A 72089-nucleotide genomic window follows, 5' to 3' on the forward strand; every position below is an offset into this window, starting at 1 on the left:
AAGGACTCATTGGGCGAATCGCTCTGGAACTGAAATCGGAACGCTCACTCACATTTCCCCTATCTGAAAGTCTGAAAAACGCTGGAAAAATGACTAAGTCCCAAAAAAAATTATTTTCAACTTTTTTCAATTTTATCCCCGTGGGATATATATTCTACCCACACACATTTGGAACTCTCCTGGGGTACCCTCACACATATTATTCCCTCATTTAGTGGATATTTTCCCAAAAAAGTGAAATTTTCAAAAATCCAGAAAATTGGCTGAAAACGACTAAATATCAAGGACTCATTGGGCGAATCGCTCTGGAACTGAAATCGGAACGCTCACTGACATTTCCCCTATCTGAAAGTCTGATACACGCCGGAAAACTGACTAAGTCCAAAAAAAAGATGTTTTCAACTTTTTTCAATTTTACCCCCGTGGGATATATATTCTACCCACACACATTTGGAACTCTCTTGGGGTACCCTCACACATATTATTCCCTTATTTAGTGAAAATTTTCACAAAAAGGTGAAATTTTCAAAAATCCAGAAAATTGGCTGAAAACGATTAAATATCAAGGACTCATTGGGCGAATCGCTCTTGGACTGAAATCTGAACGCTCACTGACATTTCCCCTACCTGAAAGTCTGATAAACGTCGGAAAAATGACTAAGTCCAAGAAAAAATGTTTTTAAACTTTTTTCAATTTTACCCCGTGGGATATATATTCTACCCACACACATTTGGTACTCTTCTGGGGTACCCTCACACATATTATTCCCTCATTTAGAGGATATTTTCAAAAGAAGGTGAAATTTTAAAAATCCAGAAAATTGGCTGAAAACGACTAAATATCAAGGACTCATTGGGCGAATCGCTCTGGAACTGAAATCGGAACGCTCACTGACATTTCCCCTATCTGAAAGTCTGATACACGCCGGAAAACTGACTAAGTCCAAAAAAAAGATGTTTTCAACTTTTTTCAATTTTACCCCCGTGGGATATATATTCTACCCACACACATTTGGAACTCTCCTGGGGTACCCTCACACATATTATTCCCTCATTTAGTGGATATTTTCACAAAAAAGTGAAATTTTCAAAAATACAGAAAATTGGCTGAAAACGACTAAATATCAAGGACTCATTGGGCGAATCGCTCTGGAACTGAAATTGGAACGCTCACTGACATTTCCCCTATCTGAAAGTCTGATAAACGCCGGAAAAATGACTAAGTCCAAGAAAAATTTTTTTTAAACTTTTTTCAATTTTACCCCGTGGGATATATATTCTACCCACACACATTTGGAACTCTCCTGGGGTACCCTCACACATATTATTCCCTTATTTAGTGAAAATTTTCACAAAAAGGTGAAATTTTCAAAAATCCAGAAAATTGGCTGAAAACGACTAAATATCAAGGACTCATTGGGCGAATCGCTCTGGAACTGAAATCGGAACGCTCACTCACATTTCCCCTATCTGAAAGTCTGAAAAACGCTGGAAAAATGACTAAGTCCAAAAAAAAGATGTTTTCAACTTTTTTCAATTTTACCCCCGTGGGATATATATTCTACCCACACACATTTGGAATTCTCCTGGGGCACCCTCACACATATTACTCCCTCATTTAGTGGATATTTTCACAAAAAAGTGAAATTTTCAAAAATCCAGAAAATTGGCTGAAAAGGACTAAATATCAAGGACTCATTGGGCGAATCGCTCTGGAACTGAAATCGGAACGCTCACTGACATTTCCCCTATCTGAAAGTCTGATAAACGCCGGAAAAATGACTAAGTCCAAGAAAAAATTTTTTTAAACTTTTTTCAATTTTACCCCGTGGGATATATATTCTACCCACACACATTTGGAACTCTCCTGGGGTACCCTCACACATATTATTCCCTTATTTAGTGAAAATTTTCACAAAAAGGTGAAATTTTCAAAAATCCAGAAAATTGGCTGAAAACGACTAAATATCAAGGACTCATTGGGCGAATCGCTCTGGAACTGAAATCGGAACGCTCACTGACATTTCCCCTATCTGAAAGTCTGAAAAACGCTGGAAAAATGACTAAGTCCCAAAAAAAATTATTTTCAACTTTTTTCAATTTTATCCCCGTGGGATATATATTCTACCCACACACATTTGGAACTCTCCTGGGGTACCCTCACACATATTATTCCCTCATTTAGTGGATATTTTCCCAAAAAAGTGAAATTTTCAAAAATCCAGAAAATTGGTTGAAAACGACTAAATATCAAGGACTCATTGGGCCAATCGCTCTGGAACTGAAATCGGAACGCTCACTGACATTTCCCCTATCTGAAAGTCTGATAAATGCCGGAAAAATGACTAAGTCCAAGAAAAATTTTTTTTAAACTTTTTTCAATTTTACCCCGTGGGATATATATTCTACCCACACACATTTGGAACTCTCCTGGGGTACCCTCACACATATTATTCCCTCATTTAGTGGATATTTTCACAAAAAAGTGAAATTTTCAAAAATCCAGAAAATTGGCTGAAAACGACTAAATATCAAGGACTCATTGGGCGAATCGCTCTGGAACTGAAATCTGAACGCTCACTGACATTTCCCCTATCTGAAAGTCTGATAAACGCCGGAAAAATGACTAAGTCCAAGAAAAAATGTTTTTAAACTTTTTTCAATTTTACCCCATGGGATATATATTCTACCCACACACATTTGGTACTCTTCTGGGGTACCCTCACACATATTATTCCCTCATTTAGTGGATATTTTCACAAAAAGGTGAAATTTTCAAAAATCCAGAAAATTGGCTGAAAACGACTAAATATCAAGGACTCATTGGGCCAATCGCTCTGGAACTGAAATCGGAACGCTCACTGACATTTCCCCTATCTGAAAGTCTGATAAACGCCGGAAAAATGACTAAGTCCAAGAAAAAATGTTTTTAAACTTTTTTCAATTTTACCCCGTGGGATATATATTCTACCCACACACATTTGGTACTCTTCTGGGGTACCCTCACACATATTATTCCCTCATTTAGAGGATATTTTCAAAAGAAGGTGAAATTTTCAAAAATCCAGAAAATTGGCTGAAAACGACTAAATATCAAGGACTCATTGGGCGAATCGCTCTGGAACTGAAATCGGAACGCTCACTGACATTTCCCCTATCTGAAAGCCTGATAAACACCGGAAAAATAACTAAGTCCCAAAAAAAATTTTTTTCAACTTTTTTCAATTTTACCCCGTGGGATATATATTCTACCCACACACATTTGGAACTCTCCTGGGGTACCCTCACACATATTGTTCCCTCATTTAGTGGATATTTTCCCAAAAAAGTGAAATTTTCAAAAATCCAGAAAATTGGTTGAAAACGACTAAATATCAAGGACTCATTGGGCCAATCGCTCTGGAACTGAAATCGGAACGCTCACTGACATTTCCCCTATCTGAAAGTCTGATAAACGCCGGAAAAATGACTAAGTCCAAGAAAATGTTTTTTTAAACTTTTTTCAATTTTACCCCGTGGGATATATATTCTACCCACACACATTTGGAACTCTCCTGGGGTACCCTCATACATATTGTTTCCTCATTTAGTGGATATTTTCCCAAAAAAGTGAAATTTTCAAAAATCCAGAAAATTGGTTGAAAACGACTAAATATCAAGGACTCATTGGGCCAATCGCTCTGGAACTGAAATCTGAACGCTCACTGACATTTCCCCTATCTGAAAGTCTGATAAACGCCGGAAAAATGACTAAGTCCAAGAAAAAATGTTTTTAAACTTTTTTCAATTTTACCCCATGGGATATATATTCTACCCACACACATTTGGTACTCTTCTGGGGTACCCTCACACATATTATTCCCTCATTTAGTGGATATTTTCACAAAAAGGTGAAATTTTCAAAAATCCAGAAAATTGGCTGAAAACGACTAAATATCAAGGACTCATTGGGCCAATCGCTCTGGAACTGAAATCGGAACGCTCACTGACATTTCCCCTATCTGAAAGTCTGATAAACGCCGGAAAAATGACTAAGTCCAAGAAAAAATGTTTTTAAACTTTTTTCAATTTTACCCCGTGGGATATATATTCTACCCACACACATTTGGTACTCTTCTGGGGTACCCTCACACATATTATTCCCTCATTTAGAGGATATTTTCAAAAGAAGGTGAAATTTTCAAAAATCCAGAAAATTGGCTGAAAACGACTAAATATCAAGGACTCATTGGGCGAATCGCTCTGGAACTGAAATCGGAACGCTCACTGACATTTCCCCTATCTGAAAGCCTGATAAACACCGGAAAAATAACTAAGTCCCAAAAAAAATTTTTTTCAACTTTTTTCAATTTTACCCCGTGGGATATATGTTCTACCCACACACATTTGGAACTCTCCTGGGGTACCCTCACACATATTGTTCCCTCATTTAGTGGATATTTTCCCAAAAAAGTGAAATTTTCAAAAATCCAGAAAATTGGTTGAAAACGACTAAATATCAAGGACTCATTGGGCCAATCGCTCTGGAACTGAAATCGGAACGCTCACTGACATTTCCCCTATCTGAAAGTCTGATAAACGCCGGAAAAATGACTAAGTCCAAGAAAATGTTTTTTTAAACTTTTTTCAATTTTACCCCGTGGGATATATATTCTACCCACACACATTTGGAACTCTCCTGGGGTACCCTCATACATATTGTTTCCTCATTTAGTGGATATTTTCCCAAAAAAGTGAAATTTTCAAAAATCCAGAAAATTGGTTGAAAACGACTAAATATCAAGGACTCATTGGGCCAATCGCTCTGGAACTGAAATCGGAACGCTCACTGACATTTCCCCTATCTGAAAGTCTGATAAACGCCGGAAAAATGACTAAGTCCAAAAAAAAATGTTTTCAACTTTTTTCAATTTTACCCCCGTGGGATATATATTCTACCCACACACATTTGAAACTCTTCTGGGGTACCCTCACACATATTATTCCCTCATTTAGTGGGTATTTTCACAAAAAAGTGAAACTTGCAAAAATCCAGAAAATTGGCTGAAAACGACTAAATATCAAGCACTGATTGGGCGAATCGCTCTGGCACTGAAATTGGAACGCTCACTGACATTTCCCCTATCTGAAAGTCTGATAAACGCCGGAAAAATGACTAAGTCCAAGAAAAATGTTTTTAAAACTTTTTTCAATTTTACACCGTGGGATATATATTCTACCCACACACATTTGGAACTCTTCTGGGGTACCCTCACAAATATTATGCCCTCATTTAGTGGATATTTTCACAAAAAAGTGAAATTTTCAAAAATCCAGAAAATTGGCTGAAAACGACTAAATATCAAGGACTCATTGGGCGAATCGCTCTGGAACTGAAATCGGAACGCTCACTGACATTTCCCCTATCTAAAAGTCTGATAAACGACGGAAAAATGACTAAGTCCAAGAAAATTTTTTTTTAAACTTTTTTCAATTTTACCCGGTGGGATATATATTCTACCCACACACATTTGGAACTCTCTTGGGGTACCCTCACGCTTATTATTCCCTCATTTAGTGGATATTTTCACAAAAAAGTAAAATTTTCAAAAATTCAGAAAATTGGCTGAAAACGACTAAATATCAAGGACTCATTGGACGAATCGCTCTGGAACTGAAATCTGAACGCTCACTCACATTTCACCTATCTGAAAGTCTGATAAATGCTGGAAAAATTACTAAGTCCAAGAAAATTTTTTTTAAACTTTTTTCAATTTTACCCCGTGGGATATATATTCTACCCACACACATTTGGAACTCTCCTGGGGTACCCTCACACATATTATTCCCTCATTTAGTGGATATTTTCACAAAAAAGTGAAATTTTCAAAAATCCAGAAAATTGGCTGAAAACGACTAAATATCAAGGATTCATTGGGCAAATCGCTCTGGAACTGAAATCGGAACGCTCACTTACATTTCCCTTATCTTAAAATCTGATAAACGCCGTAAAAATGACTAAGTCCAAAAAAAAAATTTTTTAAACTTTTTTCAATTTTACCCGGTGGGATATATATTCTACCCACACACATTTGGAACTCTCTTGGGGTACCCTCACGCATATTATTCCCTCATTTAGTGGATATTTTCCCAAAAAAGTGAAATTTTCAAAAATCCAGAAAATTGGTTGAAAACGACTAAATATCAAGGACTCATTGCGCCAATCGCTCTGGAACTGAAATCGGAATGCTCACTGACATTTCCCCTATCTGAAAGTCTGATAAACGCCGGAAAAATGACTAAGTCCAAAAAAAAATGTTTTCAACTTTTTTCAATTTTACCCCCGTGGGATATATATTCTACCCACACACATTTGGAACTCTTCTGGGGTACCCTCACACATATTATTCCCTCATTTAGTGGGTATTTTCACAAAAAAGTGAAACTTGCAAAAATCCAGAAAATTGGCTGAAAACGACTAAATATCAAGGACGGATTGGGCGAATCGCTCTGGCACTGAAATTGGAACGCTCACTGACATTTCCCCTATCTGAAAGTCTGATAAACGCCGGAAAAATGACTAAGTCCAAGAAAAATGTTTTTAAAACTTTTTTCAATTTTACAACGTGGGATATATATTCTACCCACACACATTTGGAACTCTCCTGGGGTACCCTCACACATATTATTCCCTCATTTAGTGGATATTTTCACAAAAAAGTGAAATTTTCAAAAATCCAGAAAATTGGCTGAAAACGACTAAATATCAAGGACTGATTGGGCGAATCGCTCTGGCACTGAAATCGGAACGCTCACTGACATTTCCCCTATCTGAAAGTCTGATAAACGCCGGAAAAATGACTAAGTCCCAGAAAAATGTTTTTAAAACTATTTTCAATTTTACCCCGTGGGATATATATTCTACCCACACACATTTGGAACTCTCCTGGGGTACCCTCACAAATATTATGCCCTCATTTAGTGGATATTTTCACAAAAAAGTGAAATTTTCAAAAATCCAGAAAATTGGCTGAAAACGACTAAATATCAAGGACTCATTGGGTGAATCGCTCTGGAACTGAAATCGGAACGCTCACTGACATTTCCCCTATCTAAAAGTCTGATAAACGACGGAAAAATGACTAAGTCCAAGAAAAAAATTTTTTAAACTTTTTTTAATTTTACCCGGTGGGATATATATTCTACCCACACACATTTGGAACTCTCCTGGGGTACCCTCACACATATTATTCCCTCATTTAGTGGATATTTTCAGAAAAAAGTGAAATTTTCAAAAATCCAGAAAATTGGCTGAAAATGACTAAATATCAAGGAATCATTGGGCGATCGCTCTGGACCTGAAATCGGAACGCTCACTCACATTTCCCCTATCTGAAAGTCTGATAAACGCTGGAAAAATGACTAAGTCCCCAAAAAAATTTTTTTCAACTTTTTTCAATTTTATCCACGTGGGATATATATACTACCCACACACATTTGGAACTCTCCTGGGGTACCCTCACACATATTGTTCCCTCATTTAGTGGATATTTTCCCAAAAAAGTGAAATTTTCAAAAATCCAGAAAATTGGTTGAAAACGACTAAATATCAAGGACTCATTGGGCCAATCGCTCTGGAACTGAAATCGGAACGCTCACTGACATTTCCCCTATCTGAAAGTCTGATAAACGCCGGAAAAATGACTAAGTCCAAAAAAAAATGTTTTCAACTTTTTTCAATTTTACCCCCGTGGGATATATATTCTACCCACACACATTTGGAACTCTTCTGGGGTACCCTCACACATATTATTCCCTCATTTAGTGGGTATTTTCACAAAAAAGTGAAACTTGCAAAAATCCAGAAAATTGGCTGAAAACGACTAAATATCAAGGACGGATTGGGCGAATCGCTCTGGCACTGAAATTGGAACGCTCACTGACATTTCCCCTATTTGAAAGTCTGATAAACGCCGGAAAAATGACTAAGTCCAAGAAAAATGTTTTTAAAACTTTTTTTCAATTTTACACCGTGGGATATATATTCTACCCACACACATTTGGAACTCTCCTGGGGTACCCTCACACATATTATTCCCTCATTTAGTGGATATTTTCACAAAAAAGTGAAATTTTCAAAAATCCAGAAAATTGGCTGAAAACGACTAAATATCAAGGAATCATTGGGCGATCGCTCTGGACCTGAAATCTGAACGCTCACTCACATTTCACCTATCTGAAAGTCTGATAAATGCTGGAAAAATGACTAAGTCCCCAAAAAAATTTTTTTCAACTTTTTTCAATTTTATCCACGTGGGATATATATACTACCCACACACATTTGGAACTCTCCTGGGGTACCCTCACACATATTGTTCCCTCATTTAGTGGATATTTTCCCAAAAAAGTGAAATTTTCAAAAATCCAGAAAATTGGTTGAAAACGACTAAATATCAAGGACTCATTGGGCCAATCGCTCTGGAACTGAAATCGGAACGCTCACTGACATTTCCCCTATCTGAAAGTCTGATAAACGCCGGAAAAATGACTAAGTCCAAAAAAAAATGTTTTCAACTTTTTTCAATTTTACCCCCGTGTGATATATATTCTACCCACACACATTTGGAACTCTTCTGGGGTACCCTCACACATATTATTCCCTCATTTAGTGGGTATTTTCACAAAAAAGTGAAACTTGCAAAAATCCAGAAAATTGGCTGAAAACGACTAAATATCAAGGACGGATTGGGCGAATCGCTCTGGCACTGAAATTGGAACGCTCACTGACATTTCCCCTATTTGAAAGTCTGATAAACGCCGGAAAAATGACTAAGTCCAAGAAAAATGTTTTTAAAACTTTTTTTCAATTTTACACCGTGGGATATATATTCTACCCACACACATTTGGAACTCTCCTGGGGTACCCTCACACATATTATTCCCTCATTTAGTGGATATTTTCACAAAAAAGTGAAATTTTCAAAAATCCAGAAAATTGGCTGAAAACGACTAAATATCAAGGACTGATTGGGCGAATCGCTCTGGCACTGAAATCGGAACGCTCACTGACATTTCCCCTATCTGAAAGTCTGATAAACGCCGGAAAAATGACTAAGTCCCAGAAAAATGTTTTTAAAACTATTTTCAATTTTACCCCGTGGGATATATATTCTACCCACACACATTTGGAACTCTCCTGGGGTACCCTCACAAATATTATGCCCTCATTTAGTGGATATTTTCACAAAAAAGTGAAATTTTCAAAAATCCAGAAAATTGGCTGAAAACGACTAAATATCAAGGACTCATTGGGCGAATCGCTCTGGAACTGAAATCGGAACGCTCACTGACATTTCCCCTATCTAAAAGTCTGATAAACGACGGAAAAATGACTAAGTCCAAGAAAAAAAATTTTTAAACTTTTTTCAATTTTACCCGGTGGGATATATATTCTACCCACACACATTTGGAGCTCTCTTGGGGTACCCTCACGCATATTATTCCCTCATTTAGTGGATATTTTCACAAAAAAGTGAAATTTTCAAAAATTCAGAAAATTGGCTGAAAACGACTAAATATCAAGGACTCATTGGACGAATCGCTCTGGAACTGAAATCTGAACGCTCACTCACATTTCACCTATCTGAAAGTCTGATAAATGCTGGAAAAATTACTAAGTCCAAAAAAAAATTTTTTTCAACTTTTTTCAATTTTACCCCCGTGGGATATATATTCTACCCACACACATTTGGAACTCTCCTGGGGTACCCTCACACATATTATTCCCTCATTTAGTGGATATTTTCACAAAAAAGTGAAATTTTCAAAAATCCAGAAAATTGGCTGAAAATGACTAAATATCAAGGAATCATTCGGCGATCGCTCTGGACCTGAAATCTGAATGCTCACTGACATTTCCCCTATCTGAAAGTCTGATAAACACCGGAAAAATGATTAAGTCCAAAAAAAAATTTTTTTCAACTTTTTTCAATTTTACCCCCGTGGGATATAAATTCTACCCACACACATTTGGAACTCTCCTGGGGTACCCTCACATATATTATTCCCTCATTTAGTGGATATTTTCACAAAAAAGTGAAAGTTTCAAAAATCCAGAAAATTGGCTGAAAACGACTAAATATCAAGGACTCATTGGGCGAATCGCTCTGGAACTGAAATCTGAACGCTCACTGACATTTCACCTATTTTAAAATCTGATAAATGCTGGAAAAATTACTAAGTCCAAAAAAAATTTTTTTTAAACTTTTTTCAATTTTACCCACGTGGGATATATATTCTACTCACACACATTTGTAACTCTCCTGGGGTACCCTCACACATACTATTCCCTAATTTAGTGAATATTTTCACAAAAAAGTGAAATTTTCAAAAATCCGAAATATTGGCTGAAAACGACTAAATATCAAGGACTCATTGGCCGAATCGCTCTGGAAGTGAAATCGGAATGCTCACTGACATTTCCCCTATCTGAAAGTCTGATAAATGCTGAAAAAATTACTAAGTCCAAGAAATTTTTTTTTAAACTTTTTTCAATTTTACCCCGTGGGATACACATTCTACCCACACACATTTGGAACTCTCCTGGGGTACCCTCACACATATTATTCCCTCATTTAGTGGATATTTTCACAAAAAAGTGAAATTTTCAAAAATCCAGAAAATTGGCTGAAAACGACTAAATATCAAGGACTCATTGGGCGAATCACTCTGGAACTGAAATCTGAACGCTCACTGACATTTCCCCTATCTGAAAGTCTGATAAATGCTGGAAAAATTACTAAGTCCAAAAAAAAATTTTTTTCAACTTTTTTCAATTTTACCCCCGTGGGATATATATTCTACCCACACACATTTGGAACTCTCCTGGGGTACCCTCACACATATTATTCCCTCATTTAGTGGATATTTTCACAAAAAAGTGAAATTTTCAAAAATCCAGAAAATTGGCTGAAAATGACTAAATATCAAGGAATCATTCGGCGATCGCTCTGGACCTGAAATCTGAATGCTCACTGACATTTCCCCTATCTGAAAGTCTGATAAACACCGGAAAAATGATTAAGTCCAAAAAAAAATTTTTTTCAACTTTTTTCAATTTTACCCCCGTGGGATATATATTCTACCCACACACATTTGGAACTCTCCTGGGGTACCCTCACATATATTATTCCCTCATTTAGTGGATATTTTCACAAAAAAGTGAAAGTTTCAAAAATCCAGAAAATTGGCTGAAAACGACTAAATATCAAGGACTCATTGGGCGAATCGCTCTGGAACTGAAATCTGAACGCTCACTGACATTTCACCTATTTTAAAATCTGATAAATGCTGGAAAAATTACTAAGTCCAAAAAAAATTTTTTTTAAACTTTTTTCAATTTTACCCACGTGGGATATATATTCTACTCACACACATTTGTAACTCTCCTGGGGTACCCTCACACATACTATTCCCTAATTTAGTGAATATTTTCACAAAAAAGTGAAATTTTCAAAAATCCGAAATATTGGCTGAAAATGACTAAATATCAAGGACTCATTGGCCGAATCGCTCTGGAAGTGAAATCGGAATGCTCACTGACATTTCCCCTATCTGAAAGTCTGATAAATGCTGAAAAAATTACTAAGTCCAAGAAATTTTTTTTTAAACTTTTTTCAATTTTACCCCGTGGGATACACATTCTACCCACACACATTTGGAACTCTCCTGGGGTACCCTCACACATATTATTCCCTCATTTAGTGGATATTTTCACAAAAAAGTGAAATTTTCAAAAATCCAGAAAATTGGCTGAAAACGACTAAATATCAAGGACTCATTGGGCGAATCACTCTGGAACTGAAATCTGAACGCTCACTGACATTTCCCCTATCTGAAAGTCTGATAAACGCCGGAAAAATTACTAAGTCCAAAAAAATTTTTTTAAAACTTTTTTCAATTTTACCCCCGTGGGATTTATATTCTATCCACACACATTTGAAACTCTCCTGGGGTACCCTCACACATATTATTCCCTCATTTAGTGGATATTTTCACAAAAAAGTGAAATTTTCAGAAATCCAGAAAATTGGCTGAAAACGACGAAATATCAAGGACTCATTGGTCGAATCGCTCTGGAACTGAAATCGGAACGCTCACTGACATTTCCCATATTTGAAAGTCTGATAAACGCCGGAAAAATGACAAAGTCCAAAAAATATTTTTTTTCAACTTTTTTCAATTTTACCCCCGTGGGATATATATTCTACCCACACACATTTGGAACTCTCCTGGGGTACCCTCACACATATTATTCCCTCATTTAGTGGATATTTTCACAAAAAAGTGAAATTTTCAAAAATTCAGAAAATTGGCTGAAAACGACTAAATATCAAGGACTCATTGGGCGAATCGCTCTGGAACTGAAATCGGAACGCTCACTCACATTTCCCCTATCTGAAAGTCTGATAAACGCCGGAAAAATTACTAAGTCCAAAAAAATTTTTTTTAAACTTTTTTCAATTTTACCCCTGTGGGATTTATATTCTATCCACACACATTTGAAACTCTCCTGGGGTACCCTCACACATATTATTCCCTCATTTAGTGGATATTTTCACAAAAAAGTGAAATTTTCAGAAATCCAGAAAATTGGCTGAAAACGACGAAATATCAAGGACTCATTGGTCGAATCGCTCTGGAACTGAAAACGGAACGCTCACTGACATTTCCCCTATCTAAAAGTCTGATAAACGCCGGGAAAATGACTAAGTCCAGAAAAAAAAATTATTCAACTTTTTTCAATTTTACCCCAGTGGGATATATATTCTACCCACACACATTTGGAACTCTCCTGGGGTACCCTCACACATATAATTCCCTCATTTAGTGGATATTTTAACAAAAAAAGTGAAAATTTCAAAAATCCTGAAAATTGGATGAAAACGACTAAATATCAAGGACTCTTTGGTCGAATCGCTCTGGAACTGAAATCGGAACGCTCACTGACATTTCCCCTATCTGAAAGTCTGATAAACGCCGGAAAAATGACTAAGTCCAAAGAAAAAATTTTTTAAACTTTTTTAAATTTTACCCCGTGGGATATATATTCTGCCCACACACAATTGGAACTCTCCTGGGGTACCCTCACACATATTAATCCCTCATTTAGTGGATATTTTCACAAAAACGTGAAATTTTCAAAAATCCAGAAAATTGGCTGAAAACGACGAAATATCAAGGACTCATTGGGCGAATCGCTCTGGAACTGAAATCGGAATGCTCACTCACATTTCCCCTATCTGAAAGTCTGATAAACGCCGGAAAAATGACAAAGTCCAAAAAATAATTTTTTTCAACTTTTATCAATTTTACCCCCGTGGGATATATATTCTACCCACATACATTTGGAACTCTCCTGGGGTACCCTCACACATATTATTCCCTCATTTAGTGGATATTTTCACAAAAAAGAGAAATTTTCAAAAATCCAGATAATTGGTTGAAAGCGACTAAATATCAAGGACTCATTGGTCGAATCGCTCTGGAACTGAAATCGGAACGCTCACTGACATTTCCCCTATCTGAAAGTCTGATAAACGCCGGAAAAATGACTAAGTCTAAGAAAAATTTTTTTTAAACTTTTTTAAATTTTACCCCGTGGGATATATAATCTGCCCACACACAATTGGAACTCTCCTGGGGTACCGTCACACATATTAATCCCTCATTTAGTGGATATTTTCACAAAAACGTGAAATTTTCAAAAATCCTGAAAATTGGCTGAAAACGACTAAATATCAAGGACTCATTAGGCGAATCGCTCTGGAACTGAAATCGGAACGCTCACTGATATTTGCCCTATCTGAAAGTCTGATAAACGCCGGAAAAATGACTAAGTCCAAAAAAAAAAATTTTTCCACTTTTTTCAATTTTACCCCCGTGGGATATATATTCTACCCACACACATTTGGAGCTCTTCTGGGGTACCCTCACACATATTATTCCCTCATTTAGTGGATATTTTCACAAAAAAGTGAAATTTTCAAAAATCCAGAAAATTGGCTGGAAACGACTAAATATCAAGGACTCATTGGGCGAATCACTCTGGAACTGAAATCGGAACGCTCACTGACATTTCCCCTATCTGAAAGTCTGATAAACACCGGAAAAATGACTAAGTCCATAAAAAAAAATTTTTCAACTTTTTTCAATTTTACCCCCGTGGGATATATATTCTACCCACACACATTTGGAAGTCTCCTGGGGTACCCTCACACATATTATTCCCTCATTTAGTGGATATTTTCACAAAAAAGTGAAATTTTCAAAAATCCAGAAAATTGGCTGAAAACGACTAAATATCAAGGACTCATTGGTCGAATCGCTCTGGAACTGAAATCGGAACGCTCACTGACATTTCCCATATCTGAAAGTCTGATAAACGCCGGAAAAATGACAAAGTCCAAAAAATAATTTTTTTCAACTTTTTTCTATTTTACCCCCGTGGGATATATATTCTACCCACACACATTTGGAACTCTCCTGGGGTACCCTCACACATATTATTCCCTCATTTAGTGGATATTTTCACAAAAAAGAGAAATTTTCAAAAATCCAAATAATTGGTTGAAAGCGACTAAATATCAAGGACTCATTGGTCGAATCGCTCTGGAACTGAAATCGGAACGCTCACTGACATTTCCCCTATCTGAAAGTCTGATAAACGCCGGAAAAATGACTAAGTCTAAGAAAAAATTTTTTTAAACTTTTTTAAATTTTACCCCGTGGGATATATATTCTGCCCACACACAATTGGAACTCTCCTGGGGTACCGTCACACATATTAATCCCTCATTTAGTGGATATTTTCACAAAAATGTGAAATTTTCAAAAATCCTGAAAATTGGCTGAAAACGACTAAACATCAAGGACTCATTGGGCGAATCGCTCTGGAACTGAAATCGGAACGCTCACTGATATTTGCCCTATCTGAAAGTCTGATAAACGCCGGAAAAATGACAAAGTCCAAAAAATAATTTTTTTCAACTTTTTTCAATTTTACCCCCGTGGGATATATATTCTACCCACACACATTTGGAACTCTCCTGGGGTACCCTCACACATATTATTCCCTCATTTAGTGGATATTTTCACAAAAAAGAGAAATTTTCAAAAATCCAGATAATTGGTTGAAAGCGACTAAATATCAAGGACTCATTGGTCGAATCGCTCTGGAACTGAAATCGGAACGCTCACTGACATTTCCCCTATCTTAAAGTCTGATAAACGCCGGAAAAATGACAGTCCAAAAAAAAATTTTTTCAACTTTTTTCAATTTTACCCCCGTGGGATATATATTCTTCCCACACACATTTGGAACTCTCCTGGGGTACCCTCACACATATTACTCCCTCATTTAGTGGATATTTCCACAAAAAAGTGACATTTTCAAAACTCCAGAAAATTGGCTGAAAACGACTAAATATCAAGGACTCATTGGGCGAATCGCTCTGGAACAGAAATCGGAATGCTCACTGACATTTCCCCTATCTGAAAGTCTGATAAACGCCGGAAAAATGACTAAGTCCAAAAAAAAAATGTTTTCAACTTTTTTCAATTTTACCCCCGTGGGATATATATTCTACCCACACACATTTAGAACTCTCCTGGGGTACCCTCACACATATTATTCCCTCATTTAGTGGATATTTTCACAAAAAAGTGAAATGTCCAAAAATCCAGAAAATTGGCTGAAAAAGACTAAATATCAAAGACTCATTGGGCAAATCGCTCTGGAACTGAAATTGGAACTCTCACTGACATTTGACCTATCTGAAAGTCTGATAAACGCCGGAAAAATGACTAAGTCCCAAAAAAAAATGTTTTCAACTTTTTTCAATTTTACCCCCGTGGGATATATATTCTACCCACACACATTTGGAACTCTCCTGGGTTACCCTCACACATATTATTCCCTCATTTAGTGGATATTTTCACAAAAAAGTGAAATTTTCAAAAATCCAGAAAATTGGCTGAAAACGAATAAATATCAAGGATTCATTGGGAGAATCACTCTGGAACTGAAATCGGAACGCTCACTGACATTTCCCCTATCTGAAAGTCTGATAAACGCCGGAAAAAAGACTAAGTCCAAAAAAAAAATGTTTTCAACTTTTTTCAATTTTACCCCCGTGGGATATATATTCTACCCACACACATTCGGAACTCTCCTGGGGTACCCTCGCATATATTTTTCCCTCATTTAGTGGATATTTTCACAAAAAAGTGAAATTTTCAAAGACTCATTGGGCGAATCGCTCTGGAACTGAAATTGGAACGCTCACTGGCATTTGCCCTATCTGAAAGTCTAATAAACGCCGGAAAAATGACTAAGTCCAAAAAAAAAAATGTTTTCAACTTTTTTCAATTTTAACCCCGTGGGATATATATTATACCCACACACATTTGGAACTCTCCTGGGGTACCCTCACACATATTATTCCCTCATTTAGTGGATATTTTCACAAAAAAGTGAAATTTTCAAAAATCAAGAAAATTGGCTGAAAACGACTAAATATCAAGGATTCATTGGGAGAATCACTCTGGAACTTAAATCGGAACGCTCACTGACATTTCCCCTATCTGAAAGTCTGATAAACGCCGGAAAAATTACTAAGTCCAAAAAAAAAATGTTTTCAACTTTTTTCAATTTTACCCCCGTGGGATATATATTCTACCCACACACATTTGGAACTCTCCTGGGGTACCTTCACACAGATTATTCCCTCATTTAGTGGATATTTTCACAAAAAAGTGAAATTTTCAAAAATCCAGAAAATTGGCTGAAAACGTCTAAATATCAAAGACTCATTGGGCGAATCGCTCTGGAACTGAAATTGGAACTTTCACTGACATTTCCCCTATCTGAAAGTCTGATAAACGCCGGAAAAATGACTAAGTCCAAAAAAAAAATGTTTTCAGCTTTTTTCAATTTTACCCCCGTGGGATATATATTCTACCCACACACATTTGGAAATCTCCTGGGGTACCCTCACACATATTATTCCCTCATTTAGTGGATATTTTCACAAAAAAGTGAAATTTTCAAACATCCAAAATATTGGCTGAAAACGACTAAATATCAAGGACTCATTGGGCGAATCGCTCTGGAACTGAAATCGGAACGCTCACTGACATTTCCCCTATCTGAAAGTCTGATAAACGCCGGAAAAATGACTAAGTCCAAAAAAAAAATTGCATCAACATTTTTCAATTTTACCCCCATGGGATATATATTCTACCCACACACATTTGGAACTCTCCTGGGGTACCCTCACACATATTATTCCCTCATTTAGTGGATATTTTCACAAAAAGTGTAATTTTCAAAAATCCAGAAAATTGGCTGAAATCGATTAAATATCAAGGACTCATTGGGCGAATCGCTCTGGAACTGAAATCGGAATGCTCACTGACATTTCCCCTATCTTAAAGTCTGATAAACGCCGGAAAAATGACAGTCCAAAAAAAAAATTTTTCAACTTTTTTCAATTTTACCCCCGTGGGATATATATTCTTCCCACACACATTTGGAACTCTCCTGGGGTACCCTCACACATATTACTCCCTCATTTAGTGGATATTTCCACAAAAAAGTGACATTTTCAAAACTCCAGAAAATTGGCTGAAAACGACTAAATATGAAGGACTCATTGGGCGAATCGCTCTGGAACAGAAATCGGAATGCTCACTGACATTTCCCCTATCTGAAAGTCTGATAAACGCCGGAAAAATGACTAAGTCCAAAAAAAAAATGTTTTCAACTTTTTTCAATTTTACCCCCGTGGGATATATATTCTACCCACACACATTTGGAACTCTCCTGGGGTACCCTGACACAAATTATTCCCTCATTTAGTGCATATTTTCACAAAAAAGTGACATTTTCAAAAATCAAGAAAATTGGCTGCAAACGACTAAATATCAAGGACTCATTGGGCGAATCGCTCTGGAACTGAAATTGGAACTCTCACTGACATTTGACCTATCTGAAAGTCTGATAAACGCCGGAAAAATGACTAAGTCCCAAAAAAAAATGTTTTCAACTTTTTTCAATTTTACCCCCGTGGGATATAAATTATACCCACACACATTTGGAACTCTCCTGGGGTACCCTGACACATATTATTCCCTCATTTAGTGGATATTTTCACAAAAAAGTGACATTTTCAAAAATCAAGAAAATTGGCTGCAAACGACTAAATATCAAGGACTCATTGGGCGAATCGCTCTGGAACTGAAATCGGAACGCTCACTGACATTTCCACTATCTGAAAGTCTGATAAACGCCGGAAAAATGACTAAGTCCAAAAAAAAAATTGCTTCAACATTTTTTAATTTTACCCCCATGGGATATATATTCTACCCACACACATTTGGAACTCTCCTGGGGTACCCTCACACATATTATTCCCTCATTTAGTGGATATTTTCACAAAAAGTGTAATTTTCAAAAATCCAGAAAATTGGCTGAAAACGATTAAATATCAAGGACTCATTGGGCGAATCGCTCTGGCACTGAAATCGAAACACTCACTGACATTTCCCCTATCTGAAAGTCTGATAAACGCCAGAAAAATTACTAAGTTCAAAAAAAATTTTTTTTCAACTTTTTTCAATTTTACCCCCGTGGGATATATATTCTTCCCACACACATTTGGAACTCTCCTGGGGTACCCTCACACATATTATTCCCTCATTTAGTGGATATTTTGACAAAAAAGTGACATTTTCAAAAATCCAGAAAATTGGCTGAAAACGACTAAATATCAAAGAATCATTGGGCGAATTGCTCTGGAACTGAAATCGGAATGCTCATTGACATTTGCCCTATCTGAAAGTCAGAAAAACGCCAGAAAAATGACTAAGTCCAAAAAAAATTTTTTTCAACTTTTTTCAATTTTACCCCCGTGGGATATATATTCTTCCCACACACATTTGGAACTCTCCTGGGGTACCCTCACACATATTATTCCCTCATTTAGTGGATATGTTCACAAAAAAGTGACATTTTCAAAAATCCAGAAAATTGGCTGCAAACGACTAAATATCAAGGAATCATTGGGCAAATCGCTCTGGAACTGAAATTGGAATGCTCACTGACATTTCCCCTATCTGAAAGTCTGATAAACGCGGGAAAAATGACTAAGTGCAAAAAAAATAATTTTTCAACTTTTTTCAATTTTACCCCCGTCGGATATACATTCTACCCACACACATTTGGAACTCTACTGGGGTACCCTCACACATATTATTCCCACATTTAGTTGATATTTTCACAAAAAAGAGAAATTTTCAAAAATCCAGAAAATTGTTTGAAAACGACTAAATATCAAGGAATCATTCGGCGAATCGCTCTGGAACTGAAATCGGAATGCTCACTGACATTTCCCCTCTCTGAAAGTCTGATAAACGTCAGAAAAATGACTAAGTCCAAAAAAAAATGTTTTCAACTTTTTTCAGTTTTACCCCCGTGGGATATATATTCTACGCACACACATTTGGAACTCTCCTGGGGTACCCTCAAACATATTATTCCCTCATTTAGTGGATATTTTCACAAAAAAGAGAAATTTTCAAAAATACAGAAAATTGGCTGAAAACGACTAAATAACAAAGACTCATTGGGCGAATCGCTCTGGAACTGAAATCGGAACGCTCACTGACATTTCCACTTTCTGAAAGTCTGATAAACGCCGGAAAAATGACTAACTCCAAAAAAAAAATGTTTTAAACTTTTTTCAATTTTACCCCCGTGGGATATATATTCTACCCACACACATTTGGAACTCTCCTGGGGTACCCTCACACATATTATTCCCTCATTTAGTGGATATTTTCACAAAAAGTGAAATTTTCAAAAATTCAGAAAATTGGCTGAAAACGACTAAATAACAAAGACTCACTGGGCGAATCGCTCTGGAACTGAAATCGGAACGCTCACTGACATTTCCACTTTCTGAAAGTCTGATAAACGCCGGAAAAATGACAGTCCAAAAAAATTTTTTTCAACTTTTTTCAATTTTACCCCCGTGGGATATATATTCTTCCCACACACATTTGGAACTCTCCTGGGGTACCCTCACACATATTATTCCCTCATTTAGTGGATATTTTCACAAAAAAGTGACATTTTCAAAAATCCAGAAAATTGGCTGAAAACGAATAAATATCAAGGACTCATTGGGCGAATCGCTCTGGAACTGAAATCGGAATGCTCACTGACATTTCCCCTATCTGAAAGTCTGATAAACGTCAGAAAAATGACTAAGTCCAAAAAAAAAATGTTTTCAACTTTTTTCAGTTTTACCCCCGTGGGATATATATTCTACGCACACACATTTGGAACTCTCCTGGGGTACCCTCACACATATTATTCCCTCATTTAGTGGATATTTTCACAAAAAAGTGAAATTTTCAAAAATCCAGAAAATTGGCTGAAAACGACTAAATATCAAAGAATCATTGGGCGAATCGCTCTGGAACTGAAATCGGAACGCTCACTGACATTTGCCCTATCTGAAAGTCAGAAAAATGCCAGAAAAATGACAGTCCAAAAAAAAAAATTTTTCAACTTTTTTCAATTTTACCCCCGTCGGATATATATTCTACCCACACACATTTGGAACTCTCCTGGGGTACCATCACACATATTATTCCCTCATTTAGTTGATATTTTCACAAAAAAGAGAAATTTTCAAAAATCCAGAAAATTGGCTGAAAAAAACTAAATATCAAGGACTCATTCGGCGAATCGCTCTGGAACTGAAATCGGAATGCTCACTGACATTTCCCCTATCTAAAAGTCTGATAAACGTCAGAAAAATTATTAAGTCCAAAAAAAAAAATGTTTTCAACTATTTTCAGTTTTACCCCCGTGGGATATATATTCTACCCAAACACATTTGGAACTCTCCTGGGGTACCCTCACACATATTATTCCCTCATTTAGTGGATATTTTCACAAAAAAGTGAAATTTTCAAAAATCCAGAAAATTGGCTGAAAACGAGTAAACATCAAAGACTCATTGGGCGAATCGTTCTGGAACTGAAATTGGAACGCTCACTGGCATTTGCCCTATCTGGAAGTCTAATAAACGCCGGAAAAATGACTAAGTCCAAAAAAAAAAATGTTTTCAACTTTTTTAAATTTTAACACCGTGGGATATATATTTTACCCACACACATTTGGAACTCTCCTGGGGTACCCTCACACATATTATTCCCTCATTTAGTGGATATTTTCAAAAAAAGTGAAATTTTCAAAAATCCAGAAAATTGGCTGAAAACGACTAAATAACTAGGACTTATTGGGCGAATCACTCTGGAACTGAAATCGGAACGCTCACTGACATTTGCCCTATCTGAAAGTCAGATAAACGCCAGAAAAATGACTAAGTCCAAAAAAAAAAGTTTTCAACTTTTTTCAATTTTACCCCCGTGGGATATATATTCTACGCACACACATTTGGAACTCTCCTGGGGTACCCTCACACATATTATTCCCTCATTTAGTGGATATTTTCACAAAAAAGTGAAATTTTCAAAAATCCAGAAAATTGGCTGAAAACGAGTAAATATCAAAGACTCAATGGGCGAATCGCTCTGGAACTGAAATTGGAACGCTCACTGACATTTCCCCTATCTGAAAGTCTGATAAACGCCGGAAAAATGACAGTACAAAAAAAAAAAATTTTTCAACTTTTTTCAATTTTACCCCCGTGGGATATATATTATACCCACACACATTTGGAACTCTCCTGGGGTATCCTCACACATATTATTCCCTCATTTAGTGGATATTTTCACAAAAAATAAAATTTTCAAAAATCCAGAAAATTGGCTGAAAATGACTAAATAACAAAGACTCATTGGGCGAACCGCTCTGGAACTGAAATCGGAGCGCTCACTGACATTTCCACTTTCTGAAAGTCTGATAAACGCCGGAAAAATGACTAAGTCCAAAAAAAAAATGTTTTCAACTTTTTTCAGTTTTACCCCCGTGGGATATATATTCTACCCATACACATTTGGAACTCTTCTGGGGTACCCTCACACATGTTATTCCCTCATTTAGTGGATATTTTCACAAAAAAGTAAAATTTTCAAAAATCAAGAAAATTGGCTGAAAACTACTAAATAACAAGGACTTATTGGGCGAATCGCTCTGGAACTGAAATCGGAACGCTCACTGACATTTCCCCTATCTGAAAGTCTGATAAACGCCGGAAAAATGACAGTCCAAAAAAAAAAATTGTTCAACTTTTTTCAATTTTACCCCCGTGGGATATATATTCTACCCACACACATTTGGAACTCTCCTGGGGTACCCTCACACATATTATTCCCTCATTTAGTGGATATTTTCACAAAAAAGTGAAATTTTCAAAAATCCAGAAAATTGGCTGAAAACGAGTAAATATCAAAGACTCATAGGGCGAATAGCTCTGGAACTGAAATTGGAACGCTCACTGACATTTGCCCTATCTGAAAGTCTGATAAACGCCGGAAAAATGACTAAGTCCAAAAAAAAAATGTTTTCAACTTTTTTCAATTTTACCCCCGTGGGATATATATTCTACCCACACACATTTGGAACTCTCCTGGGGTACCCTCACACATATTATTCACTCATTTAGTGGATATTTTCACAAAAAAGTGAAATTTTCAAAAATCCAGAAAATTGGCTGAAAACGACTAAATAACAAAGACTCATTGGGCGAATCGCTCTGGAACTGAAATCGGAACGCTCACTGACAAACCAGGGGAGGAGTCCTGACAAACCAGGGGAGGAGTCCTGAGGAGGTAATTTGCATATTCCCACTTCCTTTTTTGGTAAGTGAAGAGTCTCCGCGAGCTCAAAGAACACTGGATTTTGGCTGTTGGAGCTGAAAAGAGGACATCGGTAAATCAGGGGAGGAGTCCTGAGGAGGTAATTTGCATATTCCCACTGCATTTTGGGGTAAGTGAAGAGTCTCCGCGAGCTCAAAGAACACTGGATTTTGGCTGTTGGAGCTGAAAAGAGGACATCGGTAAACCAGGGGAGGAGTCCTGAGGAGGTAATTTGCATATTCCCACTGCATTTTGGGGTAAGTGAAGAGTCTCCGCGAGCTCAAAGAACACTGGATTTTGGCTGTTGGAGCTGAAAAGAGGACATCGGTAAACCAGGGGAGGAGTCCTGAGGAGGTAATTTGCATATTCCCACTGCATTTTGGGGTAAGTGAAGAGTCTCCGCGAGCTCAAAGAACACTGGATTTTGGCTGTTGGAGCTGAAAAGAGGACATCGGTAAACCAGGGGAGGAGTCCTGAGGAGGTAATTTGCATATTCCCACTGCATTTTGGGGTAAGTGAAGAGTCTCCGCGAGCTCAAAGAACACTGGATTTTGGCTGTTGGAGCTGAAAAGAGGACATCGGTAAACCAGGGGAGGAGTCCTGAGGAGGTAATTTGCATATTCCCACTGCATTTTGGGGTAAGTGAAGAGTCTCCGCGAGCTCAAAGAACACTGGATTTTGGCTGTTGGAGCTGAAAAGAGGACATCGGTAAACCAGGGGAGGAGTCCTGAGGAGGTAATTTGCATATTCCCACTGCATTTTGGGGTAAGTGAAGAGTCTCCGCGAGCTCAAAGAACACTGGATTTTGGCTGTTGGAGCTGAAAAGAGGACATCGGTAAACCAGGGGAGGAGTCCTGAGGAGGTAATTTGCATATTCCCACTGCATTTTGGGGTAAGTGAAGAGTCTCCGCGATCTCAAAGAACACTGGATTTTGGCTGTTGGAGCTGAAAAGAGGACATCGGTAAACCAGGGGAGGAGTCCTGAGGAGGTAATTTGCATATTCCCACTGCATTTTGGGGTAAGTGAAGAGTCTCCGCGAGCTCAAAGAACACTGGATTTTGGCTGTTGGAGCTGAAAAGAGGACATCGGTAAACCAGGGGAGGAGTCCTGAGGAGGTAATTTGCATATTCCCACTGCATTTTGGGGTAAGTGAAGAGTCTCCGCGAGCTCAAAGAACACTGGATTTTGGCTGTTGGAGCTGAAAAGAGGACATCGGTAAACCAGGGGAGGAGTCCTGAGGAGGTAATTTGCATATTCCCACTGCATTTTGGGGTAAGTGAAGAGTCTCCGCGAGCTCAAAGAACACTGGATTTTGGCTGTTGGAGCTGAAAAGAGGACATCGGTAAACCAGGGGAGGAGTCCTGAGGAGGTAATTTGCATATTCCCACTGCATTTTGGGGTAAGTGAAGAGTCTCCGCGAGCTCAAAGAACACTGGATTTTGGCTGTTGGAGCTGAAAAGAGGACATCGGTAAACCAGGGGAGGAGTCCTGAGGGGGTAATTTGCATATTCCTACTGCATTTTGGGGTAAGTGAAGAGTCTCCGCGAGCTCAAAGAACACTGGATTTTGGCTGTTGGAGCTAAAAAGAGGACATCGGTAAACCAGGGGAGGAGTCCTGAGGAGGTAATTTGCATATTCCCACTGCATTTTGGGGTAAGTGAAGAGTCTCCGCGAGCTCAAAGAACACTGGATTTTGGCTGTTGGAGCTGAAAAGAGGACATCGGTAAACCAGGGGAGGAGTCCTGAGGAGGTAATTTGCATATTCCCACTGCATTTTGGGGTAAGTGAAGAGTCTCCGCGAGCTCAAAGAACACTGGATTTTGGCTGTTGGAGCTGAAAAGAGGACATTGGTAAACCAGGGGAGGAGTCCTGAGGAGGTAATTTGCATATTCCCACTGCATTTTGGGGTAAGTGAAGAGTCTCCGCGAGCTCAAAGAACACTGGATTTTGGCTGTTGGAGCTGAAAAGAGGACATCGGTAAACCGCGCGCCTATCGCCGCGCGCATTTTGAAGCTTTTTTTTAAGCTTTTTTCACTGTTTTCAGAACATTAACAATAAGAACATGGAAGAGTCCAGGAGCCATTTGGTGAGCTGCATATCCTGCTACATATTCACAGACTTGCCAGTGGAAAAGCCAAACTTCACATGCCAGAAATGCAAGCTTGTGTCCCTGTTGGAGGAAAAGTTGCGAAATCTAGAAGAGAGATTAACTACCTTGAAAATCATTAAGGAAGGTGAAGAGTTCTTAGACAGAGCAGAATTATCTCTTCATGATTCAGAAAAAGAAGAAATTCGAACTGCACCTGACGAAACAGAGGAATGGAAGCATGTGACCCACAGAAGCAGGAGGATCGAGAGGCAGTCAGCACCCATACTGCTCTGGAACCAGTACCAGGCTCTCACGCAGGAGAACCATGAAGAAATACAGCAAAATAAGACTTTGCCAGCAATGAATAACCTTGTAAGCCCTCAGAATCCTCCTGGATGGAGAAAGAAGAATGTTGTGAAGAAAAAACGGAGAGTGGTGGTCATGGGGGATTCCCTGCTAAGAGGAACAGAGGCCGCTATCTGCAGACCAGACATAACCTCAAGAGAAATGTGCTGTCTTCCAGGAGCAAAAATTAAAGATGTGTCTGACAGGATATCAAGACTCTTCAGACCTACAGATCACTACCCATTCCTGCTAATACATGTGGGGACAAATGACACCGCAAGAAAGGACGTGGAAACCATCTGCAGTGACTTTGAAGACTTAGGCAAGAAAGTGAAAGAATTGGGAGCGCAGGTGGTCTTCTCATCCATCCTCCCAGTGGATGGCCATGGAACAATGAGGTGGATTAAGATTCTACTGGTGAACAACTGGCTACGTTGATGGTGCCGTCAACAAGGATTTGGATTTCTGGATCACGGAATGAATTACCTATACGATGGACTACTTGCTAGAGATGGGGTGCACCTTACGAAGACTGGAAAACATGTATTTGGAAGTCGCCTTGCTACACTCATCAGAAGAGCTTTAAACTAGAACAATGTGGGAAGGGAAGCAAAAGGCCAGAAAAAGCCATACAGCTGACAAATACTATTGAGATCTCTGCTACTGGAAGTGGAAAGGAAGAACAAAGACAAAAAAATCTAAATAATAAAAATATGAGAGGAAGAGAAACCAATCACAAACTAAAATGTTTTTATACAAATGCACAAAGCATGGGCAACAAACAAGGAGAATTGGAACTACTAATGCAGGAAAAGGAATATGATGTCATTGGAATCACTGAAACTTGGTGGGACGATACACATGATTGGAATAAAAGGCTAAAAGGATACAACTTATTTGCAAGAAACAGACTTGATAAACGAGGAGGAGGTGTCGCATTGTATGTTAGAAAAGCGTATATCTGCACAGAGATTGAAGCTTCAGAGACTGGGAGTTCTGTGGAAACTGTTTGGGTAAGAATACAAGGAGAGAACAACGGAAAGGACACCATTGTAGGCATTTACTACAGGCCACCTGGGCAAGCTGAAGATATGGATGAACTCTTTATGTATCAAATGACCAAGTTCTCCAAAAAATATGACGTAGTGGTCATGGGAGATTTCAACTATCCAGACATTTGTTGGGAATCTCTCTCAAGTAAAACTAACAGGTCAAGCAAATTCTTATCCTCTCTTGCTGACAACTTTATCTTCCAAAAGGTAGGGGAGAAAACAAGGGGATCTGCTACTTTGGATCTAATCCTTAAAAACAGGGAGGAAATGGTTGAGGAGGTAAAGGTGGCTGGGACCCTAGGAGGCAGCGATCATGCTATTATAGAATTTTGGATAACTAGAGGAGGAAGACATGTGAAGACTCAAACTTCAAGGTTAGATTTTAGAAAGGCAGATTTTAAGAGACTCAGAAAGAGAATAGGAGGGATCCAATGGCTGGATGTCCTTAAGGACAAAAATGTCCAGGAAGGATGGGAAATTTTTAAAAATGAGATTCTCAAAGCACAATCGTTAACAATCCCGAAAAGTAGGAAGAATGGGAAGCATTTAAGGAAACCAGGATGGATGAACACAGAACTTAAACACATGCTAAAAAGAAAGAAAGAAATGTTTATTAAATGGAAAGAGGGAGGCATATCTAAAGAAGATTATAATGCAGTCTGCAGATCCTGCAGGGCACGTATCAGGTTAGCTAAAGCTGACAATGAATTAAGGCTTGCAAGAGATGTCAAAAGCAATAAAAAAGGATTTTGGGGGTATGTCAAAAGTAAAAGAAAAGTCAAAGATGCTATAGGATTTTTACAGGATGAAAATGGAGAAATGGTAAGAGAGGATGTTGAGAAGGCCGAACTTTTTAATTCCTATTTTGCATCTGTTTTCTCTCAGAAAGAAAATGTAACATCAACTGATCTTCACTGTCCTTTTAAAGGAATAGAGGAATCCAAGTTATCTGTAAACAGAAAGATTGTGAGGGAATATTTAGCTAACATAAATGAGTTCATGTCTCCAGGTCCAGATGAATTACACCCCAGAGTACTGAAGGAGATCGTAGAAGAAATTTTAGAACCACTCTCCATAATCTTTGAAAATTCTTGGAGAACAGGAGAAGTCCCAGAAGACTGGAGAAGAGCAAATGTTGTTCCTATCTTCAAAAAGGGGAAGAAGGTGGACCCAGGGAACTATAGGCCGGTGAGTCTGACTTCTATACCAGGAAAGATCTTTGAACAAATTATTAAACAACATGTATGTAAGTACATGGATAAGAATGAAGTGATTAACCAGAGTCAGCATGGGTTTGTAACTAACAAGTCATGTCAGACTAACTTAATTTCCTTCTATGACAGAATCACTGACTGGGTGGATCAGGGAAATGCTGTAGATATAGTATATCTTGACTTCAGCAAAGCATTTGACAAAGTATCTCACACCATCCTTATTGAAAAAGTGACCAAGTATGCAATGGACCAGGCAACTGTTAGGTGGATTCATAACTGGCTTAGTGATCGGACTCAAAGGGTGGTTGTAAATGGCTTCACATCCAGCTGGATGAATGTCTCAAGTGGGGTACCACAGGGCTCCGTCCTGGGACCTGTATTGTTCAACATCTTTATCAATGATTTAGATGAAGGAATTGAGGGTAAACTGATTAAATTTGCTGATGACACAAAGCTAGGAGGGATAGCTAATACTAGAGAAGAGAGAGAGAGGATTCAAAAAGACCTAAATAAACTGGAGCAGTGGGCAGCAACCAACAGAATGGTTTTTAACAGGGAAAAATGCAAAGTACTACATCTGGGCAATAAAAATAAAAAAAGCATATACAGAATGGGAGGAATAGAGCTAAGCAACAGTACATGTGAAAAAGACATAGGTATACTAATAGATCATAGACTAAACATGAGTCAACAGTGTGATGCAGCAGCAAAAAAGGCAAATACAATTCTGGGATGTATTAACAGAAGCATACAGTCTAGATCACGTGAAGTCATTATCGGTCTTTACTCCTCTTTGGTCAGACCTCATCTGGAATACTGTGTACAGTTTTGGGCACCACATTTTAAAAAAGACATAGACAAACTGGAGCAAGTTCAGAGAAGAGCGACCAGAATGGTGACTGGTCTGCAAACCATGTCCTATGAGGAACGGTTGCAGGATTTGGGAATGTTTAGCTTGCAAAAAAGAAGACTTAGAGGAGACTTAATAGCTGTCTACAAATATGTCAAGGGCTGTCACATTGTAGAAGGATCATCTTTATTCTCATTTGCACAAGGAAAGACTAGAAGCAATGGGATGAAACTAAATGGGAGGAGACACAGATTAGATATTAAAAAAAACTTTTTGATAGTTAGGGTGATTAATGAGTGGAACAGGCTGCCACGAGAGGTGGTGAGTTCCCCTTCAATGGACATCTTCAAACTGAGGCTGGACAGACATCTGTCTGAGATGATCTAGTGAATCCTGCTTTGAGCAGGGGGTTGGACCAGATGACCCAGGAGGTCCCTTCCAACTCTACCATTCTATGATTCTCTATGATTCTATGACATTTCCACTTTCTGAAAGTGTGATAAACGCCGGAAAAATGACTAAGTCCAAAAAAAAAATGTTTTAAACTTTTTTCAATTTTACCCCCGTGGGATATATATTCTACCCACACACATTTGGAACTCTCCTGGGGTACCCTCACACATATTATTCCCTCATTTAGTGGATATTTTCACAAAAAAGTGAAATTTTCAAAAATCGAGAAAATTGGCTGAAAACGACTTGATATCAAAGAATCATTGGGTGAATCGCTCTGGAACTGAAATCGGAACGCTCACTGACATTTGCCCTATCTGAAAGTCAGATAAACGCCAGAAAAATGACTAAGTCCAAAAAAAAAATGTTTTCAACTTTTTTCAATTTTACCCCCATGGGATATATATTCTACCCACACACATTTGGAACTCTCCTGGGGTACCCTCACACATATTATTCCCTCATTTAGTGGATATTTTCACAAAAAAGTGAAATTTTCAAAAATCCAGAAAATTGGCTGAAAACGAGTAAATATCAAAGACTCATAGGGCGAATAGCTCTGGATCTGAAATTGGAACGCTCACTGACATTTGCCCTATCTGAAAGTCTGATAAACGCCGGAAAAATGACTAAGTCCAAAAAAAAAAATGTTTTCAACTTTTTTCAATTTTAACCCCGTGAGATATATATTATACCCACACACATTTTGAACTCTCCTGGGGTACCCTCACACATATTATTTCCTCATTTAGTGGATATTTTCACAAAAAAGTGAAATTTTCAAAAATACAGAAAATTGGCTGAAATCGACTAAATATCAAGGACTCATTGGGCGAATCGCTCTGGAACTGAAATCGGAATGCTCACTGACATTTCCCCTATCTAAAAGTCTGATAAACGTCAGAAAATGACTAAGTCCAAAAAAAAAATGTTTTCAACTTTTTTTCAATTTTAACCCCGTGGGATATATATTATACCCACACACATTTGGAACTCTCCTGGGGTATCCTCACACATATTATTCCCTCATTTAGTGGATATTTTCACAAAAAAGTAAAATTTTCAAAAATCCAGAAAATTGGCTGAAAATGACTAAATAACAAAGACTCATTGGGCGAATCGCTCTGGAACTGAAATCGGAACGCTCACTGACATTTCCACTTTCTGAAAGTCTGATAAACGCCGGAAAAATGACTAAGTCCAAAAAAAAAAATGTTTTCAACTTTTTTCAGTTTTACCCCCGTGGGATATATATTCTACCCATACACATTTGGAACTCTTCTGGGGTACCCTCACACATGTTATTCCCTCATTTAGTGGATATTTTCACAAAAAAGTGAAATTTTCAAAAATCAAGAAAATTGGCTGAAAACGAGTAAATATCAAAGACTCATAGGGCGAATAGCTCTGGATCTGAAATTGGAACGCTCACTGACATTTGCCCTATCTGAAAGTCTGATAAACGCCGGAAAAATGACTAAGTCCAAAAAAAAAATGTTTTCAACTTTTTTCAATTTTACCCCCGTGGGATATATATTCTACCCACACACATTTGGAACTCTCCTGGGGTACCCTCACACATATTATTCACTCATTTAGTGGATATTTTCACAAAAAAGTGAAATTTTCAAAAATCCAGAAAATTGGCTGAAAACGACTAAATAACAAAGACTCATTGGGCGAATCGCTCTGGAACTGAAATCGGAACGCTCACTGACATTTACTCTATCTGAAAGTCAGATAAACGCCAGAAAAATGACTAAGTCCAAAAAAAAAAATGTTTTCAACTTTTTTCAATTTTACCCCCGTGGGATATATATTCTACCCACACACATTTGGAACTCTCCTGGGGTACCCTCACACATATTATTCCCTCATTTAGTGGATATTTTCACAAAAAGTGAAATTTTCAAAAATCCAGAAAATTGGCTGAAAACGATTAAATATCAAAGACTCATTGGGCGAATCGCTCTGGAACTGAAATTGGAACTCTCACTGACATTTCCCCTATCTGAAAGTCTGATAAACGCCGGAAAAATGACTAAGTCCAAAAAAAAAATGTTTTCAGCTTTTTTCAATTTTACCCCCGTGGGATATATATTCTACCCAAACACATTTAGAACTCTCCTGGGGTACCCTCACACATATTATTCCCTCATTTAGTGGATATTTTCACAAAAAAGTAAAATTTTCAAAAATCCAGAAAATTGGCTGAAAATGACTAAATAACAAAAACTCATTGGGCGAATCGCTCTGGAATTGAAATCGGAACGCTCACTGACATTTCCACTTTCTGAAAGTCTGATAAACGCCGGAAAAATGACTAAGTCCAAAAAAAAAAATGTTTTCAACTTTTTTCAGTTTTACCCCCGTGGGATATATATTCTACCCATACACATTTGGAACTCTTCTGGGGTACCCTCACACATGTTATTCCCTCATTTAGTGGATATTTTCACAAAAAAGTGAAATTTTCAAAAATCAAGAAAATTGGCTGAAAACGAGTAAATATCAAAGACTCATAGGGCGAATAGCTCTGGATCTGAAATTGGAACGCTCACTGACATTTGCCCTATCTGAAAGTCTGATAAACGCCGGAAAAATGACTAAGTCCAAAAAAAAAATGTTTTCAACTTTTTTCAATTTTACCCCCGTGGGATATATATTCTACCCACACACATTTGGAACTCTCCTGGGGTACCCTCACACATATTATTCACTCATTTAGTGGATATTTTCACAAAAAAGTGAAATTTTCAAAAATCCAGAAAATTGGCTGAAAACGACTAAATAACAAAGACTCATTGGGCGAATCGCTCTGGAACTGAAATCGGAACGCTCACTGACATTTGCCCTATCTGAAAGTCAGATAAACGCCAGAAAAATGACTAAGTCCAAAAAAAAAATGTTTTCAACTTTTTTCAATTTTACCCCCGTGGGATATATATTCTACCCATACACATTTGGAACTCTTCTGGGGTACCCTCACACATATTATTCACTCATTTAGTGGATATTTTCACAAAAAAGTGAAATTTTCAAAAATCCAGAAAATTGGCTGAAAACGACTAAATAACAAAGACTCATTGGGCGAATCGCTCTGGAACTGAAATTGGAACTCTCACTGACATTTGCCCTATCTGAAAGTCTGATAAACGCCGGAAAAATGACAGTCCAAAAAAAAAATTTTTTCAACTTTTTTCAATTTTACCCCCGTGGGATATATATTCTACCCACACACATTTGGAACTCTCCTGGGGTACCCTCACACATAATATTCCCTCATTTAGTGGATATTTTCAGAAAAAAGTGAAATTTTCAAAAATCCAGAAAATTGGCTGAAAACTACTAAATAACAAGGACTCATTGGGCGAATCGCTCTGGAACTGAAATCAGAACGCTCACTGACATTTCCCCTTTCTGAAAGTCTAATAAACGCCGGAAAAATGACTAAGTCCAAAAAAAAAATTGTTTCAACTTTTTTCAATTTTACCCCCGTGGGATATAAATTCTACCCACACACATTTGGAACTCTCCTGGGGTACCCTCACACATATTATTCCCTCATTTAGGGGATATTTTCACAAAAAAGTGACGTTTTCAAAAATCCAGAAAATTGGCTGAAAACGACTCAATAACAAGGACTCATTGGGCGAATTGCTCTGGAACTGAAATCGGAACGCTCACTGACATTTCCCCTATCTGAATATCTGATAAACGCCAGAAAAATGACTAAGTCCAAAAAAAAAATGTTTTCAACTTTTTTCAATTTTACCCCCGTGGGATATATATTCTACCCACACACATTTGGAACTCCCCTGGGGTACCCTCACACATATTATTCCCTCATTTCGTGGATATTTTCACAAAAAAGTGAAATTTTCAAAAATCCCGAAAATTGGCTGAAATCGACTAAATATCAAGGACTCATTGGGCGCATCGCTCTGGAACTGAAATCGGAATGCTCACTGACATTTCCCCTATCTGAAAGTCTGATAAACGTCAGAAAAATGACTAAGTCCAAAAAAAAATGTTTTCAACGTTTTTCAATTTTACCCCCGTGGGATATATATTCTACCCACACACATTTGGAACTCTCCTGGGGTACGCTCACACATATTATTCCTCATTTAGTGGATATTTTCACAAAAAAGTGAAATTTTCAAAAATCCAGAAAATTGGCTGAAAACGAGTAAATATCAAATACTCATTGGACGAATCGCTCAGGAACTGAAATTGGAACGCTCACTGACATTTGCCCTATCTGAAAGTCTAATAAATGCCGGAAAAAAATCCAAAAAAAAAATGTTTTCAACTTTTTACAATTTTACCCCCGTGGGATTTATATTCTTCCCACACACATTTGGAACTCTCCTGGGGTACCCTCACACATATTATTCCCTCATTTAGTGGATATTTTCACAAAAAATGAAATTTTCAAAAATCCAGAAAATTGGCTGAAAACGACTAAATAACAAGGACTCATTGGGCGAATCGCTCTGTAACTGAAATCGGAATGCTCACTGACATTTCCCCTATCTGAAAGTCTGATAAACGCCCGAAAAATGACAGTCCAAAAAAAAATGTTTTCAACGTTTTTCAATTTTACCCCCGTGGGATATATATTCTACCCACACACATTTGGAACTCTCCTGGGGTACCCTCACACATATTATTCCCTCATTTAGTGGATATTTTCACAAATAAGTGAAATTTTCAAAAATCCAGAAAATTGGCTGAAAACGACTAAATAACAAGGACTCATTGGGCGAATCGATCTGGAACTGAAATCGCAACGCTCACTGACATTTCCTCTATCTGAAAGTCTGATAAACAACGGAAAAATGACAGTACAAAAAAAAAAAAATTTTCAACTTTTTTCAATTTTACCCCAGTGGGATATATAGTCTACCCACACACATTTGGAACTCTCCTGGGGTACCCTCACACATATTATTCCCTCATTTCGTGGATATTTTCACAAAAAAGTGAAATTTTCAAAAATCCTGAAAATTGGCTGAAAACGACTAAATAACATCGACTCATTGGGCGAATCGCTCTGGAACTGAAATCGCCATGATCACTGACATTTCCCCTATCTGAAAGTCTGATAAACGTCAGAAAATGACTGTCAAAAAAAAAATGTTTTCAACTTTTTTCAATTTTACCCCCGTGGGATATATATTCTACCCACACACATTTGGAACTCTCCTGGGGTACCCTCACACATATTATTCCCTCATTTAGTGGATATTTTCACAAAAAAAGTTAAAGTTTCAAAAATCCAGAAAATTGGCTGAAAACGAGTAAATATCAAATACACATTGGGCGAATCGCTCTGGAACTGAAATTGGAACGCTCACTGACATTTGCCCTATCTAAAAGTCTAATAAACGCCGGAAAAAAACCAAAAAAAAAAAATTTTTCAACTTTTTTCAGTTTTACCCCCGTGGGATATATATTCTACCCACACACATTTGGAACTCTCCTGGGGTACCCTCACACATATTATTCCCTCATTTAGTGGATATTTTCACAAAAAAGTGAAATTTTCAAAAATCCAGAAAATTGGCTGAAAACGACTAAATAACAAGGACTCATTGGGCGAATCGCTCTGGAACTGAAATCGCCATGCTCACTGACATTTCCCCTATCTGAAAGTCTGATAAACGTCAGAAAAATGACTATGTCAAAAAAAAAATGTTTTCAACTTTTTTCAATTTTACCCCCGTGGGATATATATTCTACCCACACACATTTGGAACTCTCCTGGGGTACCCTCACACATATTATTCCCTCATTTAGTGGATATTTTCACAAAAAAGTGAAATTTTCAAAAATGCAGAAAATTGGCTGAAAACGACTAAATAACAAGGACTCATTGGGCGAATCCCTCTGGAACTGAAATCAAAACGCTCATTGACATTTCCTCTATCTGAAAGTCTGATAAACAATGGAAAAATGACGTTACAAAAAAAAAATTTTTCAACTTTTTTCAATTTTACCCCAGTGGGATATATAGTCTACCCACACACATTTGGAACTATCCTGGGGTACCCTCACACATATTATTCCCTCATTTCGTGGATATTTTCACAAAAAAGTGAAATTTTCAAAAATCCAGAAAATTGGCTGAAAACGACTAAATAACAACGACTCATTGGGCGAATCGCTCTGGAACTGAAATCGCTATGCTCACTGACATTTCCCCTATCTGAAAGTCTGATAAACGTCAGAAAAATGACTATGTCAAAAAAAAATGTTTTCAACTTTTTTCAATTTTACCCCCGTGGGATATATATTCTACCCACACACATTTGGAACTCTCCTGGGGTACCCTCACACATATTATTCCGTCATTTAGTGGATATTTTCACAAAAAAAGTGAAATTTTCAAAAATCCAGAAAATTGGCTGAAAACGACTAAATAACAAGGACTCATTGGGCGAATCACTCTGGAACTGAAATCAAAACGCTCATTGACATTTCCCCTTTCTGAAAGTCTAATAAACGCCGGAAAAATCACTAAGTCCAAAAAAAAAAATTGTTTCAACTTTTTTCAATTTTACCCCCATGGGATATATATTCTACCCACACACATTTGGAACTCTCCTGGGGTACCCTCACACATATTATTCCCTCATTTACTGGATATTTTCACAAAAAAGTGAAATTTTCAAAAATCCAGAAAATTGGCTGAAAACGACTAAATAACAAGGACTCATTGGGCGAATCGCTCTGGAACTGAAATCGGAATGCTCACTGACATTTCCCCTATCTGAAAGGCTGATAAACGCCGGAAAAATGACTAAGTCCAAAAAAAAAGTGTTTTCAACTTTTTTCAATTTTACCCCCGTGGGATATATATTGTACCCACACACATTTGGAACTCTCCTGGGGTACCCTCACACATATTATTCCCTCATTTAGTGGATATTTTCACCAAAAAAGTGAAATTTTCAAAAATGGAGAAAATTGGCTGAAAACGACTAAATAACAAGGACTCATTGGGCGAATCACTCTGGAAATGAAATCAGAACGCTCACTGACATTTCCCCTGTCTGAAAGTGTGATAAACACTGGAAAAATCACTAAGTCCAAAAGAAAAATGTTTTCATCTTTTTTCAATTTTACCCACGTGGGATATATATTCTATCCACACACATTTGGAACTCTCCTGGGGTACCCTCACACATATTATTCTCTCATTTAGTGGATATTTTCACAAAAAAGTGAAATTTTCAAAAATCCAGAAAATTGGCTGAAAACGACTAAATATCAAGGACTCATTGGGAGAATCACTCTGGAACTGAAATCGGAATGCTCACTGACATTTCCCCTATCTGAAAGTCTGATAAACGTCAGAAAAATGACTAAGTCCAAAAAAAAAAATGTTTTCAACGTTTTTCAATTTTACCCCCGTGGGATATATATTCTACCCACACACATTTGGAACTCTCCTGGGGTACCCTCACACATATTATTCCCTCATTTAGTGGATATTTTCACAAAAAAGTGAAATTTTCAAAAATCCAGAAAATTGGCTGAAAACGACTAAATAACAAGGACTCATTGGGCGAATCGATCTGGAACTGAAATCGCAACGCTCACTGACATTTCCTCTATCTGAAAGTCTGATAAACAACGGAAAAATGACAGTACAAAAAAAAAAATGTTCAACTTTTTTCAATTTTACCCCAGTGGGATATATAGTCTACCCACACACATTTGGAACTCTCCTGGGGTACCCTCACACATATTATTCCCTCATTTCGTGGATATTTTCACAAAAAAGTGAAATTTTCAAAAATCCTGAAAATTGGCTGAAAACGACTAAATAACATCGACTCATTGGGCGAATCGCTCTGGAACTGAAATCGCCATGATCACTGACATTTCCCCTATCTGAAAGTCTGATAAACGTCAGAAAATGACTGTCAAAAAAAAAATGTTTTCAACTTTTTTCAATTTTACCCCCGTGGGATATATATTCTACCCACACACATTTGGAACTCTCCTGGGGTACCCTCACACATATTATTCCCTCATTTAGTGGATATTTTCACAAAAAAGTTAAAGTTTCAAAAATCCAGAAAATTGGCTGAAAACGAGTAAATATCAAATACACATTGGGCGAATCGCTCTGGAACTGAAATTGGAACGCTCACTGACATTTGCCCTATCTAAAAGTCTAATAAACGCCGGAAAAAAATCCAAAAAAAAAAATTTTTCAACTTTTTTCAGTTTTACCCCCGTGGGATATATATTCTACCCACACACATTTGGAACTCTCCTGGGGTACCCTCACACATATTATTCCCTCATTTAGTGGATATTTTCACAAAAAAGTGAAATTTTCAAAAATGCAGAAAATTGGCTGAAAACGACTAAATAACAAGGACTCATTGGGCGAATCACTCTGGAACTGAAATCAAAACGCTCATTGACATTTCCCCTTTCTGAAAGTCTAATAAATGCCGGAAAAATCACTAAGTCCAAAAAAAAAAATTGTTTCAAATTTTTTCAATTTTACCCCCATGGGATATATATTCTACCCACACACATTTGGAACTCTCCTGGGGTACCCTCACACATATTATTCCCTCATTTACTGGATATTTTCACAAAAAAGTGAAATTTTCAAAAATCCAGAAAATTGGCTGAAAACGACTAAATAACAAGGACTCATTGGGCGAATCGATCTGGAACTGAAATCGCAACGCTCACTGACATTTCCTCTATCTGAAAGTCTGATAAACAATGGAAAAATGACAGTACAAAAAAAAAATTTTTCAACTTTTTTCAATTTTACCCCAGTGGGATATATAGTCTACCCACACACATTTGGAACTATCCTGGGGTACCCTCACACATATTATTCCCTCATTTCGTGGATATTTTCACAAAAAAGTGAAATTTTCAAAAATCCAGAAAATTGGCTGAAAACGACTAAATAACAACGACTCATTGGGCGAATCGCTCTGGAACTGAAATCGCTGTGCTCACTGACATTTCCCCTATCTGAAAGTCTGATAAACGTCAGAAAAATGACTATGTCAAAAAAAAAATGTTTTCAACTTTTTTCAATTTTACCCCCGTGGGATATATATTCTACCCACACACATTTGGAACTCTCCTGGGGTACCCTCACACATATTATTCCCTCATTTAGTGGATATTTTCACAAAAAAAGTGAAATTTTCAAAAATCCTGAAAATTGGCTGAAAACGACTAAATAACATCGACTCATTGGGCGAATCGCTCTGGAACTGAAATCGCCATGATCACTGACATTTCCCCTATCTGAAAGTCTGATAAACGTCAGAAAATGACTGTCAAAAAAAAAATGTTTTCAACTTTTTTCAATTTTACCCCCGTGGGATATATATTCTACCCACACACATTTGGAACTCTCCTGGGGTACCCTCACACATATTATTCCCTCATTTAGTGGATATTTTCACAAAAAAGTGAAATTTTCAAAAATCCAGAAAATTGGCTGAAAACGACTAAATAACAAGGACTCATTGGGCGAATCGCTCTGGAACTGAAATCGCCATGCTCACTGACATTTCCCCTATCTGAAAGTCTGATAAACGTCAGAAAAATGACTATGTCAAAAAAAAAATGTTTTCAACTTTTTTCAATTTTACCCCCGTGGGATATATATTCTACCCACACACATTTGGAACTCTCCTGGGGTACCCTCACACATATTATTCCCTCATTTAGTGGATATTTTCACAAAAAAGTGAAATTTTCAAAAATGCAGAAAATTGGCTGAAAACGACTAAATAACAAGGACTCATTGGGCGAATCCCTCTGGAACTGAAATCAAAACGCTCATTGACATTTCCTCTATCTGAAAGTCTGATAAACAATGGAAAAATGACGTTACAAAAAAAAAATTTTTCAACTTTTTTCAATTTTACCCCAGTGGGATATATAGTCTACCCACACACATTTGGAACTATCCTGGGGTACCCTCACACATATTATTCCCTCATTTCGTGGATATTTTCACAAAAAAGTGAAATTTTCAAAAATCCAGAAAATTGGCTGAAAACGACTAAATAACAACGACTCATTGGGCGAATCGCTCTGGAACTGAAATCGCTATGCTCACTGACATTTCCCCTATCTGAAAGTCTGATAAACGTCAGAAAAATGACTATGTCAAAAAAAAATGTTTTCAACTTTTTTCAATTTTACCCCCGTGGGATATATATTCTACCCACACACATTTGGAACTCTCCTGGGGTACCCTCACACATATTATTCTGTCATTTAGTGGATATTTTCACAAAAAAAGTGAAATTTTCAAAAATCCAGAAAATTGGCTGAAAACGACTAAATAACAAGGACTCATTGGGCGAATCACTCTGGAACTGAAATCAAAACGCTCATTGACATTTCCCCTTTCTGAAAGTCTAATAAACGCCGGAAAAATCACTAAGTCCAAAAAAAAAAATTGTTTCAACTTTTTTCAATTTTACCCCCATGGGATATATATTCTACCCACACACATTTGGAACTCTCCTGGGGTACCCTCACACATATTATTCCCTCATTTACTGGATATTTTCACAAAAAAGTGAAATTTTCAAAAATCCAGAAAATTGGCTGAAAACGACTAAATAACAAGGACTCATTGGGCGAATCGCTCTGGAACTGAAATCGGAATGCTCACTGACATTTCCCCTATCTGAAAGGCTGATAAACGCCGGAAAAATGACTAAGTCCAAAAAAAAAATGTTTTCAACTTTTTTCAATTTTACCCCCGTGGGATATATATTCTACCCACACACATTTGGAACTCCCCTGGGGTACCCTCACACATATTATTCCCTCATTTCGTGGATATTTTCACAAAAAAGTGAAATTTTCAAAAATCCCGAAAATTGGCTGAAATCGACTAAATATCAAGGACTCATTGGGCGCATCGCTCTGGAACTGAAATCGGAATGCTCACTGACATTTCCCCTATCTGAAAGTCTGATAAACGTCAGAAAAATGACTAAGTCCAAAAAAAAATGTTTTCAACGTTTTTCAATTTTACCCCCGTGGGATATATATTCTACCCACACACATTTGGAACTCTCCTGGGGTACGCTCACACATATTATTCCTCATTTAGTGGATATTTTCACAAAAAAGTGAAATTTTCAAAAATCCAGAAAATTGGCTGAAAACGAGTAAATATCAAATACTCATTGGACGAATCGCTCAGGAACTGAAATTGGAACGCTCACTGACATTTGCCCTATCTGAAAGTCTAATAAATGCCGGAAAAAAATCCAAAAAAAAAATGTTTTCAACTTTTTACAATTTTACCCCCGTGGGATTTATATTCTTCCCACACACATTTGGAACTCTCCTGGGGTACCCTCACACATATTATTCCCTCATTTAGTGGATATTTTCACAAAAAATGAAATTTTCAAAAATCCAGAAAATTGGCTGAAAACGACTAAATAACAAGGACTCATTGGGCGAATCGCTCTGTAACTGAAATCGGAATGCTCACTGACATTTCCCCTATCTGAAAGTCTGATAAACGCCCGAAAAATGACAGTCCAAAAAAAAATGTTTTCAACGTTTTTCAATTTTACCCCCGTGGGATATATATTCTACCCACACACATTTGGAACTCTCCTGGGGTACCCTCACACATATTATTCCCTCATTTAGTGGATATTTTCACAAATAAGTGAAATTTTCAAAAATCCAGAAAATTGGCTGAAAACGACTAAATAACAAGGACTCATTGGGCGAATCGATCTGGAACTGAAATCGCAACGCTCACTGACATTTCCTCTATCTGAAAGTCTGATAAACAACGGAAAAATGACAGTACAAAAAAAAAAAATTTTCAACTTTTTTCAATTTTACCCCAGTGGGATATATAGTCTACCCACACACATTTGGAACTCTCCTGGGGTACCCTCACACATATTATTCCCTCATTTCGTGGATATTTTCACAAAAAAGTGAAATTTTCAAAAATCCTGAAAATTGGCTGAAAACGACTAAATAACATCGACTCATTGGGCGAATCGCTCTGGAACTGAAATCGCCATGATCACTGACATTTCCCCTATCTGAAAGTCTGATAAACGTCAGAAAATGACTGTCAAAAAAAAAATGTTTTCAACTTTTTTCAATTTTACCCCCGTGGGATATATATTCTACCCACACACATTTGGAACTCTCCTGGGGTACCCTCACACATATTATTCCCTCATTTAGTGGATATTTTCACAAAAAAAGTTAAAGTTTCAAAAATCCAGAAAATTGGCTGAAAACGAGTAAATATCAAATACACATTGGGCGAATCGCTCTGGAACTGAAATTGGAACGCTCACTGACATTTGCCCTATCTAAAAGTCTAATAAACGCCGGAAAAAAACCAAAAAAAAAAAATTTTTCAACTTTTTTCAGTTTTACCCCCGTGGGATATATATTCTACCCACACACATTTGGAACTCTCCTGGGGTACCCTCACACATATTATTCCCTCATTTAGTGGATATTTTCACAAAAAAGTGAAATTTTCAAAAATCCAGAAAATTGGCTGAAAACGACTAAATAACAAGGACTCATTGGGCGAATCGCTCTGGAACTGAAATCGCCATGCTCACTGACATTTCCCCTATCTGAAAGTCTGATAAACGTCAGAAAAATGACTATGTCAAAAAAAAAATGTTTTCAACTTTTTTCAATTTTACCCCCGTGGGATATATATTCTACCCACACACATTTGGAACTCTCCTGGGGTACCCTCACACATATTATTCCCTCATTTAGTGGATATTTTCACAAAAAAGTGAAATTTTCAAAAATGCAGAAAATTGGCTGAAAACGACTAAATAACAAGGACTCATTGGGCGAATCCCTCTGGAACTGAAATCAAAACGCTCATTGACATTTCCTCTATCTGAAAGTCTGATAAACAATGGAAAAATGACGTTACAAAAAAAAAATTTTTCAACTTTTTTCAATTTTACCCCAGTGGGATATATAGTCTACCCACACACATTTGGAACTATCCTGGGGTACCCTCACACATATTATTCCCTCATTTCGTGGATATTTTCACAAAAAAGTGAAATTTTCAAAAATCCAGAAAATTGGCTGAAAACGACTAAATAACAACGACTCATTGGGCGAATCGCTCTGGAACTGAAATCGCTATGCTCACTGACATTTCCCCTATCTGAAAGTCTGATAAACGTCAGAAAAATGACTATGTCAAAAAAAAATGTTTTCAACTTTTTTCAATTTTACCCCCGTGGGATATATATTCTACCCACACACATTTGGAACTCTCCTGGGGTACCCTCACACATATTATTCCGTCATTTAGTGGATATTTTCACAAAAAAAGTGAAATTTTCAAAAATCCAGAAAATTGGCTGAAAACGACTAAATAACAAGGACTCATTGGGCGAATCACTCTGGAACTGAAATCAAAACGCTCATTGACATTTCCCCTTTCTGAAAGTCTAATAAACGCCGGAAAAATCACTAAGTCCAAAAAAAAAAATTGTTTCAACTTTTTTCAATTTTACCCCCATGGGATATATATTCTACCCACACACATTTGGAACTCTCCTGGGGTACCCTCACACATATTATTCCCTCATTTACTGGATATTTTCACAAAAAAGTGAAATTTTCAAAAATCCAGAAAATTGGCTGAAAACGACTAAATAACAAGGACTCATTGGGCGAATCGCTCTGGAACTGAAATCGGAATGCTCACTGACATTTCCCCTATCTGAAAGGCTGATAAACGCCGGAAAAATGACTAAGTCCAAAAAAAAAGTGTTTTCAACTTTTTTCAATTTTACCCCCGTGGGATATATATTGTACCCACACACATTTGGAACTCTCCTGGGGTACCCTCACACATATTATTCCCTCATTTAGTGGATATTTTCACCAAAAAAGTGAAATTTTCAAAAATGGAGAAAATTGGCTGAAAACGACTAAATAACAAGGACTCATTGGGCGAATCACTCTGGAAATGAAATCAGAACGCTCACTGACATTTCCCCTGTCTGAAAGTGTGATAAACACTGGAAAAATCACTAAGTCCAAAAGAAAAATGTTTTCATCTTTTTTCAATTTTACCCACGTGGGATATATATTCTATCCACACACATTTGGAACTCTCCTGGGGTACCCTCACACATATTATTCTCTCATTTAGTGGATATTTTCACAAAAAAGTGAAATTTTCAAAAATCCAGAAAATTGGCTGAAAACGACTAAATATCAAGGACTCATTGGGAGAATCACTCTGGAACTGAAATCGGAATGCTCACTGACATTTCCCCTATCTGAAAGTCTGATAAACGTCAGAAAAATGACTAAGTCCAAAAAAAAAAATGTTTTCAACGTTTTTCAATTTTACCCCCGTGGGATATATATTCTACCCACACACATTTGGAACTCTCCTGGGGTACCCTCACACATATTATTCCCTCATTTAGTGGATATTTTCACAAAAAAGTGAAATTTTCAAAAATCCAGAAAATTGGCTGAAAACGACTAAATAACAAGGACTCATTGGGCGAATCGATCTGGAACTGAAATCGCAACGCTCACTGACATTTCCTCTATCTGAAAGTCTGATAAACAACGGAAAAATGACAGTACAAAAAAAAAAAATGTTCAACTTTTTTCAATTTTACCCCAGTGGGATATATAGTCTACCCACACACATTTGGAACTCTCCTGGGGTACCCTCACACATATTATTCCCTCATTTCGTGGATATTTTCACAAAAAAGTGAAATTTTCAAAAATCCTGAAAATTGGCTGAAAACGACTAAATAACATCGACTCATTGGGCGAATCGCTCTGGAACTGAAATCGCCATGATCACTGACATTTCCCCTATCTGAAAGTCTGATAAACGTCAGAAAATGACTGTCAAAAAAAAAATGTTTTCAACTTTTTTCAATTTTACCCCCGTGGGATATATATTCTACCCACACACATTTGGAACTCTCCTGGGGTACCCTCACACATATTATTCCCTCATTTAGTGGATATTTTCACAAAAAAGTTAAAGTTTCAAAAATCCAGAAAATTGGCTGAAAACGAGTAAATATCAAATACACATTGGGCGAATCGCTCTGGAACTGAAATTGGAACGCTCACTGACATTTGCCCTATCTAAAAGTCTAATAAACGCCGGAAAAAAATCCAAAAAAAAAAATTTTTCAACTTTTTTCAGTTTTACCCCCGTGGGATATATATTCTACCCACACACATTTGGAACTCTCCTGGGGTACCCTCACACATATTATTCCCTCATTTAGTGGATATTTTCACAAAAAAGTGAAATTTTCAAAAATGCAGAAAATTGGCTGAAAACGACTAAATAACAAGGACTCATTGGGCGAATCACTCTGGAACTGAAATCAAAACGCTCATTGACATTTCCCCTTTCTGAAAGTCTAATAAATGCCGGAAAAATCACTAAGTCCAAAAAAAAAAATTGTTTCAAATTTTTTCAATTTTACCCCCATGGGATATATATTCTACCCACACACATTTGGAACTCTCCTGGGGTACCCTCACACATATTATTCCCTCATTTACTGGATATTTTCACAAAAAAGTGAAATTTTCAAAAATCCAGAAAATTGGCTGAAAACGACTAAATAACAAGGACTCATTGGGCGAATCGATCTGGAACTGAAATCGCAACGCTCACTGACATTTCCTCTATCTGAAAGTCTGATAAACAATGGAAAAATGACAGTACAAAAAAAAAATTTTTCAACTTTTTTCAATTTTACCCCAGTGGGATATATAGTCTACCCACACACATTTGGAACTATCCTGGGGTACCCTCACACATATTATTCCCTCATTTCGTGGATATTTTCACAAAAAAGTGAAATTTTCAAAAATCCAGAAAATTGGCTGAAAACGACTAAATAACAACGACTCATTGGGCGAATCGCTCTGGAACTGAAATCGCTGTGCTCACTGACATTTCCCCTATCTGAAAGTCTGATAAACGTCAGAAAAATGACTATGTCAAAAAAAAAATGTTTTCAACTTTTTTCAATTTTACCCCCGTGGGATATATATTCTACCCACACACATTTGGAACTCTCCTGGGGTACCCTCACACATATTATTCCCTCATTTAGTGGATATTTTCACAAAAAAAGTGAAATTTTCAAAAATCCTGAAAATTGGCTGAAAACGACTAAATAACATCGACTCATTGGGCGAATCGCTCTGGAACTGAAATCGCCATGATCACTGACATTTCCCCTATCTGAAAGTCTGATAAACGTCAGAAAATGACTGTCAAAAAAAAAATGTTTTCAACTTTTTTCAATTTTACCCCCGTGGGATATATATTCTACCCACACACATTTGGAACTCTCCTGGGGTACCCTCACACATATTATTCCCTCATTTAGTGGATATTTTCACAAAAAAGTGAAATTTTCAAAAATCCAGAAAATTGGCTGAAAACGACTAAATAACAAGGACTCATTGGGCGAATCGCTCTGGAACTGAAATCGCCATGCTCACTGACATTTCCCCTATCTGAAAGTCTGATAAACGTCAGAAAAATGACTATGTCAAAAAAAAAATGTTTTCAACTTTTTTCAATTTTACCCCCGTGGGATATATATTCTACCCACACACATTTGGAACTCTCCTGGGGTACCCTCACACATATTATTCCCTCATTTAGTGGATATTTTCACAAAAAAGTGAAATTTTCAAAAATGCAGAAAATTGGCTGAAAACGACTAAATAACAAGGACTCATTGGGCGAATCCCTCTGGAACTGAAATCAAAACGCTCATTGACATTTCCTCTATCTGAAAGTCTGATAAACAATGGAAAAATGACGTTACAAAAAAAAAATTTTTCAACTTTTTTCAATTTTACCCCAGTGGGATATATAGTCTACCCACACACATTTGGAACTATCCTGGGGTACCCTCACACATATTATTCCCTCATTTCGTGGATATTTTCACAAAAAAGTGAAATTTTCAAAAATCCAGAAAATTGGCTGAAAACGACTAAATAACAACGACTCATTGGGCGAATCGCTCTGGAACTGAAATCGCTATGCTCACTGACATTTCCCCTATCTGAAAGTCTGATAAACGTCAGAAAAATGACTATGTCAAAAAAAAATGTTTTCAACTTTTTTCAATTTTACCCCCGTGGGATATATATTCTACCCACACACATTTGGAACTCTCCTGGGGTACCCTCACACATATTATTCTGTCATTTAGTGGATATTTTCACAAAAAAAGTGAAATTTTCAAAAATCCAGAAAATTGGCTGAAAACGACTAAATAACAAGGACTCATTGGGCGAATCACTCTGGAACTGAAATCAAAACGCTCATTGACATTTCCCCTTTCTGAAAGTCTAATAAACGCCGGAAAAATCACTAAGTCCAAAAAAAAAAATTGTTTCAACTTTTTTCAATTTTACCCCCATGGGATATATATTCTACCCACACACATTTGGAACTCTCCTGGGGTACCCTCACACATATTATTCCCTCATTTACTGGATATTTTCACAAAAAAGTGAAATTTTCAAAAATCCAGAAAATTGGCTGAAAACGACTAAATAACAAGGACTCATTGGGCGAATCGCTCTGGAACTGAAATCGGAATGCTCACTGACATTTCCCCTATCTGAAAGGCTGATAAACGCCGGAAAAATGACTAAGTCCAAAAAAAAAGTGTTTTCAACTTTTTTCAATTTTACCCCCGTGGGATATATATTGTACCCACACACATTTGGAACTCTCCTGGGGTACCCTCACACATATTATTCCCTCATTTAGTGGATATTTTCACCAAAAAAGTGAAATTTTCAAAAATGGAGAAAATTGGCTGAAAACGACTAAATAACAAGGACTCATTGGGCGAATCACTCTGGAAATGAAATCAGAACGCTCACTGACATTTCCCCTGTCTGAAAGTGTGATAAACACTGGAAAAATCACTAAGTCCAAAAGAAAAATGTTTTCATCTTTTTTCAATTTTACCCACGTGGGATATATATTCTATCCACACACATTTGGAACTCTCCTGGGGTACCCTCACACATATTATTCTCTCATTTAGTGGATATTTTCACAAAAAAGTGAAATTTTCAAAAATCCAGAAAATTGGCTGAAAACGACTAAATATCAAGGACTCATTGGGAGAATCACTCTGGAACTGAAATCGGAATGCTCACTGACATTTCCCCTATCTGAAAGTCTGATAAACGTCAGAAAAATGACTAAGTCCAAAAAAAAAAATGTTTTCAACGTTTTTCAATTTTACCCCCGTGGGATATATATTCTACCCACACACATTTGGAACTCTCCTGGGGTACCCTCACACATATTATTCCCTCATTTAGTGGATATTTTCACAAAAAAGTGAAATTTTCAAAAATCCAGAAAATTGGCTGAAAACGACTAAATAACAAGGACTCATTGGGCGAATCGATCTGGAACTGAAATCGCAACGCTCACTGACATTTCCTCTATCTGAAAGTCTGATAAACAACGGAAAAATGACAGTACAAAAAAAAAAAATTTTCAACTTTTTTCAATTTTACCCCAGTGGGATATATAGTCTACCCACACACATTTGGAACTCTCCTGGGGTACCCTCACACATATTATTCCCTCATTTCGTGGATATTTTCACAAAAAAGTGAAATTTTCAAAAATCCTGAAAATTGGCTGAAAACGACTAAATAACATCGACTCATTGGGCGAATCGCTCTGGAACTGAAATCGCCATGATCACTGACATTTCCCCTATCTGAAAGTCTGATAAACGTCAGAAAATGACTGTCAAAAAAAAAATGTTTTCAACTTTTTTCAATTTTACCCCCGTGGGATATATATTCTACCCACACACATTTGGAACTCTCCTGGGGTACCCTCACACATATTATTCCCTCATTTAGTGGATATTTTCACAAAAAAGTTAAAGTTTCAAAAATCCAGAAAATTGGCTGAAAACGAGTAAATATCAAATACACATTGGGCGAATCGCTCTGGAACTGAAATTGGAACGCTCACTGACATTTGCCCTATCTAAAAGTCTAATAAACGCCGGAAAAAAATCCAAAAAAAAAAATTTTTCAACTTTTTTCAGTTTTACCCCCGTGGGATATATATTCTACCCACACACATTTGGAACTCTCCTGGGGTACCCTCACACATATTATTCCCTCATTTAGTGGATATTTTCACAAAAAAGTGAAATTTTCAAAAATGCAGAAAATTGGCTGAAAACGACTAAATAACAAGGACTCATTGGGCGAATCACTCTGGAACTGAAATCAAAACGCTCATTGACATTTCCCCTTTCTGAAAGTCTAATAAATGCCGGAAAAATCACTAAGTCCAAAAAAAAAAATTGTTTCAAATTTTTTCAATTTTACCCCCATGGGATATATATTCTACCCACACACATTTGGAACTCTCCTGGGGTACCCTCACACATATTATTCCCTCATTTACTGGATATTTTCACAAAAAAGTGAAATTTTCAAAAATCCAGAAAATTGGCTGAAAACGACTAAATAACAAGGACTCATTGGGCGAATCGATCTGGAACTGAAATCGCAACGCTCACTGACATTTCCTCTATCTGAAAGTCTGATAAACAATGGAAAAATGACAGTACAAAAAAAAAATTTTTCAACTTTTTTCAATTTTACCCCAGTGGGATATATAGTCTACCCACACACATTTGGAACTATCCTGGGGTACCCTCACACATATTATTCCCTCATTTCGTGGATATTTTCACAAAAAAGTGAAATTTTCAAAAATCCAGAAAATTGGCTGAAAACGACTAAATAACAACGACTCATTGGGCGAATCGCTCTGGAACTGAAATCGCTGTGCTCACTGACATTTCCCCTATCTGAAAGTCTGATAAACGTCAGAAAAATGACTATGTCAAAAAAAAAATGTTTTCAACTTTTTTCAATTTTACCCCCGTGGGATATATATTCTACCCACACACATTTGGAACTCTCCTGGGGTACCCTCACACATATTATTCCCTCATTTAGTGGATATTTTCACAAAAAAAGTGAAATTTTCAAAAATCCAGAAAATTGGCTGAAAACGACTAAATAACAAGGACTCATTGGGCGAATCACTCTGGAACTGAAATCAAAACGCTCATTGACATTTCCCCTATCTGAAAGTCTGATAAACGCCGGAAAAATGACTAAGTCCAAAAAAAAATTTTTTTCAACTTTTTTCAATTTTACCCACGTGGGATATATATTCTACCCACACACATTTGGAACTCTCCTGGGGTACCCTCACACATATTATTCTCTCATTTAGTGGATATTTTCACAAAAAAGTGAAATTTTCAAAAATCCTGAATATTGGCTGAAAACGACTAAATATCAAGGATTCATTGGGAGAATCACTCTGGAACTGAAATCAGAACGCTCACTGACATTTCCCCTTTCTGAAAGTCTAATAAACGCCGGAAAAATCACTAAGTCCAAAAAAAAAAATTGTTTCAACTTTTTTCAATTTTAACTCCATGGGATATATATTCTACCCACACACATTTGGAACTCTCCTGGGGTACCCTCACACATATTATTCCCTCATTTAGTGGATATTTTCACAAAAAAGTGAAATTTTCAAAAATCCAGAAAATTGTCTGAAAACGACTAAATAACAAGGACTCATTGGGCGAATCGCTCTGGAACTGAAATCGGAATGCTCACTGACATTTCCCCTATCTGAAAGGCTGATAAACGCTGGAAAAATGACTAAGTCCAAAAAAAAAATGTTTTCAACTTTTTTCAATTTTACCCCCGTGGGATATACATCGTACCCACACACATTTGGAACTCTCCTGGGGTACCCTCACACATATTATTCCCTCATTTAGTGTATATTTTCACAAAAAAGTGAAATTTTCAAAAATGCTGAAAATTGGCTGAAAACGACTAAATAACAAGGACTCATTGGGCGAATCACTCTGGAAATGAAATCAGAACGCTCACTGACATTTCCCCTGTCTGAAAGTCTGATAAACGCCGGAAAAATCACTAAGTCCAAAAGAAAAATGTTTTCATTTTTTTTCAATTTTACCCACGTGGGATATATATTCTATCCACACACATTTGGAACTCTCCTGGGGTACCCTCACACATATTATTCTCTCATTTAGTGGATATTTTCACAAAAAAGTGAAATCTTCAAAAATCCAGAAAATTGGCTGAAAACGACTAAATATCAAGGACTCATTGGGAGAATCACTCTGGAACTGAAATCGGAACGCTCACTGACATTTCCCCTATCTGAAAGTCTGATAAACGTCGGAAAAATGACTAAGTCCAAAAAAAAAATGTTTTCAACTTTTTTCAATTTAACCCCCGTGGGATATATATTCGACCCACACACATTTGGAACTCTCCTGGGGTACCCTCACACATATTATTCGCTCATTTAGTGGATATTTTCACAAAAAAGTGAAATTTTCAAAAATTCAGAAAATTGGCTGAAAACGACTAAATGTCAAGGACTCATTGGGAGAATCACTCTGGAACTGAAATCGGAACGCTCACTGAGATTTCCCCTATCTGAAAGTCTGATAAACGCCGGAAAAATGACTAGGTCCCAAAAAAAATTTTTCAACTTTTTTCAATTTTACCCCCGTGGGATATGTATTCTACCCACACACATTTGGAACTCTCCTGGGGTACCCTCACACATATTATTCCCTCATTTCGTGGATATTTTCACAAAAAAAGTGACATTTTCAAAAATCCAGAAAATTGGCTGAAAACGACTAAATAACAAGGACTCATTGGGCGAATCGCTCTGGAACTGAAATTGGAACGCTCACTGACAATTGCCCTATCTGAAAGTCTGATAAACGCCGGAAAAATGACTAAGTCCAAAAGAAAAATGTTTTCATCTTTTTTCAATTTTACCCACATGGGATATATATTCTACCCACACACATTTGGAACTCTCCTGGGGTGCCCCCATACATATTATTCTCTCATTTAGTGGATATTTTCACAAAAAAGTGAAATTTTCAAAAATCCAGAAAATTGGCTGAAAACGACTAAATATCAAGGACTCATTGGGAGAATCACTCTGGAACTGAAATCGGAATGCTCACTGACATTTCCCCTATCTGAAAGTCTGATAAAGGCCGGAAAAATGACTAAGTCCAAAAAAAAATTTTTTTCAACTTTTTTCAATTTAACCCCCGTGGGATATATATTCTACCCACACACATTTGAAACTCACCTGGGGTACTCTCACACATATTATTCTCTCATTTAGTGGATATTTTCACAAAAAAGATAAATTTTCAAAAATCCAGAAAATTGGCTGAAAACTACTAAATAACAAGGACTCATTGGGCGAATCGCTCTGGAACTGAAATCGGAACGCTCACTGACATTTCCCCTATCTGAAAGTCTGATAAACAACGGAAAAATGACTAAGTCCAAATAAAAAATTTTTTCAACTTTTTTCAATTTTACCCCCGTGGGATATATATTCTACCAACACACATTTGGAACTCTCCAGGGGTACCCTCACACATATTATTCCCTCATTTAGTGGATATTTTGACAAAAAAGTGAAATTTTCAAAAATTCAGAAAATTGGCTGAAAACGATTAAGTATCAAAGACTCATTGGGCGAATCGCTCTGGAACTGAAATTGGAACGCTCACTGACAATTGCCCTATCTGAGATTCTGATAAAAGCCGGAAAAATGACTAAGTCCAAAAAAAAATTTTTCAACTTTTTTCAATTTTACCCGCGTGGGATATATATTCTACCCACACACATTTGGAACTCTCCTGGGGTACCCTCACACATATTATTCCCTCATTTATTGGATATTTTCACAAAAAAGTGAAATTTTCAAAAATCTAGAAAATTGGCTGAAAACTACTAAATAACAAGGACTCATTGGGCGAATCGCTCTGGAACTGAAATCAGAACGCTCACTGACATTTCCCCTATCTGAAAGTCTGATAAACAACGGAAAAATGACTAAGTCCAAAAAAAAAATTTTTTCAACTTTTTTCAATTTTACCCCCGTGGGATATATATTCTACCAACACACATTTGGAACTCTCCAGGGGTACCCTCACACATATTATTCCCCCATTTAGTGGATATTTTCACAAAAAAGTGAAATTTTCAAAAATCCAGAAAATTGGCTGAAAACGACCAAATATCAAGGACTCATTGGGCGAATCGCTCTGGAACTGAAATTTAATGCTGACTGTCATTTCCCCTATCTGACAGTCTGATAAACGACGGAAAAATGACTAAGTCCAAAAAAAAATTTTTCAACTTTTTTCAATTTTACCCGCGTCGGATATATATTCTACCCACACACATTTGGAACTCTTCTGGGGTACCCTCACACATATTATTCCCTCATTTAGTGGATATTTTCACAAAAAAAGTGACATTTTTAAAAATCCAGAAATTGGCTGAAAACGACTAAGTATCAAGGACTCATTGGGCGAATCGCTCTGGAACTGAAATCGGAACACTCACTGACATTTCCCCAATCTGAAATTTCTGATAAACGCCGTAAAAATGACTAAGTCCAAAAAAAAAATGTTTCAACATTTTTCAATTTTACCCACGTGGGATATATATTCTACCCACACACATTTGGAACTCTCCTGGGGTACCCTCACACATATTATTCCCTCATTTAGTGGATATTTTCACAAAAAAGTGAAATTTTCAAAAATCCAGAAAATTTGCTGAAAACGACTAAATATCAAGGACTCATTGGGTGAATAGCTCTGGAACTGAAATCGGAACGCTCACTGACATTTCCCCTATCTGAAATTTTTGACAAACGTCGGAAAAATGACTAAGTCCAAAAAAATAATTTTTTCAACTTTTTTCAATTTTACCCCGTGGGATATATATTCTACCCACACACATTTGGAACTCTCCTGGGGTACCCTCACACATATTATTCCCTCATTTAGTGGATATTTTCACAAAAAAGTGAAATTTTCAAAAATCCAGAAATTGGCTGAAAACGACGAAAAATCAAGGACTCATTGGACGAATCGCTCTGGAACTGAAATTTAATGCTCACTGATTTCCCCTATCTGAAAGTCTGATAAACGGCGGAAAAATGACTAAGTCCAAAAAAAAATTTTTCAACTTTTTTCAATTTTACCCGCGTGGGATATATATTCTACCCACACACATTTGGAACTCTCCTGGGGTACCCTCACACATATTATTCCCTCATTTAATGGATATTTTCACAAAAAAGTGAAATTTTCAAAAATCCAGAAAATTGGCTGAAAACGACTAAATATCAAGGACTCATTGGGTGAATCGCTCTGGAACTGAAATTGGAACGCTCACTGACATTTCCCCTATCTGAAATTTTTGACAAACGCCGGAAAAATGACTAAGTCCAAAAAAAAAATTTTTTCAACTTTTTTCAATTTTACCCCCGTGGGATATATATTCTACCCACACACATTTGGAACTCTCCAGGGGTAACCTCACACATATTATTCCCTCATTTAGTGGATATTTTCACAAAAAAGTGAAATTTTCAAAAATTCTGAAAATTGGCTGAAAACGACTAAATATCAAAGACTCATTGGGCGAATCGCTGTGGAACTGAAATTGGAATGCTCACTGACAATTGCCCTATCTGAAAGTCTGATAAACGACGGAAAAATGACTAAGTCCAAAAGAAAAATGTTTTCATCTTTTTTTAATTTTACCCACATGGGATATATATTCTACCCACACACATTTGGAACTCTCCTGGGGTACCCTCATACATATTATTCTCTCATTTAGTGGATATTTTCACAAAAAAGTGAAATTTTCAAAAATCCAGAAAATTGGCTGAAAACGACCAAATATCAAGGACTCATTGGGCGAATAGCTCTGGAACTGAAATTTAATGCTGACTGTCATTTCCCCTATCTGACAGTCTGATAAACGACGGAAAAATGACTAAGTCCAAAAAAAAATTTTTCAACTTTTTTCAATTTTACCCGCGTCGGATATATATTCTACCCACACACATTTGGAACTCTTCTGGGGTACCCTCACACATATTATTCCCTCATTTAGTGGATATTTTCACAAAAAAAGTGAAATTTTTAAAAATCCAGAAATTGGCTGAAAACGACTAAGTATCAAGAACTCATTGGGCGAATCGCTCTGGAACTAAAATCGGAACACTCACTGACATTTCCCCAATCTGAAATTTCTGATAAACGCCGTAAAAATGACTAAGTCCAAAAAAAAAAAGTTTTCAACTTTTTTCAATTTTACCCCCGTGGGATATATATTCTACCCACACACATTTGGAACTCTCCTGGGGTACCCTCACACATATTATTCCCTCATTTAGTGGATATTTTCACAAAAAAGTGAAATTTTTAAAAATCCAGAAAATTGGCTGAAAACGACTAAATATCAAGGCCTCATTGGGCGAATCGCTCTGGAACTGAAATCGGAATGCTCACTGACATTTTCCCTATCTGAAAGTCTGATAAACGGCGGAAAAATGACTAAGTCCAAAAAAAAAATGTTTCAACATTTTTCAATTTTACCCACGTGGGATATATATTCTACCCACACACATTTGGAACTCTCCTGGGGTACCCTCACACATATTATTCCCTCATTTAGTGGATATTTTCACAAAAAAGTGAAATTTTCAAAAATCCAGAAAATTTGCTGAAAACGACTAAATATCAAGGACTCATTGGGTGAATAGCTCTGGAACTGAAATCGGAACGCTCACTGACATTTCCCCTATCTGAAATTTTTGACAAACGTCGGAAAAATGACTAAGTCCAAAAAAATAATTTTTTCAACTTTTTTCAATTTTACCCCGTGGGATATATATTCTACCCACACACATTTGGAACTCTCCTGGGGTACCCTCACACATATTATTCCCTCATTTAGTGGATATTTTCACAAAAAAGTGAAATTTTCAAAAATCCAGAAATTGGCTGAAAACGACGAAAAATCAAGGACTCATTGGACGAATCGCTCTGGAACTGAAATTTAATGCTCACTGTCATTTCCCCTATCTGACAGTCTGATAAACGCCGGAAAAATGACTAAGTCCAAAAAAAATAATTTTTTCAACTTTTTTCAATTTTACCACCGTGCGATAGAGATTCTACCCACACACAATTGGAACTCTCCTGGGGTACCCTCACACATATTATTCCCTCATTTAGTGGATATTTTCACAAAAAAAGTGAAATTTTCAAAAATCCAGAAAATTGGATGAAAACGAGTAAATATCAAGGCCTCTTTGGGTGAATCGCTCTGGAACTGAAATCGGAATGCTCACTGACATTTTCCCTATCTGAAAGTCTGATAAACGGCGGAAAAATGACTAAGTCCAAAAAAAATTTTTTCACCTTTTTTCAATTTTACCCGCGTGGGATATATATTCTACCCACACACATTTGGAACTCTCCTGGGGTACCCTCACACATATTATTCCCTCATTTAGTGGATATTTTCACAAAAAAAGTGAAATGTTCAAAAATCTAGAAAATTGGCTGAAAACGACTAAATATCAAGGCCTCTTTGGGTGAATCGCTCTGGAACTGAAATCGGAATGCTCACTGGCATTTTCCCTATCTGAAAGTCTGATAAACGGCGGAAAAATGACTAAGTCCAAAAAAAAATTTTTCAACTTTTTTCAAGTTTACCCGCGTGGGATATATATTCTACTCACACACATTTGGAACTCTCCTGGGGTACCCTCACACATATTATTCCCTCATTTAGTGGATATTTTCACAAAAAAGTGAAATTTTCAAAAATCCAGAAAATTGGCTGAAAACGACTAAATAACAAGGACTCATTGGGCGAATCGCTCTGGAACTGAAATTGGAATACTCACTGACATTTCCCCTATCTGAAAGTATAATAAACGCCGGAAAAATGACTAAGTCCAAAAAAAAAATAGTTTCAACTTTTTTCAATTTTACCCCCGTGGGATATATATTCTACCCACACACATTTGGAACTCTCCTGGGGTACCCTCACACATATTATTCCCTCATTTCGTGGATATTTTCACAAAAAAGTGAAATTTTCAAAAATCCAGAAAATTGGCTGAAAACGACTAAATAACAAGGACTCATTGGGCGCATCGCTCTGGAACTGAAATTTAATGCTCACTGTCATTTCCCCTATCTGACAGTCTGATAAACGCCGGAAAAATGACTAAGTCCAAAAAAAAATTTTTCAACTTTTTTCAATTTTACCCGCGTGGGATATATATTCTACCCACACACATTTGGAACTCTCCTGGGGTACCCTCACACATATTATTCCCTCATTTATTGGATATTTTCACAAAAAAGTGAAATTTTCAAAAATCCAGAAAATTGGCTGAAAACTACTAAATAACAAGGACTCATTGGGCGAATCGCTCTGGAACTGAAATCAGAACGCTCACTGACATTTCCCCTATCTGACAGTCTGATAAACGCCGGAAAAATGACTAAGTCCAAAAAAAAATTTTTCAACTTTTTTCAATTTTACCCGCGTGGGATATATATTCTACCAACACACATTTGGAACTCTCCAGGGGTACCCTCACACATATTATTCCCCCATTTAGTGGATATTTTCACAAAAAAAGTGAAATTTTTAAAAATCCAGAAATTGGCTGAAAACGACTAAGTATCAAGAACTCATTGGGCGAATCGCTCTGGAACTGAAATCGGAACACTCACTGACATTTCCCCAATCTGAAATTTCTGATAAACGCCGTAAAAATGACTAAGTCCAAAAAAAAAAAGTTTTCAACTTTTTTCAATTTTACCCCCGTGGGATATATATTCTACCCACACACATTTGGAACTCTCCTGGGGTACCCTCACACATATTATTCCCTCATTTAGTGGATATTTTCACAAAAAAGTGAAATTTTTAAAAATCCAGAAAATTGGCTGAAAACGACTAAATATCAAGGCCTCATTGGGTGAATCGCTCTGGAACTGAAATCGGAATGCTCACTGACATTTTCCCTATCTGAAAGTCTGATAAACGGCGGAAAAATGACTAAGTCCAAAAAAAAAATGTTTCAACATTTTTCAATTTTACCCACGTGGGATATATATTCTACCCACACACATTTGGAACTCTCCTGGGGTACCCTCACACATATTATTCCCTCATTTAGTGGATATTTTCACAAAAAAGTGAAATTTTCAAAAATCCAGAAAATTTGCTGAAAACGACTAAATATCAAGGACTCATTGGGTGAATAGCTCTGGAACTGAAATCGGAATGCTCACTGACATTTCCCCTATCTGAAATTTTTGACAAACGTCGGAAAAATGACTAAGTCCAAAAAAATAATTTTTTCAACTTTTTTCAATTTTACCCCGTGGGATATATATTCTACCCACACACATTTGGAATTCTCCTGGGGTACCCTCACACATATTATTCCCTCATTTAGTGGATATTTTCACAAAAAAGTGAAATTTTCAAAAATCCAGAAATTGGCTGAAAACGACGAAAAATCAAGGACTCATTGGACGAATCGCTCTGGAACTGAAATTTAATGCTCACTGTCATTTCCCCTATCTGACAGTTTGATAAACGCCGGAAAAATGACTAAGTCCAAAAAAAATTTTTTCACCTTTTTTCAATTTTACCCGCGTGGGATATATATTCTACCCACACACATTTGGAACTCTCCTGGGGTACCCTCACACATATTATTCCCTCATTTAGTGGATATTTTCACAAAAAAAGTGAAATGTTCAAAAATCTAGAAAATTGGCTGAAAACGACTAAATATCAAGGCCTCATTGGGTGAATCGCTCTGGAATTGAAATCGGAATGCTCACTGACATTTTCCCTATCTGAAAGTCTGATAAACGGCGGAAAAATGACTAAGTCCAAAAAAATTTTTTTCAACTTTTTTCAATTTTACCCGCATGGGATATATATTCTACCCACACACATTTGGAACTCTCCTGGGGTGCTCTCACACATATTATTTCCCTCATTTAGTGGATATTTTCACAAAAAAGTGAAATTTTGAAAAATCCAGAAAATTTGCTGAAAACGACTAAATATCAAGGCCTCTTTGGGTGAATCGCTCTGGAACTGAAATCGGAATGCTCACTGGCATTTTCCCTATCTGAAAGTCTGATAAACGGCGGAAAAATGACTAAGTCCAAAAAAAAATTTTTCAACTTTTTTCAATTTTACCCGCGTGGGATATATATTCTACTCACACACATTTGGATCTCTCCTGGGGTACCCTCACACATATTATTCCCTCATTTAGTGGATATTTTCACAAAAAAGTGAAATTTTCAAAAATCCAGAAAATTGGCTGAAAACGACTAAATAACAAGGACTCATTGGGCGAATCGCTCTGGAACTGAAATCGGAATACTCACTGACATTTCCCCTATCTGAAAGTATAATAAACGCCGGAAAAATGACTAAGTCCAAAAAAAAAATAGTTTCAACTTTTTTCAATTTTACCCCCGTGGGATATATATTCTACCCACACACATTTGGAACTCTCCTGGGGTACCCTCACACATATTATTCCCTCATTTAGTGGATATTTTCACAAAAAAGTGAAATTTTCAAAAATCCAGAAATTGGCTGAAAACGACGAAATATCAAGGACTCATTGGGCGAATCGCTCTGGAACTGAAATCGGAACGCTCACTGACATTTGCCCTATCTGAAAGTCTGATAAACGCCAGAAAAATGACTAAGTCCAAAAAAAAATGTTTCAACCTTTTTCAATTTTACCCACGTGGGTTATATATTCTACCCACACACATTTGGAATTCTCCTGGGGTACCCTCACACATATTATTCCCTCATTTAGTGGATATTTTCCCAAAAAAGTGAAATTTTGAAAAATCCAGAAAATTTGCTGAAAACGACTAAATATCAAGGCCTCATTTTGTGAATCGCTCTGGAACTGAAATCGGAATGCTCACTGACATTTTCCCTATCTGAAAGTCTGATAAACGGCGGAAAAATGGCTAAGTCCAAAAAAAAATTTTTCAACTTTTTTCAATTTTACCCGCGTGGGATATATATTCTACCCACACACATTTGGAAATCTCCTTGGTACCCTCACACATATTATTCCCTCACTTAGTGGATATTTTCGCAAAAAAAGTGAAATTTTGAAAAATCCAGAAAATTTGCTGAAAACGACTAAATATCAAGGACTCATTGGGTGAATCCCTCTGGAACTGAAATGGGAACGCTCACTGACATTTCCCCTATCTGAAAGTCTGATAAACGCCAGAAAAATGACTAAGTCCAAAAAAAAAATGTTTCAACCTTTTTCAATTTTACCCACGTGGGATATATATTCTACCCACACACATTTGGAACTCTCCTGGGGTACCCTCACACATATTATTCCCTCATTTAGTGGATATTTTCACAAAAAAGTGAAATTTTCAAAAATCCAGAAAATTTGCTGAAAATGACTAAATATCAAGGACTCATTGGGTGAATTGCTCTGGAACTGAAATCGGAACACTCACTGACATTTCCCCTATCTGAAATTTTTGACAAATGCCGGAAAAATGACTAAGTCCAAAAAAAAAATTTTTCAACTTTTTTCAATTTTACCCCCTTGGGATATATATTCTACCCACACACATTTAGAACTCTCCTGGGGTACCCTCACACATATTATTCCCTCATTTAGTGGATATTTTCACAAAAAAGTGAAAGTTTCAAAAATCCAAAATATTGGCTGAAAACGACTAAATATCATGGACTCATTGGGCGAATCACTCTGGAACTGAAATCGGAACGCTCACTGACATTTGCCCTATCTGAAAGTCTGCTAAACGCCGGAAAAATGACAGTCCCAAAAAAAAAAATATTTTTCAACTTTTTTCAATTTTACCCACGTGGGATATATATTCTACCCACACACATTTGGAACTCTCCTGGGGTACCCTCACAGATATTATTCCCTCATGTAGTGGATATTTTCACAAAAAAAGTGAAATTTTCAAAAATCCAGAAAATTGGCTGAAAACGACTAAATATCAAGGCCTCATTGGGTGAATCGCTCTGGAACTGAAATCGGAACGCTCACTGACATTTCCTTTATCTGAAAGTCTGATAAACGCCGGAAAAATTACTAAGTCCAAAAAAAAAATGTTTCAACCTTTTTCAATTTTACCCACGTGGGATACATATTCTACCCACACACATTTGGAACTCTCCTGGGGTACCCTCACAGATATTATTCCCTCATTTAGTGGATATTTTCACAAAAAAAGTGCAATTTTCAAAAATCCAGAAAATTGTCTGAAAACGACTAAATATCAAGGCCTCATTGGGTGAATCGCTCTGGAATTGAAATCGGAATGCTCACTGACATTTTCCCTATCTGAAAGTCTGATAAACGGCGGAAAAATGACTAAGTCCAAAAAAAAATTTTTTCAACTTTTTTCAATTTTACCCGCGTGGGATATATATTCTACCCACACACATTTGGAACTCTCCTGGGGTACCCTCACACATATTATTCCCTCACTTAGAGGATATTTTCACAAAAAAAGTGAAATTTTGAAAAATCCAGAAAATTTGCTGAAAACGACTAAATATCAAGGACTCATTGGATGAATCGCTCTGGAACTGAAATCGGAATGCTCACTGATATTTGCCCTATCTGAAATTTTTGACAAACGCCGGAAAAATGACTAAGTCCAAAAAAAAAATAGTTTAAACTTTTTTCAATTTTACCCCCGTGGGATATAAATTCTACCCACACACATTTGGAACTCTCCTGGGGTACCCTCACACATATTATTCCCTCATTTAGGGGATATTTTCACAAAAAAGTGACGTTTTCAAAAATCCAGAAAATTGGCTGAAAACGACTCAATAACAAGGACTCATTGGGCGAATTGCTCTGGAACTGAAATCGGAACGCTCACTGACATTTCCCCTATCTGAATGTCTGATAAACGCCAGAAAAATGACTAAGTCCAAAAAAAAAATGTTTTCAACTTTTTTCAATTTTACCCCCGTGGGATATATATGCTACCCACACACATTTGGAACTCTCCTGGGGTACCCTCACACATATTATTCCCTCATTTAGTGGATATTTTCACAAAAAAGTGAAATTTTCAAAAATCCAGAAAATTGGCTGAAAACGACTAAATAACAAGGACTCATTGGGCGAATTGCTCTGGAACTGAAATCGGAACGCTCACTGACATTTCCCCTATCTGAATGTCTGATAAACGCCAGAAAAATGACTAAGTCCAAAAAAAAATGTTTTCAACTTTTTTCAATTTTACCCCCGTGGGATGTATATTCTACCCACACACATTTGGAACTCTCCTGGGGTACCCTCACACATAATATTCCCTCATTTAGTGGATATTTTCACAAAAAAGTTAAATTTTCAAAAATCCAGAAAATTGGCTGAAAACTACTAAATAACAAGGACTCATTGGGCGAATCGCTCTGGAACTGAAATCAGAACGCTCACTGACATTTCCCCTTTCTGAAAGTCTAATAAACGCCGGAAAAATGACTAAGTCCAAAAAAAAAATTGTTTCAACTTTTTTTAATTTTACCCCCGTGGGATATAAATTCTACCCAAACACATTTGGAACTCTCCTGGGGTACCCTCACACATATTATTCCCTCATTTAGTGGATATTTTCACAAAAAAGTTAAAGTTTCAAAAATCCAGAAAATTGGCTGAAAACGAGTAAATATCAAATACACATTGGGCGAATCGCTCTGGAACTGAAATTTTAACGCTCACTGACATTTGCCGTATCTGAAAGTCTAATAAACGCCGGAAAAAAATCCAAAAAAAAAATTTTTTCAACTTTTTTCAGTTTTACCCCCGTGGAATATATATTCTACCCACACACATTTGGAACTCTCCTGGGGTACCCTCACACATATTATTCCCTCATTTAGTGGATATTTTCACAAAAAAGTGAAATTTTCAAAAATCCAGAAAATTGGCTGAAAACGACTAAATAACAAGGACTCATTGGGCGAATCGATCTGGAACTGAAATCGCAACGCTCACTGACATTTCCTTTACCTGAAAGTCTGATAAACAACGGAAAAATGACAGTACAAAAAAAAATTTTTTCAACTTTTTTCAATTTTACCCCAGTGGGATATATAGTCTACCCACACACATTTGGAACTCTCCTGGGGTACCCTCACACATATTATTCCCTCATTTCGTGGATATTTTCACAAAAAAGTGAAATTTTCAAAAATCCAGAAAATTGGCTGAAAACGACTAAATAACAACGACTCATTGGGCGAATCGCTCTGGAACTGAAATCGCCATGCTGACTGACATTTTCCCTATCTGAAAGTCTGATAAACGGCGGAAAAATGACTAAGTCCAAAAAAAAAATGTTTCAACATTTTTCAATTTTACCCACGTGGGATATATATTCTACCCACACACATTTGGAACTCTCCTGGGGTACCCTCACACATATTATTCCCTCATTTAGTGGATATTTTCACAAAAAAGTGAAATTTTCAAAAATCCAGAAAATTTGCTGAAAACGACTAAATATCAAGGACTCATTGGGTGAATAGCTCTGGAACTGAAATCGGAACGCTCACTGACATTTCCCCTATCTGAAATTTTTGACAATCGTCGGAAAAATGACTAAGTCCAAAAAAATAATTTTTTCAACTTTTTTCAATTTTACCCCGTGGGATATATATTCTACCCACACACATTTGGAACTCTCCTGGGGTACCCTCACACATATTATTCCCTCATTTAGTGGATATTTTCACAAAAAAGTGAAATTTTCAAAAATCCAGAAATTGGCTGAAAACGACGAAAAATCAAGGACTCATTGGACGAATCGCTCTGGAACTGAAATTTAATGCTCACTGTCATTTCCCCTATCTGACAGTCTGATAAACGCCGGAAAAATGACTAAGTCCAAAAAAAATAATTTTTTCAACTTTTTTCAATTTTACCACCGTGCGATAGAGATTCTACCCACACACAATTGGAACTCTCCTGGGGTACCCTCACACATATTATTCCCTCATTTAGTGGATATTTTCACAAAAAAAGTGAAATTTTCAAAAATCCAGAAAATTGGATGAAAACGAGTAAATATCAAGGCCTCTTTGGGTGAATCGCTCTGGAACTGAAATCGGAATGCTCACTGACATTTTCCCTATCTGAAAGTCTGATAAACGGCGGAAAAATGACTAAGTCCAAAAAAAATTTTTTCACCTTTTTTCAATTTTACCCGCGTGGGATATATATTCTACCCACACACATTTGGAACTCTCCTGGGGTACCCTCACACATATTATTCCCTCATTTAGTGGATATTTTCACAAAAAAAGTGAAATGTTCAAAAATCTAGAAAATTGGCTGAAAACGACTAAATATCAAGGCCTCTTTGGGTGAATCGCTCTGGAACTGAAATCGGAATGCTCACTGGCATTTTCCCTATCTGAAAGTCTGATAAACGGCGGAAAAATGACTAAGTCCAAAAAAAAATTTTTCAACTTTTTTCAATTTTACCCGCGTGGGATATATATTCTACTCACACACATTTGGAACTCTCCTGTGGTACCCTCACACATATTATTCCCTCATTTAGTGGATATTTTCACAAAAAAGTGAAATTTTCAAAAATCCAGAAAATTGGCTGAAAACGACTAAATAACAAGGACTCATTGGGCGAATCGCTCTGGAACTGAAATTGTAATACTCACTGACATTTCCCCTATCTGAAAGTATAATAAACGCCGGAAAAATGACTAAGTCCAAAAAAAAAATAGTTTCAACTTTTTTCAATTTTACCCCCGTGGGATATATATTCTACCCACACACATTTGGAACTCTCCTGGGGTACCCTCACACATATTATTCCCTCATTTCGTGGATATTTTCACAAAAAAGTGAAATTTTCAAAAATCCAGAAAATTGGCTGAAAACGACTAAATAACAAGGACTCATTGGGCGCATCGCTCTGGAACTGAAATTTAATGCTCACTGTCATTTCCCCTATCTGACAGTCTGATAAACGCCGGAAAAATGACTAAGTCCAAAAAAAAATTTTTCAACTTTTTTCAATTTTACCCGCGTGGGATATATATTCTACCCACACACATTTGGAACTCTCCTGGGGTACCCTCACACATATTATTCCCTCATTTATTGGATATTTTCACAAAAAAGTGAAATTTTCAAAAATCCAGAAAATTGGCTGAAAACTACTAAATAACAAGGACTCATTGGGCGAATCGCTCTGGAACTGAAATCAGAACGCTCACTGACATTTCCCCTATCTGAAAGTCTGATAAACAACGGAAAAATGACTAAGTCCAAAAAAAAAATTTTTTCAAATTTTTTCAATTTTACCCCCGTGGGATATATATTCTACCAACACACATTTGGAACTCTCCAGGGGTACCCTCACACATATTATTCCCCCATTTAGTGGATATTTTCACAAAAAAAGTGAAATTTTTAAAAATCCAGAAATTGGCTGAAAACGACTAAGTATCAAGAACTCATTGGGCGAATCGCTCTGGAACTGAAATCGGAACACTCACTGACATTTCCCCAATCTGAAATTTCTGATAAACGCCGTAAAAATGACTAAGTCCAAAAAAAAAAAGTTTTCAACTTTTTTCAATTTTACCCCCGTGGGATATATATTCTACCCACACACATTTGGAACTCTCCTGGGGTACCCTCACACATATTATTCCCTCATTTAGTGGATATTTTCACAAAAAAGTGAAATTTTTAAAAATCCAGAAAATTGGCTGAAAACGACTAAATATCAAGGCCTCATTGGGTGAATCGCTCTGGAACTGAAATCGGAATGCTCACTGACATTTTCCCTATCTGAAAGTCTGATAAACGGCGGAAAAATGACTAAGTCCAAAAAAAAAATGTTTCAACATTTTTCAATTTTACCCACGTGGGATATATATTCTACCCACACACATTTGGAACTCTCCTGGGGTACCCTCACACATATTATTCCCTCATTTAGTGGATATTTTCACAAAAAAGTGAAATTTTCAAAAATCCAGAAAATTTGCTGAAAACGACTAAATATCAAGGACTCATTGGGTGAATAGCTCTGGAACTGAAATCGGAATGCTCACTGACATTTCCCCTATCTGAAATTTTTGACAAACGTCGGAAAAATGACTAAGTCCAAAAAAATAATTTTTTCAACTTTTTTCAATTTTACCCCGTGGGATATATATTCTACCCACACACATTTGGAATTCTCCTGGGGTACCCTCACACATATTATTCCCTCATTTAGTGGATATTTTCACAAAAAAGTGAAATTTTCAAAAATCCAGAAATTGGCTGAAAACGACGAAAAATCAAGGACTCATTGGACGAATCGCTCTGGAACTGAAATTTAATGCTCACTGTCATTTCCCCTATCTGACAGTCTGATAAACGCCGGAAAAATGACTAAGTCCAAAAAAAATTTTTTCACCTTTTTTCAATTTTACCCGCGTGGGATATATATTCTACCCACACACATTTGGAACTCTCCTGGGGTACCCTCACACATATTATTCCCTCATTTAGTGGATATTTTCACAAAAAAAGTGAAATGTTCAAAAATCTAGAAAATTGGCTGAAAACGACTAAATATCAAGGCCTCATTGGGTGAATCACTCTGGAACTGAAATCGGAATGCTCACTGACATTTTCCCTATCTGAAAGTCTGATAAACGGCGGAAAAATGACTAAGTCCAAAAAAAAATTTTTCAACTTTTTTCAATTTTACCCGCGTGGGATATATATTCTACCCACACACATTTGGAACTCTCCTGGGCTACCCTCACACATATTATTCCCTCATTTAGTGGATATTTTCACAAAAAAAGTGAAATGTTCAAAAATCCAGAAAATTGGCTGAAAACGACTAAATATCAAGGCCTCATTGGGTGAATCGCTCTGGAATTGAAATCGGAATGCTCACTGACATTTTCCCTATCTGAAAGTCTGATAAACGGCGGAAAAATGACTAAGTCCAAAAAAATTTTTTTCAACTTTTTTCAATTTTACCCGCATGGGATATATATTCTACCCACACACATTTGGAACTCTCCTGGGGTGCTCTCACACATATTATTTCCCTCATTTAGTGGATATTTTCACAAAAAAGTGAAATTTTGAAAAATCCAGAAAATTTGCTGAAAACGACTAAATATCAAGGCCTCTTTGGGTGAATCGCTCTGGAACTGAAATCGGAATGCTCACTGGCCTTTTCCCTATCTGAAAGTCTGATAAACGGCGGAAAAATGACTAACTCCAAAAAAAAATTTTTCAACTTTTTTCAATTTTACCCGCGTGGGATATATATTCTACTCACACACATTTGGATCTCTCCTGGGGTACCCTCACACATATTATTCCCTCATTTAGTGGATATTTTCACAAAAAAGTGAAATTTTCAAAAATCCAGAAAATTGGCTGAAAACGACTAAATAACAAGGACTCATTGGGCGAATCGCTCTGGAACTGAAATCGGAATACTCACTGACATTTCCCCTATCTGAAAGTATAATAAACGCCGGAAAAATGACTAAGTCCAAAAAAAAAATAGTTTCAACTTTTTTCAATTTTACCCCCGTGGGATATATATTCTACCCACACACATTTGGAACTCTCCTGGGGTACCCTCACACATATTATTCCCTCATTTAGTGGATATTTTCACAAAAAAGTGAAATTTTCAAAAATCCAGAAATTGGCTGAAAACGACGAAATATCAAGGACTCATTGGGCGAATCGCTCTGGAACTGAAATCGGAATGCTCACTGACATTTTCCCTATCTGAAAGTCTGATAAACGGCGGAAAAATGGCTAAGTCCAAAAAAAAATTTTTCAACTTTTTTCAATTTTACCCGCGTGGGATATATATTCTACCCACACACATTTGGAAATCTCCTGGGTACCCTCACACATATTATTCCCTCACTTAGTGGATATTTTCGCAAAAAAAGTGAAATTTTGAAAAATCCAGAAAATTTGCTGAAAACGACTAAATATCAAGGACTCATTGGGTGAATCCCTCTGGAACTGAAATGGGAACGCTCACTGACATTTCCCCTATCTGAAAGTCTGATAAACGCCGGAAAAATGACTAAGTCCAAAAAAAAAATGTTTCAACCTTTTTCAATTTTACCCACGTGGGATATATATTCTACCCACACACATTTGGAACTCTCCTGGGGTACCCTCACACATATTATTCCCTCATTTAGTGGATATTTTCACAAAAAAGTGAAATTTTCAAAAATCCAGAAAATTTGCTGAAAATGACTAAATATCAAGGACTCATTGGGTGAATTGCTCTGGAACTGAAATCGGAACACTCACTGACATTTCCCCTATCTGAAATTTTTGACAAATGCCGGAAAAATGACTAAGTCCAAAAAAAAAAATTTTTCAACTTTTTTCAATTTTACCCCCGTGGGATATATATTCTACCCACACACATTTGGAACTCTCCTGGGGTACCCTCACAGATATTATTCCCTCATTTAGTGGATATTTTCACAAAAAAAGTGCAATTTTCAAAAATCCAGAAAATTGTCTGAAAACGACTAAATATCAAGGCCTCATTGGGTGAATCGCTCTGGAATTGAAATCGGAATGCTCACTGACATTTTCCCTATCTGAAAGTCTGATAAACGGCGGAAAAATGACTAAGTCCAAAAAAAATTTTTTTCAACTTTTTTCAATTTTACCCGCGTGGGATATATATTCTACCCACACACATTTGGAACTCTCCTGGGGTACCCTCACACATATTATTCCCTCACTTAGAGGATATTTTCACAAAAAAAGTGAAATTTTGAAAAATCCAGAAAATTTGCTGAAAACGACTAAATATCAAGGACTCAATGGATGAATCGCTCTGGAACTGAAATCGGAATGCTCACTGATATTTGCCCTATCTGAAATTTTTGACAAACGCCGGAAAAATGACTAAGTCCAAAAAAAAAATAGTTTCAACTTTTTTCAATTTTACCCCCGTGGGATATAAATTCTACCCACACACATTTGGAACTCTCCTGGGGTACCCTCACACATATTATTCCCTCATTTAGGGGATATTTTCACAAAAAAGTGACGTTTTCAAAAATCCAGAAAATTGGCTGAAAACGACTCAATAACAAGGACTCATTGGGCGAATTGCTCTGGAACTGAAATCGGAACGCTCACTGACATTTCCCCTATCTGAATGTCTGATAAACGCCAGAAAAATGACTAAGTCCAAAAAAAAAATGTTTTCAACTTTTTTCAATTTTACCCCCGTGGGATATATATGCTACCCACACACATTTGGAACTCTCCTGGGGTACCCTCACACATATTATTCCCTCATTTAGTGGATATTTTCACAAAAAAGTGAAATTTTCAAAAATCCAGAAAATTGGCTGAAAACGACTAAATAACAAGGACTCATTGGGCGAATTGCTCTGGAACTGAAATCGGAACGCTCACTGACATTTCCCCTATCTGAATGTCTGATAAACGCCAGAAAAATGACTAAGTCCAAAAAAAAATGTTTTCAACTTTTTTCAATTTTACCCCCGTGGGATGTATATTCTACCCACACACATTTGGAACTCTCCTGGGGTACCCTCACACATAATATTCCCTCATTTAGTGGATATTTTCACAAAAAAGTTAAATTTTCAAAAATCCAGAAAATTGGCTGAAAACTACTAAATAACAAGGACTCATTGGGCGAATCGCTCTGGAACTGAAATCAGAACGCTCACTGACATTTCCCCTTTCTGAAAGTCTAATAAACGCCGGAAAAATGACTAAGTCCAAAAAAAAAATTGTTTCAACTTTTTTTAATTTTACCCCCGTGGGATATAAATTCTACCCAAACACATTTGGAACTCTCCTGGGGTACCCTCACACATATTATTCCCTCATTTAGTGGATATTTTCACAAAAAAGTTAAAGTTTCAAAAATCCAGAAAATTGGCTGAAAACGAGTAAATATCAAATACACATTGGGCGAATCGCTCTGGAACTGAAATTTTAACGCTCACTGACATTTGCCCTATCTGAAAGTCTAATAAACGCCGGAAAAAAATCCAAAAAAAAAATTTTTTCAACTTTTTTCAGTTTTACCCCCGTGGGATATATATTCTACCCACACACATTTGGAACTCTCCTGGGGTACCATCACACATATTATTCCCTCATTTAGTGGATATTTTCACAAAAAAGTGAAATTTTCAAAAATCCAGAAAATTGGCTGAAAACGACTAAATAACAAGGACTCATTGGGCGAATCGATCTGGAACTGAAATCGCAACGCTCACTGACATTTCCTTTACCTGAAAGTCTGATAAACAACGGAAAAATGACAGTACAAAAAAAAAATTTTTCAACTTTTTTCAATTTTACCCCAGTGGGATATATAGTCTACCCACACACATTTGGAACTCTCCTGGGGTACCCTCACACATATTATTCCCTCATTTCGTGGATATTTTCACAAAAAAGTGAAATTTTCAAAAATCCAGAAAATTGGCTGAAAACGACTAAATAACAACGACTCATTGGGCGAATCGCTCTGGAACTGAAATCGCCATGCTGACTGACATTTCCCCTATCTGAAAGTCTGATAAACGTCAGAAAAATGACTATGTCAAAAAAAAAATGTTTTCAACTTTTTTCAATTTTACCCCCGTGGGATATATATTCTACCCACACACATTTGGAACTCTCCTGGGGTACCCTCACACATATTATTCCCTCATTTAGTGGATATTTTCACAAAAAAGTGAAATTTTCAAAAATGCAGAAAATTGGCTGAAAACGACTAAATAACAAGGACTCATTGGGCGAATCACTCTGGAACTGAAATCGAAACGCTCATTGACATTTCCCCTTTCTGAAAGTCTAATAAACGCCGGAAAAATCACTAAGTCCAAAAAAAAAAATTGTTTCAACTTTTTTCAATTTTACCCCCATGGGATATATATTCTACCCACACACATTTGGAACTCTCCTGGGGTACCCTCACACATATTATTCCCTCATTTACTAGATATTTTCACAAAAAAGTGAAATTTTCAAAAATCCAGAAAATTGGCTGAAAACGACTAAATAACAAGGACTCATTGGGCGAATCGATCTGGAACTGAAATCGCAACGCTCACTGACATTTCCTCTATCTGAAAGTCTGATAAACAACGGAAAAATGACAGTACAAAAAAAAATTTTTTCAACTTTTTTCAATTTTACCCCCGTGGGATATATATTGTACCCACACACATTTGGAACTCTCCTGGGGTACCCTCACACATATTATTCCCTCATTTAGTGGATATTTTCACAAAAAAGTGAAATTTTCAAAAATCCAGAAAATTGGCTGAAAACGACTAAATAACAAGGACTCATTGGGCGAATCACTCTGGAAATGAAATCAGAACGCTCACTGACATTTCCCCTGTCTGAAAGTGTGATAAACGCTGGAAAAATCACTAAGTCCAAAAGAAAAATGTTTTCATCTTTTTTCAATTTTACCCACGTGGGATATATATTCTATCCACACACATTTGGAACTCTCCTGGGGTACCCTCACACATATTATTCTCTCATTTAGTGGATATTTTCACAAAAAAGTGAAATTTTCAAAAATCCAGAAAATTGGCTGAAAACGACTAAATAACAAGCACTCATTGGGAGAATCACTCTGGAACTGAAATCGGAACGCTCACTGACATTTCCCCTATCTGAAAGTCTGATAAACGTCGGAAAAATGACTAAGTCCAAAAAAAAATTTTTTTCAACTTTTTTCAATTTAACCCCTTAAGCCCCGGAGCATTTTTCGTTTTTGCATTTTCGTTTTTGCTCCCCTTGTTCCCAGAGCCATAGCGTTTTTATTTTTTGGTCAATATGGCCATGTGAGGGCTTATTTTTTGCGGGACGAGTTGTACTTTTCAACGACATTAATAGTTTTATCATATCCTGTACGGGAAAACAGGAAGAAAATTTCAAGTGCGGTAAAATTGCAAAAAAAGTGCAATACCCCAGTTGTTTTTTATTTATTTTTTTTACCATGTTCACTGAATGCTAAAACTGACCTGCCCTTCTTATTCTACAGGTCATTCCGAGTTCAAAGACACCAAACATGTATAGGTTCTTTTATATTTAAGTGGTGAAAAAAAATTCCAAAATTTGGTAAAAAAAAAAATAAAAAAATAGCGCCATTTTCTAAGACCCGTAGCGTCTCCATTTTTCGTGATCTGGGGCTGGTTGATGGCTTATTTTTTGCGTGCCAGGCTGACGTTTTTATTGATAACATTTGGGGTGGATCCGATGTTTTGATCGCCCGTTATTGCATTTTATTGCAATATTGCGGCGACCAAAAAACTTAATTCTGGCGTTTAGAATTTTTTTCTCGCTACACCGTTTACCGATCAGAATAATTCTTTTTTTATTTTGATAGATCGGGCGATTCTGAACGCGGCGATACCAAATATGTGTATGTGGGTTTTTTTTTTATATATTTTATTTTGAATGGGGCGAAAGGGGGGTGATTTAAACTTTTATATATTTTTTTTTTTTTTTATATTTTTAAAAACTTTTTTTTTTTACTTTTTGCATGCTTCTATAGTCTCCATAGGAGACTAGAAGCAGCAACTGTCCGATCGCCTCTGCTACATACAGGGGACCAGCAGATCCCCTGCATGCAGCAGAAATGGTCCTGTGCTATGAGCGCCGACCACTAGGTGGCGCTCATAGCGACAAGATCATGACAACCACAAGCGTCTGCTGCAGACCCTGGGTTGTCATGCACGCCCATCGGCGACCCGCGATCACGTGACGGGGTCGCCGGTGGGCGGGGCTTATGACGCGCTACCCGGAAGCGCGCGTTAAATGCTGCTGTCGGAGATTGACAGCAGCATTTAACTGGTTAACAGCCGCGGGTGGATCGCGATTCCACCCGCGGCTGTTGCGGGCACATGTCAGCTGTAAGAATCAGCTGACATGTGCTCAGTTCAGTGAGGGCTCAGCGCCGGAGCCCTCACTGAACCGGCGGTACGCAGATATGCGTACTAATAC

This window comes from Phyllobates terribilis, unplaced genomic scaffold (assembly GCF_046119375.1).
Source record: "Phyllobates terribilis strain yellow unplaced genomic scaffold, ASM4611937v1 Scaffold_2__4_contigs__length_985480577, whole genome shotgun sequence".
NCBI lineage: Eukaryota > Metazoa > Chordata > Amphibia > Anura > Dendrobatidae > Phyllobates > Phyllobates terribilis.